This window comes from Setaria italica, unplaced genomic scaffold, assembly GCF_000263155.2.
Source record: "Setaria italica strain Yugu1 unplaced genomic scaffold, Setaria_italica_v2.0 scaffold_11, whole genome shotgun sequence".
NCBI classification, from domain to species: Eukaryota; Viridiplantae; Streptophyta; class Magnoliopsida; order Poales; family Poaceae; genus Setaria; species Setaria italica.
Genome location: NW_014576735.1, coordinates 243,407 through 297,723, shown reverse-complemented (window position 1 = coordinate 297,723; position 54,317 = coordinate 243,407). Strand labels below are relative to the sequence as shown.

General features: G+C 50.4%; 5 protein-coding genes across 5 annotated transcripts; 3 read left to right on the top strand and 2 right to left on the bottom strand.

The window, feature by feature from the left end:
- Window positions 1–11,996: 11,996 nt before the first annotated feature.
- Window positions 11,997–17,207, bottom strand: LOC101765564. Its single transcript, XM_004987234.4, has 5 exons — window positions 16,812–17,207; window positions 16,602–16,717; window positions 13,926–14,169; window positions 12,621–13,751; window positions 11,997–12,548 (listed from the first exon to the last, which is right to left on the bottom strand). Exons 1-5 carry the CDS (start codon window positions 17,073–17,075, stop codon window positions 12,351–12,353), a joined length of 1,953 nt encoding a protein of 650 aa, XP_004987291.1. The 5' UTR covers window positions 17,076–17,207; the 3' UTR covers window positions 11,997–12,350.
- Window positions 17,208–17,632: 425 nt separating this feature from the next.
- LOC101765158 (sulfoquinovosyl transferase SQD2) lies at window positions 17,633–21,062 on the bottom strand. Its single transcript, XM_004987233.4, has 9 exons — window positions 20,491–21,062; window positions 20,297–20,414; window positions 20,139–20,212; window positions 19,544–19,599; window positions 19,383–19,466; window positions 19,221–19,308; window positions 19,020–19,097; window positions 18,639–18,695; window positions 17,633–18,536 (listed from the first exon to the last, which is right to left on the bottom strand). The coding sequence occupies exons 1-9, from the start codon at window positions 20,883–20,885 to the stop codon at window positions 18,026–18,028; spliced, it is 1,461 nt and encodes a 486-aa protein (XP_004987290.1). The 5' UTR covers window positions 20,886–21,062; the 3' UTR covers window positions 17,633–18,025.
- Window positions 21,063–29,237: 8,175 nt separating this feature from the next.
- On the top strand, window positions 29,238–30,770 carry LOC101764753 (probable pyridoxal 5'-phosphate synthase subunit PDX1.1). Its single transcript, XM_004987232.4, has one exon. It carries the CDS (start codon window positions 29,555–29,557, stop codon window positions 30,509–30,511), a length of 957 nt encoding a protein of 318 aa, XP_004987289.1. The 5' UTR covers window positions 29,238–29,554; the 3' UTR covers window positions 30,512–30,770.
- Window positions 30,771–34,070: 3,300 nt separating this feature from the next.
- Window positions 34,071–36,427, top strand: LOC101763534 (protein TIC 62, chloroplastic). The gene is made up of 7 exons (XM_012843177.2): window positions 34,071–34,492; window positions 34,602–34,650; window positions 34,747–35,011; window positions 35,142–35,214; window positions 35,439–35,681; window positions 35,976–36,094; window positions 36,267–36,427. Exons 1-6 carry the CDS (start codon window positions 34,133–34,135, stop codon window positions 36,027–36,029), a joined length of 1,044 nt encoding a protein of 347 aa, XP_012698631.1. The 5' UTR covers window positions 34,071–34,132; the 3' UTR covers window positions 36,030–36,094; window positions 36,267–36,427.
- Window positions 36,428–36,786: 359 nt separating this feature from the next.
- On the top strand, window positions 36,787–38,847 carry LOC101764350 (cytochrome P450 93G2). The gene is made up of 2 exons (XM_004987231.3): window positions 36,787–37,986; window positions 38,063–38,847. Exons 1-2 carry the CDS (start codon window positions 37,093–37,095, stop codon window positions 38,705–38,707), a joined length of 1,539 nt encoding a protein of 512 aa, XP_004987288.1. The 5' UTR covers window positions 36,787–37,092; the 3' UTR covers window positions 38,708–38,847.
- The last annotated feature ends 15,470 nt before the right edge of the window (window positions 38,848–54,317 follow it).

Sequence of the window (54,317 nt, the reverse complement as noted above, 5' to 3'; positions counted from 1 at the left end):
GCTCCCGTGACCTTTAGCACACGTTTTCACGGCAAGAAAATGGGTCCGGAGGCCATTTTCACGGCTTCGGACAATCCGCCACGTTTTCGACCCCGGTGGCCGATGTGGCCGTTTTCGGGCTCCCGTGACCTTTAGCACACGTTTTCACGCCCGAAAACGGGTTCGGAGGCCATTTTGACGGCTTAGAACCATACACCACGTTTTCGATCCCAGTGGCCGGTGTGACTGTATTCGGCCTCCTGTAACCTATAGCACACATTTTCACGGCCGAAAACGGGTCCGGAGGCCATTTTCACGGCTTCGAACCATACCCCGCGTTTTCGAGCCCAGTGGCCGGTGTGACTGTATTCGGGCTCCCGTGACCTTTAGCACACGTTTTCACGCCCGAAAACGGGTCCGGAGGCCATTTTCACGGCTTCGAACCATACCCCACGTTTTCGATCCCAGTGGCCGGTCTGACCGTATTCGGGCTCCCATGACCTATAGCACACGTATTCTTGGCCGAAAACGGGTCCGGAGGCCATTTTCAGAGCTTCGGACGATCACCAACGTTTTCGACCATGGTTGCCGGTGTGACCGTATTCGCGCTCCGGTGACCTATAGCACACGTTTTTCTTGGCCGAAAACAGGTCTGGAAGCCATTATCATGGTTTCGGACCTACCCCCACGTTTTCAACCCCGGCTGCCGGTGTGTCCATATTCGGGCTCACGTGACCTATAGCACACGTATTCTTGGCCCAAAACGGGTCCAGATGCCATTTTCACAACTTCGGACGATCACCAGCGTTTTCGACCCCGGTTGCCAGTGTAACCATATTTGGGCTCCGGTGACCTATAGCACACGTTTTCCTGGCCGAAAACGGGTCCGAAAGCCATTTTCATGGTTTCGGACCGTCTCCCACGTTATTGACCCCGGATGTCAGTGTGTCCATATTCGAGCTCACGTGACCTATAGCACACATATTCTTGGCCGAAAACGGGTCTGGAGGCCATTTTCACAGCTTCGGACGATCACCCACATTTTCAACACCGGTTGCTGGTGTGACCGTATTCGGGCTCCGGTGAATTATAGCCCACGTTTTCTTCGCCGAAAATGGGTTCGGAAGCCATTTTCAGGGTTCGGACCATCCCCCACGTTTTCGATCTCGGTGGCCGGTGGCCGTTTTCGGGCTCCCGTGACCTTTAGCACACGTTTTCACGGCAAGAAAATGGGTCCGGAGGCCATTTTCACGGCTTCGGACAATCCGCCACGTTTTCGACCCCGGTGGCCGGTGTGGCCGGTTTCGGGCTCCCGTGACCTTTAGCACACGTTTTCACGCCCGAAAACGGGTTCGGAGGCCATTTTCACGGCTTCGAACCATACCCCACGTTTTCGAGCCCAGTGGCCGGTGTGACTGTATTCGGGCTGCGGTGACCTATAGCACACATTTTCACGACCGAAAATGGGTCGGAAGGCCATTTTCACAACTTCGGACCATCCCCACATTTTCGACCCCGGTTGCCGGTGTGACAGTATTCGGGATCCCGTGACCTATAGCACCGAAAACGGGCCTGGAGGCCATTTTCACAGTTTCGGACCTTCCCCCACGTTTTCGACCCCGGTTGCCGATGTGGCCGTGTTCGGTCTCTCGTGACCTATAGCACACATTTTCTTGGCCAAAAACGGATCCGGATGCCATTTTCACAGCTTTGGACCATCCCCCATGTTTTCGACCCCGATGACCGGTGTGGTCGTTTTCGGGCTCCTGTGACCTTTAGCACACGTTTTAATGGCCAAAAACGGGTCCGAAGGCCATTTTCACGGCTTCGGACCATTCCCCTTGTTTTCGACCTCGGTGGCCGGTGTGGCCGTTTTCGGGCTCCCGTGACCTCTAGCACACGTTTTCACGGAAAGAAAATGGGTCCGGAGGCCATTTTCACGGCTTTGGACAATCCGCCACATTTTCGACCCTGGTGGCCGGTGTGGCCGTTTTCGGGCTCCCGTGACGTTTAGCACACGTTTTCACGCCCGAAAACGGGTTCGGAGGCCATTTTGACGGCTTAGAACCATACACCACGTTTTCGATCCCAGTGGCCGGTGTGACTGTATTCGGCCTCCTATAACCTATAGCACACATTTTCACGGCCGAAAACGGGTCCGGAGGCCATTTTCACGGCTTCGAACCATACCCCGCGTTTTCGAGCCCAGTGGCCGGTGTGACTGTATTCGGGCTGCCGTGACCTATAGCACACATTTTCACGACCGAAAATGGGTCGGAAGGCCATTTTCACAACTTGGGACCATCCCCACATTTTCGACCCCGGTTGCCTGTGTGACCGTATTCGGGCTCCCGTGACCTATAGCACACGTATTCTTGGCCGAAAACGGGTCCAGAGGCCATTTTTACGGCTTGGGACGATCACCCACATTTTCGACACCGGTTGCCGATGTGTCCGTATTCGGGCTCCGGTGACCTATAGCACATGTTTCCTTGGCCGAAAACGGGTCCGAAAGCCATTTTCATGGTTTCGGACCGTCTCCCACGTTTTCGACCCCGGATGTCAGTGTGTCCATATTCGGGCTCACGTGACCTATAGCACACGTATTCTTGGCCGAAAACGGGTCTGGAGGCCATTTTTACAGCTTCGGACGATCACCCACATTTTCAACACCGGTTGCTGGTGTGACCGTATTCGGGCTCCGGTGAATTATAGCCCACGTTTTCTTCGCCGAAAACGGGTTCGGAAGCCATTTTCAGGGTTCGGACCATCCCCCACGTTTTCGATCTCGGTGGCCGGTGTGGCCGTTTTCGGGCTCCCGTGACCTTTAGCACACGTTTTCACGGCAAGAAAATGGGTCCGGAGGCCATTTTCACGGCTTCGGACAATCCGCCACGTTTTCGACCCCGGTGGCCGATGTGGCCGTTTTCGGGCTCCCGTGACCTTTAGCACACGTTTTCACGCCCGAAAACGGGTTCGGAGGCCATTTTCACGGCTTCGAACCATACCCCACGTTTTCGAGCCCAGTGGCCGGTGTGACTGTATTCGGGCTGCGGTGACCTATAGCACACATTTTCACGACCGAAAATGGGTCGGAAGGCCATTTTCACAACTTCGGACCATCCCCACATTTTCGACCCCGGTTGCCGGTGTGACAGTATTCGGGATCCCGTGACCTATAGCACCGAAAACAGGCCTGGAGGCCATTTTCACAGTTTCGGACCTTCCCCCACGTTTTCGACCCCGGTTGCCGATGTGGCCGTGTTCGGTCTCCCGTGACCTATAGCACACATTTTCTTGGCCAAAAACGGATCCGGATGCCATTTTCACGGCTTTGGACCATGCCCCATGTTTTCGACCCCGATGACCGGTGTGGTCGTTTTCGGGCTCCCGTGACCTTTAGCACACGTTTTCATGGCCAAAAACGGGTCCGAAGGCCATTTTCACGGCTTCGGACCATTCCCCTTGTTTTCGACCTCGGTGGCCGGTGTGGCCGTTTTCGGGCTCCCGTGACCTCTAGCACACGTTTTCACGGAAAGAAAATGGGTTCGGAGGCCATTTTCACGGCTTTGGACAATCCGCCACATTTTCGACCCTGGTGGCCGGTGTGGCCGTTTTCGGGCTCCCGTGACCTTTAGCACACGTTTTCACGCCCGAAAACGGGTTCGGAGGCCATTTTGACGGCTTAGAACCATACACCACGTTTTCGATCCCAGTGGCCGGTGTGACTGTATTCGGCCTCCTGTAACCTATAGCACACATTTTCACGGCCGAAAACGGGTCCGGAGGCCATTTTCACGGCTTCGAACCATACCCCGCGTTTTCGAGCCCAGTGGCCGGTGTGACTGTATTCGGGCTGCCGTGACCTATAGCACACATTTTCACGACCGAAAATGGGTCGGAAGGCCATTTTCACAACTTGGGACCATCCCCACATTTTCGACCCCAGTTGCCGGTGTGACCGTATTCGGGCTCCCGTGACCTATAGCACACGTATTCTTGGCCGAAAACGGGTCCGGAGGCCATTTTTACGGCTTGGGACGATCACCCACATTTTCGACACCGGTTGCCGGTGTGTCCGTATTCGGGCTCCGGTGACCTATAGCACACGTTTTCTTCGCCGAAAATGGGTTCGAAATCCATTTTCATGGTTTCGGACCTACCCCCATGTTTTCGACCCCAGTTGCTGGAGTGTCCGTATTCGGGCTCACGTGACCTATAGCACACGTATTCTTGGCCCAAAACGGGTCCGGAAGCCATTTTCACAGCTTCAAATGATCACCCACGTTTTCAACCTCGGTTGCCGGTGTGACCGTATTCGGGCTCCGGTGACCTAAAGCACATGTTTCCTTGGCTAAAAACGGGTCCGGAAGCCATTTACCCATTTTCGAGCCCAGTGGCCGGTGTGACTGTATTCGGGCTGCCGTGACCTATAGCACACATTTTCACGACCAAAAATGGGTCGGAAGGCCATTTTCACAACTTCGGACCATCCCCACATTTTCCACCCCGGTTGACGGTGTGTCCGTATTCAGGCTCCCGTGACCTATAGCACACGTATTCTTGGCCGAAAACGGGTCCGGAGGCCATTTTCACAGCTTGGGACGATCACCCACATTTTCGACACCGATTGCCGGTGTGACCGTATTCGGGCTCCGGTGACCTATAGCACACGTTTTCTTCGCCGAAAATGGGTTCGAAATCCATTTTCATGGTTTCGGACCTACCCCCACGTTTTCGACCACGGTTGCTGGTGTGTCCGTATTCGGGCTCACGTGACCTATAGCACACGTATTCTTTGCCCAAAACGGGTCCGGAAGCCATTTTCACAGCTTCAAATGATCACCCACGTTTTCAACCCCGGTTGCCGGTGTGACCGTATTCGGGCTCCGGTGACCTAAAGCACATGTTTCCTTGGCTAAAAACGGGTCCGGAAGCCATTTGCCCGTTTTCGAGCCCAGTGGCCGGTGTGACTGTATTCGGGCTGCCGTGACCTATAGCACACATTTTCACGACCAAAAATGGGTCGGAAGGCCATTTTCACAACTTCGGACCATCCCCACATTTTCCACCCCGGTTGCCGCTGTGACAGTATTCGGGCTCCCGTGACCTATAGCACATGTATTCTTCGCCGAAAACGGGTCCGGAGGCCATTTTCACAGCTTGGGACGATCACCCACATTTTCGACACCGGTTGCCGGTGTGACCGTATTCGGGCTCCGGTGACCTATAGCACACGTTTTCTTCGCCGAAAACGGGTTCGGAATCCATTTTCATGGTTTCGGACCTACCCCCACGTTTTCGACCCCGGTTGCCGGTGTGTCCGTAATCTTGCTCACGTGACCTATAGCACACGTATTCTTGGCCGAAAACGGGTCCGGAGGCCATTTTCACAGCTTCGAATGATCACCCACGTTTTCGACCCCGGTTGCCGGTGTGACCGTATTCGGGCTCCGGTGACCTATACCACATGTTTTCTTGGCCGAAAACAGGCCTGGAGGCCATTTTCACGATTTCGGACCTTCCCCCACGTTTTCGACCCCGGTTGCCAATGTGACCGTGTTCGGTCTCCCGTGACCTATAGCACACGTTTTCTTGGCCAAAAACGGATTCGGAGGCCATTTTCACGGCTTTGGACCATCCCCCATGTTTTCGACCCTGATGACCGGTGTGGTCGTTTTTGGGCTCCCGTGACCTTTAGCACACGTTTTCATGGCCAAAAACGGGTCCGAAGGCCATTTTCACGGCTTCGGACCATCCCCCACGTTTTCGACCACGGTGGCCGGTGTGGCCGTTTTCAGGCTCCCGTGACCTTTAGCACACGTTTTCTCGGCAAGAAAATGGGTCCGGAGGCCATTTTCACGGCTTCGGACAATCCGCCACGTTTTCGACCCCGGTGGCCGGTGTGGCCGTTTTCGGGCTCCCATGACCTTTAGCACACGTTTTCACGCCCGAAAACGGGTTCGGAGGCCATTTTTACGGCTTCAAACCATACCCCACGTTTTCGAGCCCAGTGGCCGGTGTGACTGTATTCGGGCTGCCGTGACCTATAGCACCCATTTTCACGACCGAAAATGGGTCGGAAGGCCATTTTCACAACTTCGGACCATCCCCACGTTTTCGACCCCGGTTGCCGGTGTGACCGTATTCGGGCTCCCGTGACCTATAGCACCCGTATTCTTGGCTGAAAACGGGTCCGGAGGCCATTTTCACAGCTTCGGACGATCACCCACATTTTTGACACCGGTTGCCGGTGTGACCGTATTCGGGCTCCGGTGACCTATAGCACACGTTTTCTTCGCCAAAAACGGGTTCGGAAGCCATTTTCATGGTTTCGGACCTACCCCCACGTTTTCGACCCCGGTTGCCGGTGTGTCCGTATTCGGGCTCACGTGACCTATAGCACACGTATTCTTGGCCCAAAACGGGTCCGGAGGCCATTTTCACAGCTTCGGACGATCACCCACGTTTTCGACCCCGGTTGCCAGTGTGACCGTATTCGGGCTCCGGTGACCTATAGCACACGTTTTCTTGGCCGAAAATGGGTCCGGCAGCCATTTTCAGGGTTTCAAACCCTCCCGCACGTTTTCGACCTCGGTTGCCAGTCTCACCGTTATCGGGTTCCCGTGACGTATAGCACACGTTTTCGTGGCCAAAAACAGGTGCGGAGGCCATTTTTACAGCTTCGGACGATCACCCACGTTTTCGACCCCGGTTGCCGGTGTGACCGTATTCGGGCTCCGCTGACCTATAGCACACGTTTTCTTGGCCCAAAACGGTTTCGGAAGCCATTTTCATGGTTTCGAACCTGCCACCACGTTTTCGACCCTAGTTGCCGGTCTGTCCGTATTCGGGCTCCCGTGACCTATAGCACACGTATTCTTCGCTGAAAACAGGTCCGGAGGCCATGTTCACGGCTTCGGACCATCCCCCATGTTTTCGACCCGGGTGACCGGTGTGGTCGTTTTCAGTCTCCCGTGACCATTAGCACACGTTTTCATGGCCGAAAACGGGTTCGGATGCCATTTTCACAGCTTCGGACCATTCCCCACGTATTCGACCTCGGTGGCCGGTGAGGCCGTTTTCGGGCTCCCGTGACCTTTAGCACACGTTTTCATGGCAAGAAAAGGGTTCTGGAGGCCATTTTCACGGCTTCGGACCATCCGCCACGTTTTTTACCCCGGTGGCCGCTGTGGCCGTTTTCGGGCTCCCGTGAACTTTAGCACACGTTTTCACGCCCAAAATGGGTCCGGAGGCCATTTTGACGGCTTCGAACCATACCCCATGTTTTCGATCCCAGTGGCCGGTGTGGCTGTATGCGGCCTCTTGTGACCTATAGCACACATTTTCACGACCGAAAACGGGTCCGAAGCCCATTTTCACAACTTCGGACCAACCCCACGTTTTCGACCCCGGTTGCCGGTGTGACCGTATTCGAGCTCCCGTGACCTATAGCACACGTATTATTGGCTGAAAACGGGTCCGGAGGCCATTTTCACAGCTTCGGACGATCACCCACGTTTTAAACCCCGGTTGCCGGTGTGACCGTATTCGACCTCCGGTGACCTATAGCACACGTTTTCTTGGCCGAAAACCGGTCCGGAAGCCATTTTAAGGGTTTCGGACCCTCCCCCACGTTTTCGACCCCGGTTGCCGGTGTGTCCGTATTCGGGCTCACGTGACCTATAGCACACGTATTCTTAGCCCAAAACGGGTCCGGAGGCCATTTTCACAGGTTCAAATGATCACCCACGTTTTCGACCCCGGTTGCCGGTGTGACCGTATTCGGGCTCCGGTAACCTATAACACACGTTTTCTTGGCCGAAAACGGGTCCGGAAGCCATTTTCATGGTTTCGGACCCTCCCCCACGTTTTCGACCCCGGTTGCCGGTGTGTCCGTATTCGAGCTCCCGCGACCTATAACACACGTATTCTTGGCTGAAAACGGATCCGGAGGCCATTTTCACGGCTTTGGACCATCCCCCATGTTTTCAACCCCGATGACCGGTGTGGTCGTTTTCGGGCTCCCGTGACCTTTAGCACACGTGTCATGGTCGAAAACGGGTCCGGAGGCCATTTTCACGGCTTCGGACCATCCCCCACGTTTTCGACCTCGGTGGCCGGTGTGGCCGTCTTCAGGCTCCCGTGACCTTTAGCACACGTTTTCACGGCAAGAAAATGGGTCCGGAGGCCATTTTCACGGCTTCGAACAATCCGCCACGTGTTCGACCCCGGTGGACGGTGTGGCCGTTTTCGGGCTCCCGTGACCTTTAGCACACGTTTTCACGCCTGAAAACGGGTTCGGAGGCCATTTTCACGGCTTCGAACCATACCCCACGTTTTCGACACCGGTTGCCGGTGTGACCGTATTCGGGATCCGGTGACCTATAGCACACGTTCTCTTTGCCGAAAACGGGTTCGGAAGCCATTTTCATGGTTTCGGACCTACCCCCACGTTTTCGACCCAGGTTGCCCGTGTGTCCGTATTCGGGGTCACGTGACCAATAACACACGTATTCTTGGCCCAAAACGGGTCCAGAGGCTATTTTCACAGCTTCTGACGATCACCCACGTTTTCGACCCCGGTTGCCGGTGTGAACGTATTCAGGCTCCGGTAACCTATAGCACATGTTTTCTTGGCCAAAAACGGGTCCAGAAGCCATTTTAATGGTTTCGAACTTGCCCCCACGTTTTCGACCCCGGTTTTCGGTGTTTCCATATTTGGGCTCCCGTGACCTATACCACATGTTTTCTTGGCCGAAAACGGGCCTGGAGGCCATTTTCACGGTTTCGAACCCACCCCAACGTTTTCGACCCCGGTTGCCAGTCTCACCGTTATCGGGCTCCCATGACCTATAGCACACATTTTCTTGGCCGAAAACGGGTGCGGAGGCCATTTTCACAGCTTCGGACGATCACCCACGTTTCCGACCCCGGTTGCCGGTGTGATCGTATTCGGGCTCCGCTGACCTATAGCACACGTTTTCTTGGCCAAAAACGGTTCCGGAAGCCATTTTCATGGTTTCGGACCTCCCACCACGTTTTCGACCCTGGTTGCCGGTCTGTCCGTATTCGGGCTCCCGTGACCTATAGCACACGTATTCTTGGCTGAAAATAGGTCCGGAGGCCATTTTCACGACTTCGGACCATCCCCCATGTTTTCAAGCTCGGTGACCGGTGCGGTCGTTTTCAGGCTCCCGTGACCATTAGCACACATTTTCCTCGGTGACCGATGTGGTCATTTTCAGGCTCCCGTGACCATTAGCACACGTTTTCATGGCCAAAAACGGGTTCGGATGCCATTTTCACAGCTTCGGACCATGCCCCACGTATTCGACCTCGGTGGCCGGTGAGGCCGTTTTCGGGCTCCCGTTACCTTTAGCACACGTTTTCACAGCAAGAAAACGGTTCTGGAGGCCATTTTCACGGCTTCAGACCATCCACCACGATTTTTACCCCGGTTGCCGGTGTGGCCGTTTTCGGGCTCCCGTGACCTTTAGCACACGTTTTCACGCCCGAAAACGGGTCTGGAGGCCATTTTGACGGCTTAGAACCATACACCACGTGTTCGATCCCAGTGGCCGGTGTGACTGTATTCGGCCTCCTGTAACCTATAGCACACATTTTCACGGCCGAAAACAGGTCCGACGGCCATTTTCACAACTTCGTACCGTCCCCACGTTTTCGACCTCGGGTGCCGGTGTGACCGTATTCGGACTCCCGTGACCTATAGCACACGTATTCTTGGCCGAAAACGAGTCTGGAGGCCATTTTCAGAGCTTCGGACGATCACCCACATTTTCGACACCGGTTGCCGGTGTGACCGTATTCGGGCTCCGGTGACCTATAGCACACGCTTTCTTCTCCGAAAACGGGTCCGGAAGCCATTTTCATGGTTTCGTACCTTCCCCCACGTTTTTGACCCCAGTTGCTGGTGTGTCCGTATTCGGGCTCACGTGACTATAGCACACGTATTCTTGGCCCAAAACGTGTCCGGAGGCCATTTTCACAGCTTCGGACGATCACCCACGTTTTCGACCCCAGTTGCTGGTGTGACCGTATTCGGGCTCCGGTGACCTATAGCACACGTTTTCTTGGCCGAAAACGGGTTTGGAAGCCATTTTCATGGTTTCGGACCCTCTCCCCATGTTTTTGACCCCGGTTGCTGGTGTGTCCGTATTCGGGCTCACGTGACCTATAGCACACGTATTCTTGGCCCGAAATGGGTCTGGAGGCCATTTTCACAGCTTCGGACGATGACCAACGTTTTCGACCCCGGTTGACGGTGTGACCGTATTCGGGCTCCGGTGGCCTATAGCACACGTTTTCTTGGCCGAAAACGGGTCCGGAAGCCATATTCATGGTTTCGGACCTTCCCCCACGTTTTCGACCTCGGTTGCCGGTGTGGCCGTTTTCGGGCTCCCGTGACCTTTAGCACACGTTTTCACGCCCGAAAGCGGGTCCGGAGGCCATTTTCACAGCTTCGGACGATCACCCACGTTTTTTACCCCGGTTGCCGGTGTGACCGTATTCGTGCTCCGGTGACCTATAGCACACGTTTTCTTGGTCGAAAACGGGTCCGGAAGCCATTTGCATGGTTTTGGACCCTCCCCCATGTTTTCGACCCCGGTTGCCGGTGTGTCTGTATTCGGGCTCCGGTGACCTATAGCACACGTTTTCTTGGCCGAAAACGGGCCTAGAGGCTATTTTCACGGTTTCGGACCTTACCCCACTTTTTCGACCCAGGTTGCCGCTCTGACCGTATTCGGGCTCCCGTGACCTATAGCACACGTATTCTTGGCCCAAAACGGGTCCGGAGGCCATTTTCACAGCTTTGGACGATCACCCACGTTTTCGACCCCGGTTGCCGGTGTGACCGTATTCGGGCTCCGGTGACCTATAGCACATGTTTTCTTGGCCGAAAACGGGTCCGGAAGCCATTTTCATGGTTTCGGACCTTCCCCCACGTTTTCGACCCCGGTTGTCGGAGTGTCCGTATTCGGGCTCACGTGACCTATAGCACACGTATTCTTGGCCCAATACGGGTCCGGGGGCCATTTTCACAGCTTCGGACGATCACCAACGTTTTCGACCCCGGTTGCCGGTGTGACCGTATTCGGGCTCCGGTGACCTATAGCACACATTTTTCTTGCCGAAAACGGATCCGGAAGCCATTTTCATGGTTTCGGACCTCCCCCCACGTTTTCGACTCCGGTTGCCGGTGTGTCCGTATTCGGGCTCCCGTGACCTATATTTCATGTCGAATCTCCGGTCGAGCTGTTTTCCACATTCTGTGGGCTATAACACACGTTTTCATAACGAACACGTGTCTAGTGACATTTGTCACTTGCTCCCCAGTCGTTTTCATCTCCAATCCCGGTCTAGCTGTTTTCCGCCTCCTGTGAGCTATAGCATATGTTTCTTTTACATTACACATGTCCGACGGCATTTTACACTGGTTTGAGCGATCCAACTCGGTTTCGTCTCGAGTCTATGTCCCACCTCTCATGCACACGTTCCCTTAGCTTAACACGTGTCTAGTGGTATTTTTTCACTTGTTCAGGTGATTGTTTATTTCCACCCAAGGTCTTCAATCGGGCTGTTTTGCAGCTCTCGTGAGGTATAAGTGACATTTTTCACTTATTTGGACGATTCCACTTGTTTTCATCCCAGACCCTGCACCCCTGCTATTTTCTGCCTCCTGTGAGGTTTCCTTCCTTTACATAACATGTGCCCAGTGGTATTTTTCATTTCTTCGTGTGATCGCAGTTTTTATTTCACGAGTCTCAAGTTGGACTATTTTCCACCTCCCGTGAACTTAAATTTTGGTGAGGGAGTTAAAATAGATGTTAACTTATTCTAATTTTTATTCGTGGAGTCCGACTCCGTGAAACAGACCTTCAAAACAGGGGCGGCAAGAACGCAATTGCCCTATGTATCATACAACAAAAATTATGACATAACAAGTCACTGTGAAGATTACGAGGCCTGAACACTAAAATAAAGAGTGCCCCGTAAAAAGAAATGGAAATGTGCTTGTGCCTTATAAAAGGAAATGTATGGTAGCATATTTTATGAGACTACAGGCGCATAAAATAACTAAAATAACTTGGCGGTTCGTAGTAAGTTTGCCAAAACGAAATACAGTACGAACAACTAATTACAATTGCCAACCAGATAAGCGTGCTGGCTGGGCACTGAAATTATGGCCGAAAAAAGGCTGCATACAGCATACATAGCATCGAATCACCAATCCCTGCAAAGCCCTATTTACCATGGTGATGCAACTGCCGCTCAAAATATTATGACATTCCATGCCGACATTTAGCTAGACAAATACCTTTTTTTTTATCGTGCCAAACTGTTGCAAACTAAATTTTCTGGCAATGATGTACATCACAGTCGTTGCTGGCACTATCATATTCTGCAAACAGTTCACGAGAATCATCTTCACTTGAAACTTCATCCTGGGAGTGCAAATCCACACCTCCAATCCCACTTCCAAACACAGCAACACAAGATGTACCAAAACCTTTGTCCTTGGTGTCTGCATTGACATACTGGTTCACCTATCAAACAGAGAAGTAAGCTACAAGGCATGAAGGTAAAATCAAGTTGAAAACTACATCCAGATGTCTTACATTATTGGCACGAGATATACTTTCTGGCACGACCACAGGAAGAATGTTGACTAACTGAGGATTGCTTGCAGGTGGTGTCGAAGCTATGAGCCTCATTAGTGTTTCCCTTGCACTTCTCTCGACTAACGAGTCTGCTTCTGGAAGCAGAGGCTTCAAGCTAGGGAGCAGGGGAACTGCTGAAGATATTGATGGACCACAGCTCACCAGGTATGCCTGCCCCGCGGAACAAACATCAATAACTGGGACATGCACAATGGGATCAGACATCAATGGCGTGAACGTTGGAACCTGTGAACCATGTAGGGGAATAAGTGGTGAGGTGGGAAGTGGCAGGTGAAGTAAAGGATCATGTAGTATCGATGGAAGATTAAGGGAAGGGAGATCAGTTGTATCCAGCTTTGCGGACGCTGCTGAAGAAGGTGGCTGCTCATTTGCTAGCAGTGAACTCAAAGGTGTTAGGGGCAATGGATCTACAGATGTAGCTGGCAGATGCAAAGGGGTAACAGTGTATTGCAGTGAAGATGGACATGGAGGGCACCAGCAATAGTAAGGCTTAAACTGCTTCTCCAAAGAAACCTCAGGTGGGGGACAAGTGCCAAGAGAGTAAATAGATGGCAGCAAGGGAAATGAAAGAGGCAAGTCCAGCGGAACTGAGTTAACAGTACTTCTTGAACAATCTGCATCGCACTTCTCACTGGTAGAATCAGAGTTGATACTGTTTGTTGTCACGTCATTTGCGTCAAGAGGAGCAATTGATGGGCTCGACCATTCTGCACGACGCTTCAGTTTCTCTCTCCCAACAACCCTTGAACATGAGGCCCTTGGCACACCATCTTTAAAAGTGCCAGATCTGGGACTTAGGCTGGCTTGATAGACAGAGCTTGGCTTAGTTGCATTAGTTGCAGAGGCACGAAACCTGGAAGTCTTGGAAACAGCTGACTGGAGCTGCAAATATTGATCATGCGGTCTCGAAAGGCCCAGAAAGTCATTAAGTGATCCTAATGATTTAACATCACCAATACTTGATGCAAGAAGATAAGCATGTAAATGAGTGGCAAAAGCGTCTAGTCGTGAATTGGAGATGCCAGTCAGATCAGAGAGTGTTGGCCTCCCGTCCAAAAGGCTTTTCATCTGCGCACACAAAAACAAAACGATAATCCTTATCAGTGCGTGCAAACCGCTATGGACCACATCATTTTTCGTACCATGTAAATATAATATTTTGGTTCTGTAGTTTCTCTCTGAGGAAAACATAACTTTAGCACATCATAGTTAAGATCAAGGTCATTGTACATCTATACAAACCTTTGCAAGAAGTTCTATTCCATGTTCCTTTGACTTCTCAGCACACCAGTAGTAAAATACCTTAGATTCTGAAATTCTGACTAGGAAAGAACGCCCAGAATTATCAGCTGATATCTCTTCAATTGCAACATCTAAAAATTCAAAGCCGGTGCTCAAGAGAGCTAGTTGCTCTGAATAACCATCATCACCAACAAAAGTAAGGCACATGCTAGATGACGGCAGAAGACCGAGGTTCAGCTTCCCTCTGCACATAGTAAATGAGCATACATGAGATCCCTGAATTATCACCAGAAGTACCAAATGGCATATTGTTTGCTCTTAGAAAACACAGACAAGACAGCTATATAGTATAAGAAAAGAAAAATATTATTTGAAATTCAATGAAAAGGAAAATCAAAGATCAGAAGAGTTACTTCAATAGAAAGAAAATAAATTAATACAAAAGAGGCTCCAGTGCACACACATGCAAGCGTTAGCATGCAACACAGCCACTAGTAAGGAAAAGGAGAAAAACTAATTTTGATATCTATGAAACTGAACGTCTCACATCAGGAAATTATAGAATAAAAAATAAAGCCCTTCAGTGTCACTAAAAAGGTGCCGTTACATACATCTATATAAGAAAAGAGTAACCTTGTTAAGGTCCTAATAAAGTAACATTGTCTTCAGGCCTAAACTCACTAATAAATTATCAAAATAAAAACCAAGAGGCTAGGCAAAATCTTCACGCTTGGCACCATTACATAGGTGTGCATGACTCAACTTGAGAGAATGCCTTTGAATAAATCAAAACACTATGTTCGAGAACCTGTTCTGAACAATAGCAGTAGCTCCGCCTTTCATGTGAGCTCATAGCCCCATGAATGATCTACCTCACAAGTGACAAAATAAGTGTGAAACATTCCATAGAACTATAGAAATAACCTAGATATATAAAATAAATAAGGGCCACTAAATTATGATTTTTCTTCTACATGAGCAAATCAACATACTTTGTGAGTATGAAGGATCCCAAAAAAGAAAGATGGCAAAGGACACAAAACTGCTCAGGGCAGTTAGTACCAAAAATTCCCATTAGGACTAAATCCAACAAATATAAAATGAAAAATGGAACAAAAAGTCTCAAAAGTAAGCAGTGTTTATAAACATTACGCATTTGTGTAGAAAGCACGTGGACTATCATAACAGGGAGTAAAACAAAAGAACAGCTATGAAAAACAAGACGGATGTTTTACGGACGAAGAACTTGGCAAGCCAAGTAATTGGTTCTAGAATGAGATCCGGTGTGGGCACATATACATCTATTCAAGATAACCAGAGAATTAAAGTATTGCTGCACAAACTAATGATGCTAGAGCACATCCTGCAACAGATTCAGAGATAACTGCAGAACAACTTTGCAGTCGTCCATTAAAATATTGCAACCATAATCAGGGATCCTATTGATCAGTCTCACCAAATATTGCAATACATGATTAGTCATTATCAATGCAGGTAACAAATATTGCAAGGCCATGAAAGAAACTACCTTCTCTTTCCTCATATATCAGAGATTATGACACACGCCCAAATTACCTACAAATGAAAAGATAAATTTATTTGGCAGATGAACAGTGCCATCACTAATAACTAATAAGATGAATTATGTAACCCTAGAATCAACCTGCACATCATTCTAAATAAGGCGCGATAGTTGGAAGAAACATTTCTCCTAAAAAGTAACTAGGTGACTTGGAAATAAAGAAAGGCAACACATACTACTAATTCAAAAACACAGAGGGTCAAAGAAACAAACAAAGTTGTAGCAAATACAGATTACTGCAGCACAGGACAAGAACTGCATGATCCACATTTCCACAGGTCAAACTGTAAAAGGATAGTGATATGAAAAGGGCAGAAAAAGAGCAAGGATATGAGAACAAATAATAAGCAGAGAAGAACGAAATTATTGTTGAGTGTTGTAGATGATAGTCCTCCAACAATTAATTGAATCGTATCATCGCTTTAGTACTTGCAGGTTCACATGCATAAATGAACTCTTGTATCATGAATCTAATAATATGATAACTTTGGTTGCACTAATATATTTGTATTCCCATGCAATTAGAAAACACGATCATATAGACCAGCGACCATTACTACATCATCATATAGATACAGTGGCATGCCACTTTCCTGAAAGTACAATTGGAGAGACCGCTACAAGAGCACTTGGCAGCTATGCAAGGACGTATTAGCCAACAACATTTTCATTAAACACAAAACTTACGCAGTGCCTCTACATGATATCACAAGCTAGGTTGAGTCATATTTTTATGAAACCTTAGCCCTTTCAAAAGTAAAATATGAAAGTTTTAGGATCCTATGAGTAGCAATACAACTTCCTGAAGCAATTATAAGGAGAATCAGGCTGTGTTCATGCTCAACCAGTGCAAATGTACTTGAAAATCGATGAGTAAAATATTTGAGGGCAACCTACAAAGGAACCGATCTAAATAGCACAAACATGCTACGATTAGTTTTGAATGCGTTGGCTTTTGAATGGTAATTTGAAGCGCGACAGTGAGCGAAATCATAAAACAACAGAAACACGCGCTGCAATGTTAGTGAACCCGCGTCCCTGTGTATTATAATAGAATTAGATGAAGCGAGGAAAAGGACTGAGTGGGTACCAACCTAATGGGTGTTGGGCAGAGGAGGGCGCCGTCCCTCTGAACCTTGCCGACGCGCAGGGAGACGAGGGGGACGCAGAGGCATCGCGCGAGCATGCCGACCTCCGACACCTCGAAGTGCTGCACGGACGAAGCGAAGCAGGCAAATTAACCGAAGGAAAATGAATGAATCCGTAAACCCTAAGCATCGTAGGAGGAAGCAGGCTTAAGTTACCTGCGCGAGGTGCGCGATGAAACGGTCGTCGGCGGCGGTGCAGGAGACGTTGAGGGCGAGGAGCGGCCTGAGGCGCTCGTCGGCGCGGCAGGCCCCCATGAGCTGCTGGCGTAGAGGCGGCGGCGGCGAAGCACCGGACGATTCCGGTAGGAAGGTCTCCGGGTCGTCGCGCTCCGATGGGGAGGTCTCCGGCTCGTCGGCGTCGGGGCAGGGACGGGATCCGGGCTCCAGCTCCGGCTCCTCCCTGGAGGGCGGCGGATCCATCAGGGAAGGGCTAGGGTTGCTGGGGGCGAAGCGAATTGGGGATTTGGTTTGATTTGGGGGGGGGATTGGTTGGCTTGGCTTGGCTGCCAGCCACTCCCAACGCCAACATCACATATACTACGCTAGATCCGGATACAGATATTTTTCTCCCCAGTTGGCCTTTCAGCCTTCGCCCCCCATGTCATCGTATCAGCACGCAGGTTATGATCCGTTATACGCCACTATCAGTGTGTGTGGGGTCCACGTATCATAGACACAACGATGGTATATAAGGGATTATAAGTTTTCTTCGTGGCAAATAATGGAATTCCCCATTATTTAATTCATGATGTCGAAGTTTTTAATTGGACACATGATCGAATGAAATAAAAACTTTACTTCATCCGTCGTTTTAATTTTTCTAAGTTCATAAATATTATTATGCATCTAGGCATACATTATATCTATATGCATAAAAAAATTATGCACCTAGAAAAATCAAAACGACCTACAATTTGGAATGAAAAGAGTAGCTCTCCATGGAAGGTGTGAAAGAGTTTCATGTGTTGGAAATCGTGTAAATCGAGTTTCATGAAACTCATTTCGTCTCTTCTCTTCGTAATTACTATGACATGGCAACGCATCTCATTTACGGACTGCCAATTCTACCAAAGACAGAATAGTAGTCTACCAAAGACAGAATAGTAGGATGCAATGTAGCAAGCGAATGAAGTAGTACACGCGTATGTACGATTTACAATCAACCAGTCCTAAACCTAATGGTGAGTGATCATCCATTCAATTGTACTGGAAGCTCGAGCTTCCTTCCCATCAATTGTTGAGCATCAGACATCCAATCGTCAACACCACAGAAGCAGATGCACCGTCCAGAATGCTTCCTCTCTCCCTCTCTCTGTTTTTTTTTACGGAAATGCTTCCTCTTCTATGATTGCTTTTTTTTTAACATTCTTCTATGATTGCTTCGCAACGGCAGCCCCAGGCGTTGTCGGCCTCACCAGCTTCCGGACCACCCACTGAACGGGCCTCAGCAGCTGTGCCCTCTTCTTGCGCCAGAACCAGATCGCAGCGCTGTACTGCTCATTCCGGATCTTCCTCGTCGCCGCTCGCCAGTCGAACTTCTCCATCTCCTTCCTGGCAGCCCTCCCCATCGTCTCTCGCAACTCCTCGCATGACAAGAGACGCTCAATCTTGCTAACGCAGTCATCAACATCCCCTGGCGTGTACAGAAAGCTGGTCTTCCCTTCCTGGTCCTCCGGTATAATATCAGGTATTCCTCCAGCTCGAGCGCCGACTACCGGAACTCCTGATGACATGGCCTCGAGCACCACAAAGCCAAGCGTCTCTGACTCTGAAGGCATCACAAACACATCCCCACTGGCATAGGCCTGCGATAGCTCTTCCCCTTGCAACGTACCCGTGAACACTGCAGGCATACCTGAGAACATCTGCTCAAGCTCAGCCCTGCACAGAAAGATGGTAAGAAAGAATCACGTTTCCCTTCTACCATCTTCCCAATAACACTTGCTCTGGTTCCATGCCAAAGCACAAGGCCCAGGTGCTGACCTGAATGGGCCATCTCCGATAAACGCAATTCTTGATCCTGGAAGTCGGTCCATGACTCTGCAAGGTACCAAACCAACAATTCAGGAGTACTGACATTTGACAATCACGGGGTAGAGTATGCCAAGAAAACATTATTATGGTTAAATAAGCACATGTGAGGGTCTCCGTAAAAAGCAGAGTGACAGAGGTCCCAAGCAACTATAACCTGATAAAAACGAATCAGACTGGTTGAACATGCTTTTGGACAATTTCTGTGCTCAACTATTCGTGACCGTATCTTGTTGTTGATGACCCAATTAATAAAAGTTGCTGCAAAATGAATAATGCACCATCCAGCTTCTACTGTAGCATTAAAAAAAGTCAGACACATCAAGAGCTCACCTCTTAAGAAAATCCAAACTTTTCTCCACTCCTAAGCGTCCAACATACAATATTAGTGGTTTTTCTGGTTCTCCATTACTGCTTGAACAACATGTAAGCCCCACAGTCAGGCATATGTAAGAAAATATTTGTTCATTGCAACAACCAGTCAAACATTAAGTGCACAGATACAGACTGAGTGAGAATAACCGAAATACATACGTTAGCCTTGAACGCATTTCCTTATTTCGGAAGCGAGGATGGAAGCTTTCTGAATCAACACCCTTGTTCCAAAGGCGTATCTTATTGGCTGGAAACACAAACCATGTGAGAAATGGTAGAAGTAAAAGAATATGAAACTACAGACAAAGTGGTTAAGTAAACCTGCTGTAACGCGGGCAGCTTGAAGATCCCTGCCAATAGCAACTGATGGTACAAGTGTGAGATCGGCAGCTCGGTGCAAGAATTCTACGGCACGTGAGAAACATATCAGTTGACTAATCATGCAAAATAATGTATTCCTAGAGCAAATGAGTGAAACTTACTAATAATTAGCCACATGGGCTTGACAAGCCAGCTGAATGTATATCGGGGTATATAACTGCCATAATCAAAAGAATCAGTTTGCCATGCAGCCATGTGTGTAAAACCATGATGCTAGGATACATACAATTGAAATAGGTGTCATCTAAAGAATGTCAATAAGTCCTCACAAAGTTTTTTTTCCTTAAGGAACCTAGGATTATGTTGATCTGTTGTTGTCAGCTAAGATGACTCTGTTCGCATCAAGTTGCCATTTTCTTGGTGACACTCAAGTTCTCCTGGTCATGAAATGTTCACACGCCCCCCTTGTTTTTCACATTGATGGTTCTCGACAATGAATGAAGACAGAAGAAAGGACAAGATGGTTCTGTTATCTTCAAGTTGCAGTTCTTTGTTGACACTCAAGTTCTCTCGGTTATGAAAAGTTCACAGCCTTTTTTTCATTTTATTTTTCAAAATGGTGGTTTTGACAATGAATGAACAGAGACAATGGCATGCCAAGCAACTGTTAGTAGTGTCTGGCGGAAAAGAATGTAATTGTGTTCCGCGGCCACCTAGTGTTACTTTTCCCTTTGGCATTGAGAATGAGAAACTCACATTGGGACATGGGTGTGGTATGACATTACAAGAGGGACGCAGAGCAGCTTTGCGATAATTAGCGCACCAAATACCTGTCATGAACAGAAGAAGCAGTAAGCAGAGTATTGTGAAGAGGTGAGGTACTGATGTACCTTTGTAGTTAAAAAAGAAATTACCATAATCCCAGGGGAAGAGGCATGAATAATGTCAGGCTTGAATCTAGCAACTTCTCCGATGATTCGAGGGCTCAACGCCAGCGAGAGCGGAACCTTTTGATACCAGGGGCAAGGGAAGCTGCAAGCAAGCAAGAAGGTGATACGAGCAGCAGCAGCAGCAGAAAGCAAAGGGATTGGGGGCCGGCGGAACGGACCTCCAGGATCCGATTAGCTTGGCTCCGTGGAATTCTTGAGGCACGCCCTCGTGCGTGGTGACCACAATCACCTCGTCGCCCATCTCCCGGAGGTACTTGATGAAGTTCTGGAAGCGGTTCTTGTAGCCGGAGACGTAGGCGAAGGGCGAGGGCTCGACGAAGAGGGCGATGCGGCGGGGCCTGGACTCGTCCTCGTGGGCGGGCTCAGGCTCCAGGTCCGGATCGGGCATCAAGACGGAGGAGGAGGATGCGGCGGCGCACGGAAGGGGGCGGCGGAGCATGCTTCTTAATCTTAGGGGATACCGCGGGGAGAGGCGGGGCCACGAGGAGGAGGGGAAGGCCGTTATAGGAAGAGGAGGAGGCGGCCTGGGAACGACGGCGCCCGCCGCCGCCATCCTTTGTTGTGTCGCTGGCTGAAGACCCTCTGGTTCTGGTTCACTGATCACTACTAGTATTCTCGGCTGCTGCTACACCACACTCGCCAGTGGAATGGTAATGGAATCCAGGAAAATGGCTGGAGGAAGATGATACAGTACTGCTGAGCGTTTGTCGTTGAGGTTGAGGTGAGGACAGAGAGCATATTCGGTTTGCCAGGATTAGCAGATGCCATCAGCGAGCAGCCTTATCCGCGTCCAACCAATCACCATGAGCTCCTCGCTAGTCGCTCAACATCTGCTCAACAGTTCAAGCGTTGCGTCCAAGATGCCATTTTGTACATGATATGCGTCTGTGTTTGCATGTCAGACTTGTCGAGAAATGAACCGAAAGATGATCTCGTTTAGAATGACTCCATCCTAGATACAATGTCTGTGTCTGCTCGTTTAGAGTTTGAATTGATCTCGAAGCTTTTTTTACAGCCCTCCATTCAAGGACGACAGGCTTGAACATGGGACCTTCTCGTGTAGAAGCAGGCGCGATGCATCCCACTTGAAGAGAAAACTATTGTGAGAACCACTTGAGGAGGGGGGTTCTGGAATCATGAGAGGTCCCGTATCTAGTTAGTATAGACTTTTTCCTTGCATTGGATACTATTATTGCGTCAACTTCCCATTGTAAATTGATGGCTAATTGGGTTTACATGGGTTTTGATTAAGGTTGGATTGAATCAGGTATGCATGCAATCCGGTTCAGTCGAGTTTAAGGTACGATTGAAAAATCCCATAGATTTTCGAATTTTGTTGAAATTTGCATATTTCACCGATCAGGTAAAAAAATAGAACTAATCTGGATCTTTCAGTCATTGCAAGGGTCTATAAAAAAGCACGCATACTCCCCTTTATATAAAATACATGGGTACCTTCGTAATTCTCCAACATCTTCTCCGGGAGTATTCAATCCTCAAATTTTCACCAAATTGTAACCAAACTTTATAAAAAGATGGATTATCGGACTAGTCTTCGCCCATTTCAATGACATGCAAAGTTTTCGCGTTTTGAATCTACTATAAGCTTGCACTGCACTCCTGTCAACTCAAACTATTTGCAAGCTTGATCCAGGAATCAGCTGTGCACAAACAATTGCTCTACCTCCAGGGTTGGGATGGAGATAGTTTGATATATATGGATAGGGATGGGTCGCCCATGCCCCAATCCGACACACTAATGTTGAGCCTTTCTGGGAGGTGTATTCAGCTAGACATAAAGAATTTCCAACCAGAGGCTTTCTATACATTCTGTAGCACCTGACCAAGATTATCAATAGGATTGTTTTCTTCAAATTCTTCTTCATCAGCCTCGTCCATAATAATACCTACAAAAGCTTGACCCGCGGCCCAGTCCGGAATGTTGTTATCATCCTCCTCTTCTTTGTCATCTTCCATTATAACCCCTCTGTGCTTAGTCCAAACCAAATAGTTAGGCATGAAACCGTATCTAAACAAGTGGTTGTGAACAGTCCCCCAGGAAGAGTAGCACTTCTTGTTACTGCATTGGAAGCATGGACAACATATGAATCACTTCTCTGGTTTGTTGGTTTTAGCCACTTCGAGAAAATAATGCAAGCCATCAACAAACTTCTTGGTCCATCTGTCCGCGTTATGCGTCCATTGTCGGTCCATCTGCATCGTATTACATGAGAAATGGACATAAGTCTTTGTATTAGATAAAGAACTTGATCAATATTAGGTAGAGAAAAAATAGAGTAAATGTGTTTATAATATTTAGTCCTTGCAATAAACGTGAGATAAATAATATTACGTAAGAAATGGATATAGGTCTTTGTATTAGATAAAGACTTGATCAATATTGATAATTTACACCAATCAACCTTCATAACGATAAAAACAATTCACATGAAAATTACACCAATCAACATTCATAACATTCACTAGATTGACAAAAAGAAAAATGCTAGAATTCTGAAACAAGACAATAAAGATACATATACACTAAAGATTACATATGCTCCATAATGGACTTCACGTAGTCAATTATCCTAAAATAATGGTACAACATAGTAGAATGTTCGCCCTCCAAGCTATCTCTGCACATGACTCAACCTTCTACAAAGTCTATGGAGAGCCACCTCCGCTCCCCAGTACCGAAGAATAGTGTAAGCACATTCATGCCATGTACAGGCACTGTTCTCTAGTATTGGAGGAGCGGAGGAACTAGCTCTTTAGAATGTTCCTCGAAGTCTATGGAGAGTCACCTCCGCTCCTCCAATACCAGAGAATAGTGTAAGCACATTCATACCATTTGCAGACACTGTTCTATGGGATTGGAGGAGCGGAGGTGGTACATCCATTGCCGATCTATCTGTATCGTATTACGTGAAAAATGAACATAGAGCTTCATAGTAGATAAAAAACTTGATCAATATTAGGTAGGAAAAAATAGAGTAAATGTGTTTATAATATTTAGTCCTTGCACTAAACATGAGATAAATAAATTATTAATCAAATAAATATAATTATTGTTAAATTACAGTTACATGAAAAATTGTAGCAATGACCAAATTCTATTTTTTACACCTACAATTTATTTACCTTAATTTTATTACAATGACTAAATACTAAAAACACATTTACTCTGTTTTTTCTTATACCTAATATTGATCAAGTTCTTTACCTGATACGAATCATTTATAACGAGCAAGCTACCCATCAAATTCTAGCTCAAAAATAGGTATAAATAAAAACCCTCTCCATTCTCCCTCATTCTAAAAAACTCATTTTTCTCTATCTCTAAAGGATAAAACAAAGCATAATGATAATAAATGAAGGGAGGATGAAGTAGCTAACATTTACAATACTTTGGATGAGTGAAATCCCCATGAAAATAAGGAAAAAAAAATCGAGCAACACCTCCCTAAGGTTGCTTGCTTGCCATGGAGAAGGAGCCCGAAGCTCTTGGTCTAGTGGAGTGGTTCGGGCGCGAGGAGGAAGAAGGGGAATTTATCAGCGAAGAGCTTAAATGAGGTTTGAGCACATTCTAGCCGTATGGCAGTACTCGAGTTCGTTTGAAGACTCAACTCGAAGAGCACTAGTCGGGGAAGCCTGCAAAAGTACTCGGGGCCGCTACATTTAACTAAAAAGTACCCGGAGGCTTGTCGTCCATACATCTATGAATCCATTAGAAGGTTTGGACAGTCCTTGATACAAGACTATACACCGAGACGTGTCAGACGTGAAGACTACGGTGCAGGATGGTATGGTCTACGTGGAGGACGAAAACTAGTCGAGGATTAGAAAACTACTCGTAGCAATTAGAGTAGGACTCACTAGTCAAATCCGACTAATATTCTTGTAAACAACCGACCTGTAACCCTGCCCCCGGTAATATAAGGCGAGGCAGGGACCCCCTCCAAAGCAAGTTCAATCCAATCCAATACAACCAACATACATGACGTAGGGTATTACGCTATTCAGCGGTTCGAAACTGTCTAAATCGTGTGTTCGAGTTTACCTTCGAGTTTCTGATCTCGGCGAGCCCCACGTACTAAACACTACCTCGGGCACTTCCCTCGATAGATTGCCAGATCTAAACATCGACACCTGCCACCTGTGTGTTGTAGTTTAGCCTTGGTGGTAACTTAGCATAACCCTAATATGACCGGTAGAGTCGTTGTACGTTGCTCAAACCAAACCAATGACATTGTAAGACTCAAGAGTTCTAGTTCTGAACGAAGCTCGTGTACCGTCACTATGCAAAGAGATGGGGGCTGAAGGTTATTCAGGTATGTTTCTTGTGTGCTTATCTTTCTCGTTACCAGACTTGATGAAATGTTTTGTACTCGTACTGTTACTAGCAACCACTATGATTTGATGAAGTCTGCAGCAAGTGAGCCTAGCTTAACTGGTTAGGGTCGGAGGTGTGGCCGTGCACTTTAACCACCTAAGTTTGAGTCCCCGCTAGTTTGAATTTAGGTGCTATTTCTTCTTTTTAATGAAAAATCACCTAGGACGCCTAGCTCCTCCTAAATTACTAGTTAAATTGCACCATATCACCGCATTGGACTAAGAACCAATACTTTGGTACTCAATATACTCCAGCACTCATCGTATGCAAAATAACTCGTCACTATATTTTTCGAAACAATTCCTTGAATGAAAAATCATTATGAGCAAAACCAGTCACACTTGGAAAATCACCACATTATGTTATGTTGTACACAATAAGTTATGTATCAACCATAGTTAACAACCAATAATGGATTATTAGCCCAAAGAGCTAGGCACCCCGCCAATCTCTTAGAGGTTAGAGCAGCAAGCCGAGGCCACCCAGCTAGAATGCCAATTAGGGAGGCAACACGGCTGTAAGCAGCTTGCTCACAGACCTCCTCACCTTTAGGCCTTAGCCTCAAGATGCTACTATTTATTTTTTTGCGAAGAAATGCCACTATTTAGGTGCTCTTGAGTTGCCCATCTAACTGAAAGCATCAAAAGAATATAAGTAAACAACACTATCTGCGACTGGGCTGCAACATGTGTTTATTTCATAGATCATAAGACTGCTCACACAAAAAAGTTCACATTTTCTAAATGGAGGCGGGCAACGTGCAGTGTAGTCAAGGTCTAAAAAAAGGTAAACCAAAACGCGGTAACAATTATATTATTCAATAAAGCGTGCAAGATCAAATGAGCACTTAAATGAATCACCTTGGTCTGCATCTTATGGTCACCCTCTAATCAATGACTAATACCAGAGTGGAGGATCATTACCCCTGGCTCGTAAAAGTTAACTCTAAATTAAGCCAATCAATCACGCAATGTTTTATTATTAGGATATGAAATTTCCAGTTCATACAACTTAGTTCAGAACTATTATGCATTAATATGGATAATTGTAAGAAAGCATGAACTGTAGAATGTTATTGCACATTACTATGGATCATTGTAAGAAAACATTAATTAATTATACAAATGTTATTGATCAAGTACTTAGTAAATGAGTACTCATAGTGGTTTTCATTGATACAATAGAATCATTTCACGAACACATGAAGAGTTATAAACCAAAAAGCCTATCACATCCCTGCAAAAGAACACAATATGACATCTATGTTGACAATCTAATTGCTTGTATGCTAGTTGTAAGCAGGTTACCAGTCTTCTGCTTTAGGAACCCATGTTTGTAATGTGCCACGCCATACATATATATTGTCCTTCCACACGCAGTATTAATGCTGGAGATTAGGTTGTTCTGAACTCCACGCTTGGAGCTCGATTACTGTTTCCATGTAAATATGCAGAGTATACGGCATATCTGAACCACCCATGTACTAAGCCTTCAATCCACTGCTCGCATGTAAATATGCAGAGTATACGGCATATTATGAAAATATAAGAAGTCATTAGGACGATTGATACATGACATAAACACACCTTCAATCCACTGCTCAAATCTTGAAACGCAGATCTGCACAGGATGATAAAAAAGAGAGCATTCACAAGACTAACTGGAGTATTGCATTGGGTAGATAACTGCACAGGTAAGATAAACATGTCTTACATGCATGCCTAAAAGAAAACAGACCTTTTGTAATAGTGGTAGATAACTGCACAGATAAGATAAACATGTCTTGCATGCATGCCTAAAAGAAAACAGACCTCCTCTAATAGTGGTTCGCTGCTTTGGTGTTCATTTGATGGTCCCCTCGGCTGCAGTGTAGCTGCACTCATTGCAATACAGTTTCAAATAATTTTGGGGTGTTTGGATCTTTAGTTCAGACTAAAAATTTTGGGGTGTTTGGATCTTTAGTCCAAACTAAAATTCATGTCATATCGAATATTCGGAGGCTAATTAGGAGGACTAAACATGAGCTAATTATCAAACTAATTACACAGACGGAGGCTAATTCGCGAGACGAATCTATTAAGCCTAATTAATTCATCATTAGCATATGTTTACTGTAGCATCACATTGTCAAATCATGGAGTAATTAGGCTTAATAGATTTATCTTGCAAACTAGCCTCCATCTGTGCAATTGGTTTTGTAATTATATCTATGTTTAATACTCCTAATTAGTATCTAAATATTCGATGTGATAGGAATTTTAGGAGGTCACGAAGAGCCAAACACTCCCAAATACCTGTCCTTTATCTGCTAGTCATAGTCATAGTTGAACTATATATCATGAAACTTGTCTGATCCTCGTAGTCATAGTCTTAGTTCATGGTTTTCTAAATTTGCATGCATTAAAGCCTCGTTCATTTCTTTCGAAACTGCTCGGAACGAGATCTATTCCGCATGGATTAATTTGATCCAGTTTAAAATTTGGTCTAATACAAAATAACCATTGACCGGAATAGAGCTGGCCTTGATTCTATTTCAGCTTGTTTTGGTTATTCTGACCTTTTAGCGACACGGAATCAATCCCTATATCTTGAACTTTGGAATGAAACCCTCCAGGATCGAGTGACCCAACCGGATCCACTCATTCCTCTTAAGGAATAAATCCGCTCCATGCCGAAAAAGGAGAACGGCTTAATTTTTCACTCAACTGAATCAAACAATGGAAACACATGGACACAGAGATTACACAGATTAGTAGAGAAAAATGATCATTTACCTCTTAACCATCATCACGCCTTCAATCAGCGTGCAAACTACCAGTGAAATCGGAGGGCTTATTGTCATTATAATTATCAACATTGTAGAAGTAAAACATTTTAACTTTTACCATTTGTGATAGGTGGAAATGTATTAAAGATAGTGATGCAAGATTTAGCTTTTCTTTCCTACCCCCCAACTCACAGCAAGAAACATGTGGACTGTAGCTGCACTCCCATTATTGACTTCCTTGTGCAGGCAATCCTTCGAACACCTTAGCAGCATGCCATGGCAACAGGACTGCAATGCATCGATATCACATTCGAACTACACCCACCTCTGATGACTCTACTCCAAAGTCTCCAGGTGCCGGACGTGGCATGCTCAAAGTGACGCATCGTTACTCGGAGGAGAGAAGATCCGATTCATATTTATGAATCGAAGCGCCAGCGAAGGAAACGAGGACGGAGGAAACCAGACGCCGGGCTGCATGGAAGAGCGGTGCCTGTTTTTTGATCCTTTTTGTGGGGGCCCACATAGATTTTGGTGACTCTCTCTTTCCTCGACGAATCGGATAAGGGGAGGTGTCTGCACGTAGGTAGGCACAAGGGGCAGCTGGGGCTGGTGTGTGCGCAAGCAGAGGCTGGCCTCTTCCGCCTGCAGCTCCTCGTCTTCACGCTCCACTTGGAAGGGGGTGCTCCTTCCCCCTTCATGGGCGCCGCCATGGACCACGCCTCCACAAACCTTTTAGAGATAGGGAGATACGGCGGCGCAAGTGGTGGAGGGGAACGGATGGGAAGGCGTGTGCTAGGGATCGGAGGTTGGACAATCCGGATTGTGACCGGAAAATCGGAAAATATTTCTTTCAAGGAAGAAGAGAAATATTTTTTTTTGATAAAGAAGGCCAGGAGGAAGAGAAATATCTATTTGAAGCAGGCAAAACGCAGCAGCAGTTTGAGTTGGTGATGGAAATTGTGTGGCGTCGGCGGTGGAGACGCTGCGCTCCTGCTTTCCATTCCATTCCACTCCATCGGTGGTGAGGTGAGGTCACGAATCTCCTTTTGTTTTGTTTGCTTGCTACTCACTTTTCAAAGAAAAGAAGCCATACATCCCTCTCACTGACGCCCACGCCCGCCCGCCACTGGACTAGCTAGATTCTGTTTGCAGACGGCCATGGGATCCAATTCAAGACCTTCTCTTTTTTTTTTGGAAAACCAATTTCCATCCTTTTGGCAAAAAATAATAATAAGAAAACGAAAAGGTAGAGAAAAATCCTCAAAAGCAGAGACATGCTCTATCTAGCCATATTTTATATTATTATATCTATAATTAATTAATGCTCCCTTCGTTCCAAATAACAAGTCGTTTCAACTTTTTTGAGAATCAAATCATTTTATGTTTGACTAAAATTATAGAAAACATCATAAAGGTTTATGATACCGAATAGATATACTATTAAAAATATATTTAATGAAGAAACTAATAATACATATTTGATATTAGTATTTTATTGTATAAATTTGATCAAATTTGAGAGGAAGTTGAAATAGCTTATAATTTAAAACGGAGAGGGCAGTAGATCGCGGAGTCGAAAGGAAGAAGGGAACGCTCGAGTTGAGTGGTGAAGAGAGGCCAACAGCCAACCAAGGAATGGAAGGAAGAAGGAAAGATGGGATTGGATTCCTCCTCTTTTTCCTCGTGTCGTGTGTGTTTTTACTACTCCTACTGACCTAGGAGGCCATCTGGGCCGTCCGTGCATCCCACTGGACCGCCGTCGCCACCCATTTCCCTTCCGCCCACCTACCAGACTTGTTCTCTCCTGCCCGGGGCAGCCGCCGCCGCCGCCGCCTCTCTCTCCCCCCCTCTGTGCCTGGGAGTGGGAGAGCCTGCCTGAGCCTTAAAAGAAGCAGGCAGAGGGAAGGGAAGGCTCCAGAATCCCCTCCTATCTTCTCTCCTCCTCCTCCACCTCCTCCTCATCCACCTCCCGAGAGAGAGGGAGCAGAGAGACTAGTAAGCAGATCCAGAGAGAAACCCAACCAATCCCCCACCCCACCTCCCAAGAGAGAACGAAATGGCTTCCGACGGCAACGGCAGCGGCGTGGTCACCGTCTACGGCAACAACGGCGCCGCCCTGCTGGAGCCCTCCAAGCAGTCCAAGTCCACCTTCTCCGTCAAGGTCGGCCTAGCGCAGATGCTGCGCGGCGGCGTCATCATGGACGTCGTCACCCCGGAGCAGGCGCGCCTCGCCGAGGAGGCCGGGGCCTGCGCCGTCATGGCCCTGGAGCGCGTCCCCGCCGACATCCGCGCGCAGGGCGGCGTCGCCCGCATGTCCGACCCGGGCCTCATCCGCGACATCAAGCGCGCCGTCACCATCCCCGTCATGGCCAAGGCGCGCATCGGCCACTTCGTCGAGGCCCAGATCCTTGAGGCCATCGGCGTAGACTACGTGGACGAGAGCGAGGTCCTCACCCTCGCCGACGACGCCCACCACATCAACAAGCACAACTTCCGCGTCCCCTTCGTCTGCGGCTGCCGCGACCTCGGCGAGGCGCTGCGCCGCGTCCGCGAGGGAGCCGCCATGATCCGCACCAAGGGGGAGGCTGGCACGGGCAACGTCGTCGAGGCCGTGCGCCACGTCCGCTCCGTCATGGGCGACATCCGCGCGCTCCGTAACATGGACGACGACGAGGTCTTCGCCTACGCCAAGCGCATCGCCGCCCCCTACGACCTCGTCATGCAGACCAAGCAGCTGGGACGCCTCCCCGTCGTCCAGTTCGCCGCGGGGGGAGTCGCCACCCCCGCCGACGCCGCGCTCATGATGCAGCTCGGATGCGACGGAGTCTTCGTCGGCTCCGGCATCTTCAAGAGCGGCGACCCTGCGCGGCGGGCGCGAGCCATCGTGCAGGCCGTCACCCACTACAGCGACCCGAACATCCTCGCCGAAGTCAGCGCGGGGCTCGGGGAGGCAATGGTCGGGATCAACCTCAACGACCCAAAGGTCGAGCGATTCGCCGCCAGATCCGAGTGACCATTTCTGCCGTCTATTATCAACCAATCTATCCTTCCTTCCTTTGTTGTTGTCTTCTTTTTAGTAGCAATAAAGTAATTTCTATTACTAGTACTGCATAGTACATCTCCCATCCGAATATCTGATCCGATCGGTAGCCTGCTTCTCGATCATCCATCTCTCTCCGTCAATAATGGATGAATGAAGAAACCAACCTATGTTGTTCATCGATGATGATCCTATGCATCATGGAGTGCACAGCCTGCCCTGCTTCGATGAATTTGTTCTGGCTGACGAGCCATCCCAACTCTGAATCTCTGATTGATAGATTGTTATTGGGAATTCCTTGCCTTGGTGCTGGTACTAAAATTATGGCTTATGGAAGTTGATGGAATGCAGGTTACCACAATGTTAATGTCATTGCCGCTGATGTGATTAGCAGACACTCAACTCCTAAACCCTGGAAAACCTTAGGTTGTGAAATGGGCTGCCGTGGCCCATCCAATCCGTTCACTAGCCGCAGCCCAATTATGCAAAGATCTCTCCTTTCTTCTCCAACGCATAGCACGAGGCAGCGTTGTCGGTCACCATCTCGCGCCAGTGGCTTATAAAATCAGTTGCTCATGGGCAGCTCATCCATCCAGTGCCCCTAATTTTGCCGGATATCACATATTTCCTTCTCTTCCGCTGATCTTGCTGCCCATTGGAAGCCAGTCAATAAGCATGCATGCAGTGACAGAAGCAGCTATGGCGAGCCACAGAGTGCGGAGTCCGGAGTCCGGAGTCCGGAGGCAGTGTGCGGTGGTTTTTGGGGCGGCGGAGGGGCCCCTCCCGTCACCCTGCGAGACGACGCTGTTTTCCCCCCTCAGTTTGCATTAAAATCAGGCTAAGAATTTTTGGATCCTTCAAGTAGGCGGGTGGAACCCGTTGGGGTGCCGTGGTTTTGGGCCTGGATCCGCTTATTTCCCATTTATCGGTGGAAATAAGCCATAAGTTCACCCAAACGTCTTGCTTATTTCCTGCTTACCACCTAAGCCGCTTAGCCCACAATCTAGGAAATAACTAGCGCACCGCTTATCCTGTACGCGGCTCGGGAGGTGCTTCTGGGGCAAACAAAGCGATTTTTCCACCGCCCCACCTGCCTCCACCGGTCCCTTGCAAATTTCCCGCTCTCCACCGGCTAGATCCCGTTCGCCACCTCCTGCAGATCCCGTCGCCGCCATCTCAGTTCACCGCCGGCTCGGTTCTCGCTACCCGCCTCCCTGCCTCCGCCGGGCTTAGCCCCCGCAGCTGGCCGCCCCTGCCCGCCTCCTTGCAACCGACGCCACACCCTTGGGCTTGCCCCCCACCGCCAGCCGCCCCTACCCGCCTCCCTGCATCCGATGCCGCGCCCTTGGGCTTGGCCCCCGCAGCTAGCCGTGCATTTTGAATGGGATTTTTAAGGAAGATGATGGTAATCCAACCTAACCTAGCATAGATGGTGGTGGTGCTGCTTTACGAGATGACATGGATATGGGTGCATTGCGTGATGCTATTGCTGTCGCTATGGTTTCGTGATTCGTTGTTGTACCCATGATGGATGTACATCGATCCATCATATGAATTTCATATTATTGTAATGCAGACAACGGACTTGCCGATAAGTGAGTTCTCTCATCCAGTCAGTCACAGGGGATGGGTGGAGCAGCGAGCAGGGAATCACTTGCCTGGAGCCGGATGGAGCAGCTGGATGGCAATCCACGGCCCATTGACCCGCCGCAGGCGCGCCTGATGTCAGAGGTCGCGGCGGCGGCGGCCTCCTGACTGCGAACCCACCGGACCTGCCCACCGCCTTCTTCGTGAATGGTCCTAATCTTTGCATTCGGCCAAAAAAACACACGCATTGTTGAGATTCCTGCCGCCCATTCTTTCTTATTTTGTCTCCTATTTTATTCTTTTGTTATACGTGTAATGTAGCACACATCCTGCTGCATATGGTTTTGGTCTTAAAAATACGTGAGACACCTTAACATGTTCCATATTGTACTTTGGGGCAAAACTGGTGAAAGGGGGTACTTGAATGTCATGCCAAGGAAATAGAAATTTTGAGGCTTAACATGTTCCATATTGTACTTTGGGGCAAAACTGGTGAAAGGGGGTACTTGAATGTCATGCCAAGGAAATAGAAATTTTGAGGCTTTTGGTAGGACGCCAATGGCTCCGACTTCAGCTTCTGAAGGAGTCATACCAAATGCATAAAAGAAAACAACTTCAATAGTGAAGCACTCGCAAAGCCATTCGCGAAAATGAACTGAGATCTGGAGCTGAAAATACTAGCTCCAGTGGCTCCTCCTTCCGCACTCGCATCGATTGTACCAAAATGCCTATAGAGTTCACCTAATTTTCACCCTAAAATGCCACCAGCCTCCCAACCCACCCAACCCCCGATGGGGCGTGCAGTGGCCAAGGGCAGCGCACTGCCGGGCACTAGCTGCTCCATGCGAAGCAGAAGTAGCAGCTAGGCACCAACTGCAGCGGAGCACACGGTGGCGAAGAGTAGCGACCACAGCGGAGCGTGCAGCTGGGCACCAACGGCGGTGGAGCAATAGAAGCAGTAGGATAGCAGCAAAGGCACGATGACAGGGGAGCGATGCGGCAGGGCCGGAGCGTGCATTAGGGCTGCGGGACGGCACAGGACCGGCGCGATGGAGCTGGGGAGCGGCGAGGGCTGCACCGCGAGGCCATAGTGGGGTGGCGCGTCAGGGCCACAATGTGGTGGCAAGGGCGTGGCACGATGAGGTCAGAGCCACGTGCTGCTTGCAGGATGGTGGGACCACCGCAAGGCGGAGGAAGGAGGGACATGGTGTGCTATTGGGTGGAGGAAGGAGGGACATGGTGTGCTATTGGGTGGAGGAAGGATGAGGATGGGAGTGAGTAGCGGATAAGGAGGAAAGAAACAAGGGGAAGAGAGAACCATAAAAATAGAAAAAGAAATAATTAGTAATCTATAATTGTATCCATTACTTATTAATCCTTTTTTAATTTCCGCATGCAATGATATTATAAATTGCGGGAACATATAAAATTGTGTGTACAATAAAGTGAAAATAGGGAGGGGTGCAATATACATTTGACCCTCACATTATTCAGAAGAAATAGGAGAAGCCGTTATGACAAATATTTTTCTAAAATGACCTCAACTCCACCAGAAAAGTTGCTCCACCAGAAAAGCTAGAGTCTGGAGATATTTTAGGAGAAGCCGTTATGACAAATATTTTTTTAAAATGACTTCAACTTCACCAGAGAAGTTGCTCCACCAGAAAAGTTAGAGTCTGGAGATATTTTAGGAGGAGCCGGATTCTTACCAAAGGGACTCTTTACCTGAGGATTTGCCACGGCACAAGTCCAAATATATGGGCTGTAAACCTCATGTTTAGCTAGAAAGAACTGCAACCGAATAAAAAGTGGGGCTCAATCAAGTTAAATGGAAGAAAGCGAGGTGTTGCCGGGGCAAGAGAGAGGACGAGAAACGACAAGGGGGATTAGGGGTGGACCCCACGCTATCCCAGAGTGTGGACTCGGCGACGCCACGTCGGATCCTAAAAAATTCATCCGGCCGTGTCGGTGTGTTTAGTTTTCCCGTGAGAAGAGCTGGGAGTGGGCATGGACACCGTCGCCTCCCTGTCGCCTCTGCGCCACGGCCACCCATCTTCTTCGTCGCCGGCGTCATGCAATACCAGTCGCCCTAGTCCGTGGCTGCTCAAGCTCAAGCAGAGGAGCTTGATCAGTAGCAGTAACTCACTACCAGCCCGGCCAAGGGCATGGCCGCCTCGTGCTTCTGCTTCCGCTTCTAGTGCCGCGACGCCGCCGCCGCCGCAGCAGCAGCAGAAAGAGAAAGACCTCGTCTTCGTGGCCGGCGCCACCGGAAGAGTTGGCTCCCGAGCCGTAAGGGAGCTCATCAAGCTTGGCTTCCGTGTCCGCGCTGCCGTCAGGAACGCGGAGAGGGCGTCGTCCCTGGTGCAGGTACCTTACTTAGCTTGCTTGTGCATCAATTATTTATTTTATTTACTCAATACAATGGAGAGGATGATCAATATGAATAATGAAGGAATGAATCTGCATTGATTTCCAGAGCGTCCAGCAGCTGAAACTAGACGGCAACGCAGCAGCTGCGATTTCGCGTGAGATGATCAACGCAGACAACGATGCGATCTCGATCAGTGTCATCTATCTAATATATCGAGCTGATGATAGTGATCTTATTAATCGATATGCAGCCTCGGAGAAGCTTGAGATCGTGGAGTGTGATCTGGAGAAGCAGCCGCAGGACGGCATCGTTGAGGCCATCGGCAATGCTTCACTGGTGGTGTGCTCCATTGGTGCCAGCGAGAAGGAGATCTTGGATGTCACGGGGCCGTACCGCATCGACTACATGGCCACCACCAAGCTTGTACAAGCAGCCACTGCTGCACAGGTCGAGCACTTCGTCCTGGTTACATCCCTGGGCACCAACAGGATCGGCTTCCCTGCGTTCCTCCTCAAGTAATCGATCGATCCCATCTCACTTGGAATTAATTAATATAAGCAACAACGGCCTACTAGCTGCTTGATACTAATTCGTGGCTTAATCGATTTTCTTGGCAAATATAACTAATAATTAATGAACAAGCAGCTTGTTCTGGGGCGTTCTGCTCTGGAAGAGACGAGCTGAAGAAGCACTCATCGCCAGTGGCATCCCATACACGGTATAGGCAGGCACTCCCTCCTGCTCTAATTAATTCCTACCTTACCTTAGCTTGTACGTGTCGTTGTCGATTTGCCAATAATATAATGCTGCCAATTATTTTTCTTTTATATTTGACTTTGAAAAAAATCTAAACATAGCTATATTCTGGGACGGACGGAGCATGAAATTTATATTACATTACACGGTGTAAGGAATGCTGCCAATTAATAATGGTGTAAGTAGATCATAAGGCCCGGAGGAATGGAGAGGCCGACAGACACTTTTAAGGAGACACACAACCTGGTGGTGGCAATGGAGGACACCTACGTGGGTGGCCTCGTCTCCAACCTCCAGGTGGCGGAGCTCATCGGATGCATGGCCAACAATAGGAGGGCGGCCTACTGCAAGGTGGTGGAGGTGATCGCCGAGACAACCGCGCCGCTGCTGCCAATGGAGCAGCTCCTCGCCGCCATCCCTTCCAAGAGGGTACGTAATACTCCCTATATTCTCTTTTGACGTAGGGATATTTCACCTTGACACAATGATAAGAAACACAACCAAGCTTATCATTTAATAAATGTAAATAAGTCTTTTCTCATTAGTCCTCCAATGCTTTCCCTTAATGACTTCTCGTTATCTATGTAATTTATTGCCGCGGTCCACATCAATGACAAAACCCTATAAAAAATATCCCTCTAAAAAAGAAAAGACTATTAAGGACGTTTTTTTTATCAGAAGCATGTGAATAAATCAAACCAAACCTAACGAAACCACTCGCAGGAACCCCCCGCCGAGGACGAAACGGAGAAGGTGAAGTCAATAGCCAATGGGTGAGCCAAAGCCAGACCCTCCAGCAGAGAGCCGGCGAAAGCAGAGCGACCACTCTCACCGTACACATCGTAATAATTCCTTCCAATTATATATATGTGATCAAGTTGGCAATACATACATGCATGCATAATCTATATATATCCGCATGTATCCAGCAAATTAAACAAATTGATGTAATCATTTAATTTCCTTAATTTTACTGATGATTAAGTCAGCAATCTTTATTTGATCTTGCTGTAGGTACAAGGACCTGAAGGCTCCAAGCTCATCAACCCTATCGGCGCCCAAGATATAGATATAAATTTTTTTTGTTCATTCTTATATGTTTTTCTACTTGGTACTCCATCCGTTCCAAATTATAAGTTTTTTTTCGAATCACACAGCACAGACGTAGACACTCACATACACGCACGTATACTTGCTCCTACGAACACACGCACACAACCCTACTCATACAAGCTCCTCCGAAAGACTGAGCCGACAAATCCTCGAGATCGATGAAGTCACCACTAGGGTCTCGCTGTCGATGGCATACCGCCTACCACTGAAAAAATAGCGCCGGTTACATCCTAGAATAAATCTAGGAAAATATGAGCACCAGTGCCGAGTTGAGAGCTCGAACCCTGGTGGACAAGTTCCACCACAAGAAACCTTATCAGCTGAGCTACGCTTAGTTCGCAAATTGTAAATTATTTTAACTTTGCTAGAGATATAACTTTTACCATGCATCTAGGTTAATTTGTGTTGTGTCTAAATACATAGTTTTTATTATGCACCTAAAAAATATCAAAACGAATTATCGGTAGGGTTGGAGCGAGCTGGATGGTGCAATCGGGCCCGTATATGGCACCTACCCGACACTGCAATATAAATGAAAGCAGTAGCCACGAAGCCCATCGACCAACCTCAGCGATGGATACGCCGGGTAGGTGCCATGGGTGGCCTTCCTTCCTCCTCGTCCCACCATATAATTGTTATATATGTTAAGGCAAAAAAATCTAAGCTCTGTCGTCGCCGCCGGAGAGAAGCTAGCTAGCACACCAGGAACGGAAAAAAGCAACCAGAAATGGAGGCCGCCGCTGCTGTGGCCGCCCTCCTGCTCCTCCTCGCACTCTCGGCGGCGCTCGTCAGCAGGAGGAGGAGCGGTAGCCACCGGTTGCCCCCGAGCCCGATGGCTCTCCCGCTGATCGGCCACCTGCACCTGATCCGCCCGCCGCCGCACCGGGCCTTCGACCGCATCCTGGCGCGCTACGGGCCCCTCGTGTACCTGCGCCTCGGCCCCTCCACGCACTGCGTCGTCGCCGGCACCGCCGACGCCGCGCGCGACCTCCTCAAGTTCGAGGCCAGCATCCCGGAGCGGCCGCTGACGGTGGTGACGCGCCACCTGGCCTACGACGACGCCGGCTTCGCCTTCGCGCCCTACGGCCAGCACTGGCGCTTCATGAAGCGCCTCTGCATGTCGGAGCTGCTGGGCCCGAGGACCGTCGAGCAGCTGCGCCCCGTGCGGGAGGCGGAGCTGGCGGCCGTGCTGCGGGCGGCGCGCGACGCGGCGGCGAGGGGCGAGGCCGTGGACGTCAGCCGCCACCTCATCAGCATGTCCAACAACGCCATCATGCGCATGGTGGCCAGCGCGCTGCCGGGCCACATGACGGAGGCGGCGAGGGACTGCGCCAAGCACGTCGCCGAGGTCGTGGGGGCCTTCAACCTCGAGGACTACGTCGGCATCTGCCGGGGGTGGGACCTGCAGGGGCTCACGAGGAGGACGCGCGAGGTGAGGGACAAGTTCGACGCGCTCATGGAGATCATGATCACGGCAAAGGAGGAGGCGCGGCGGTCGCCGGCGGCGGCCGGCCAACAAAAGGCCGCCACCAAGGACCTGCTGGACATCCTCATGGACGCCGCGGAGGACCAGAACGCCGAGGTCAAGCTCACCAGGGAGAACATCAAGGCCTTCATCCTCGTCAGTACTACACCATATCTCTTTGCATCTCTTTTTATGCAAATAATTTATGCAACATGTACACGACAACGAACAGGACATCTTCACCGCTGGGTCCGACACGACCGCCACCAGCGTGGAGTGGATGCTGTCGCACCTCATCAACCACCCGGCGTGCCTGGACAGGCTGCGCGCGGAGGTGGACGACGTCGTGGGCGGCGCGCGGCTGGTGGGCGAGCACGACGTCGCGCGGCTTCCCTACCTGCAGGCCGTCTTCAAGGAGACCCTGCGCCTGCAGCCGCCGGCCGTGTTCGCGCAGCGGGAGACCATCGAGCCCGTGCACGTCCGCGGCTACACCATCCCGCCCAAGACCTCCGTCTTCTTCAACATCTTCTCCATCGGCCGCGACCCGGGATCGTGGGAGGAGCCCCTCCAGTTCCGCCCGGAGCGCTTCATGCCCGGCGGCGCCGGCGCCGGCGTCGACCCCAAGGGCCAGCACATGCAGCTCATCCCCTTCGGGAGCGGCCGCCGCGCCTGCCCCGGCATGGGCCTCGCCATGGTGTCTGTGCCGGCGTTCCTCGCCGCGCTCGTGCAGTGCTTCGACTGGGCGGTGCCCATCCCGCAGGGGCACTCCAAGGCGCCGCCGCTCGACATGGAGGAGGCCGAGGGGCTCGTCGCCGCACGGAAGCAGCCGCTCGTGCTCATTCCCACTCCGCGCTTCGATCCGCTGCCCGGAGTCTAGCTACCACCCTGCTCCTAAGTACACTATGAATTAATTCTGCTGAGTGTAGTATGAATTGCTACCAGTTTGAGTTATGATCGATGTTATTTTTTTTTTGTGCAAGCCGGAATAATTAAGATCGATGGTATTTTTTGTGCAAACCCGGGGTGACAAGGCGGTAGTGACCAAGCAGCCGCATTCACACCTTAGGCGGTGGAATGAAAATTTTACAAGAAGGCTCCTCCTCCCCCGAGAGGGAGTTATACAAAGAGAGGCATACGCTTGGTAACTGGGATCGAATGCTAAAGTAACCAAGAGCATACATCTCGTAGGGTATTTTGCATCCGTGCGGCCTCAAGCTGATTGACTCCACCATTTAATTTCCTAGGCAACACCCAGAATAAAAACCAGTAGGACAAGTGAGAAATGCTAGTAGACACACATTTCGGTGGAAAACAGCTAGATCGGAGATCTAGGACAAAAAAGACAACCACTCCAACAAGTGAAAAATGACATTGGGCACGTGTTCGGCCAAGGAAACATGTCCTTTGGCTCATGGGAGGTGGAAACTACCTGCACCAGAGACCTGAGATGAAAACGAGTAGGATCATCTGAACAAGTGAAAAAAAAAACCACAAGACATGCGTTATTTCAGAGAAAAATGCGCTATAGGTCATGGTTGAGGAAAGAAGCTCCACGTTATAAACCCACGGATACCTCCATCGGATGCAGCAGGAAGGACGAAAAACAAGATATAATACACGTTTTCTTAACTGAATATGTGTTCGGAGGCAATTTTCACTTGTTTGGTCCAACCCCTACATTTTAGTCCTCGGTGGCCGATGTGGCCATTTTCGGGCTCCCGTGGCCTATAGCACACATTTTCATAGCCAAAAACGCATCCGGAGGTCATTTTCACGTCTTCGATCCATCCCTAACATTTTCGACCCTGGTGGCTCGTGTCGCTATTTTCGGGAGCTCGAAAACAGCAACACCGGCCAACGGGGTCAAAAACGTGGGGGATGGACCGAAGATGTGAAAATGGCCTCCGGACGCGTTTTCGACCATGAAAACGTGCACGAGAGCCCGAAAACAGCGACACCGGCCACCGGGGTCAAAAACGTGGGGATTGACTGAAGACGTGAAAATGGCCTCTGGACGCGTTTTCGACCACGAAAATGTGTGCTATCGGTCATGGGAGCCCAAAAACAACGACACCGGCCATTGGGGTCGAAAACATGGGGGATGGACCGAAGACGTGAAAATGACCTTCGGACGCATTTTCGGCTACGAAAACGTGTGCTATATGTCACGGGAGCCCAAAAACAGCGACGCCGGCCACCGGTGTCGAACACATGGGGGATGGACCAAAGACGTGAAAATAGCCTCCGGACGCGTTTTCGGCCATGAAAACATGTGCTATAGGTCAAGGAGCCCAAAAACAGGCGACACTGGTCACTGGTGTCGAAAACGTGGGGGATCGACCGAAGACGTGAAAACGACCTCCGGACGAGTTTTCGTCCACGAAAACGTGTGCTATAGGCCACGGAGCCCGAAAACAGCGACACCGGCCATTGGGGTAAGAATGTGGGGGGATGGACCAAAGATGTGAAAATGGCCTACGGACGCGTTTTCGGCAACGAAAACATGTGCTATAGGTCAGTGGAGCCTGAAAACGGTGACACCGTCCACTGAGGACTAAAATGTAGGGGATGGATCGAAGATTTGAAAATGGTCTTCGTATGTGTTTTCGGTCATAAAAATGTGTGTTATAGGTCACGGGAGCTCGAAAATGGCCACCCCGGCCACCGAGGACTAAAATGTAGGGGCTGGATCAAGCAAGAGAAAATTGCCTCCGAACACATGTTTGGCCATGAAAACATGTGGTATAGGTCATAGGAGCCCGAAGACAGCGACATCGGCCATCGGGGTCGAAACCGTGGGGGATGGACCGAAGACGTGAAAATGGCCTTCGGACGCGTTTTCGGACTTGAAAACGTGTGCTATGGTCACGGGAGCCTGACAACGGCGGCCGCCGGGGTCGAAAACGTGGGGGATGGACCAAAGACGTGAAAATAGCCTCTGGACGCATTTTCGACCACGAAACATGTGCTATAGGTCACGGGAGCCCGAAAACAGTGACGCTGGCCACCGGGGTTGAAAACGTGGGGGATGGACCGAAGACATGAAAATGGCCTCCGGACGCGTTTTGGGCAATGAAAACATGTGCTATAAGTCACGGGAGCTTGACAACAGCCACCGGGATTGAAAATGTGGGGATGGACCGAAGACGTGAAAATGGCCTCCGGACGTGTTTTCGGCTACGAAAATATGTGCAACAGGTCACAGGAGCCCAAAAACGGCCACATCGGCCACCAAGGACTAAAATGTAGGGGCTGAACCGAAAGACATGAAAATGGCCTCCGGACCATTTTTAGCCACGAAAACGTGTGCAATAGGTCACGAGACCCTGAAAACGGCCACACCGGCCACCGGGGTCGAAAACGTGGGAGATGGACCGAAGACGTGAAAATGGCCTCCGGACCAATTTGAGCCACAAAAACGTGTGCAATAGGTCACGAGACCCTGAAAACGGCCACACCGGCCACCGGGGTCGAAAACGTGGGAGATGGACCGAAGACGTGAAAATGGCCTCCGGACGTGTTTTCGGCCACGAAAACGTGTGCCATAGGCCACGGGAGCCTGAAAACGGCCACACCAGCCACCAGGTCGAAAACGTGGGGGATGGACCGAAGATGTGAAAATGGCCTTTGGATGCGTTTTTGGCCATGAAAACATGTGCTATAGATCACGGGAGCCCAAAAATAGCAACGCCGGCTACCGGGGTCGAAAACATGGGGACGGACTGAAGATGTGAAATTGGCCTACGGACACAATTTCAGCCACGAAAACATGTGCTATAGGTCATGGGAGTCCGAAAACAACGACATCGGCCACCGGGGTCGAAAACGTGGGGGATGGACCGAAGACATGAAAATGGCCTCTTGACACGTTTTTGTCCACGAAAACGTGTGCTATAAGTCACGTGAGCCCGAAAATGGCCACACCGGCCACCGAGGACCAAAATTTAGGGGCGGGACCGAAAGACGTGAAAATAGCCTCCGGACGCGTTTTCGTCCATGAAAACATGTGCTATAGGTCACGGGAGCCCAAAAATGGCCACACCAGCCACCGGGGTTGAATACGTGGGGGATGGACCCGAGACGTGAAAATGGCCTCCGCACGCGTTTTCCGCCATGAAAACATGTGCTATAGTTCATGGGAGCCCAAAACAGCGGCACCGGCCACCGGGCTAGAAAACATGGGGGATGATCCAAAGACGTGAAAATGGCCTCCGGACACATTTTCGGTCATGAAAACGTGTGTTATAGGTCACGGGAGCCCGAAAGCAGCAACACCGGCCATCGGGGTCGAAAACATCGGGGATGGACCGAAGACGTGAAAATGGCCTCCGGATGCATTTTCAACCATGAAAACGTGTGCTATAGGTCACGGGAGCCTGAAAATAGCGACATCAGTCACTGGGGTTGAAAATGTGGGGGATGGACTGAAGATGTGAAAATGGCCTCCGCACGCATTTTCGGCCATGAAAAATTGTGCAGGTCACAGGAGCATGACAACGGGGGATGGACAAAGATGTGAAAGTGGCCACCGGACACGTTTTCGGTCATGAAAACGGGTGCTATATGTAACGGGAGTCTGAAAACAGCGACCCAGGACTAGAGCTGAGTCATGCTGAAAGACTCTTTTGAACTGGTTGCGGCAATAGGTTCTTTTGAACTGGTCGCTGCCGAGTCATGTTGAAAACTACTAAAACTAGGGTTTGGCGTGAAGTCGAGAGAAGTTGTATTATCGATGAATACGTTTACAAGACCTACTGGTACATATTTATACCCTAAATCTACATATTTAATTTATACCCCGAATCTAAAAGTCCTGGTTGGGAAAAACTACTTTATTTATTACAAAACATGCTGAAAAAGAAAGTCTCGGTATTTATTATAAACCGGGACTAAAGGGGTGTGAGGCTTTAGTCCGGGTTTGTAACACCAACCGGGACTAAAGTGTCACCTTTAGTACGGGTTTGTGCTAGAAACCTGGACTAAAGGGGTCTCCATGAACTCTGAAATTTAGACGCGGGACTAGAGCTGATTTAGTCCCGGATCCACATCCAACCGGGACTAAAGGGTTGGATCGAGAGTCGTTTCTCTCTTAGTGTTAATACAACAGTGTTAAAAACGGACCCCACATTAGCTAATTTAGACGCGGGACTAGAGCTGATTTAGTCCCGGATCCACATCCAACCGGGACTAAAGGGTTGGATCGAGAGTCGTTTCTCTCTTAGTGTTAATACAACAGTGTTAAAAACGGACCCCACATTAGCTAGCTCTTAAAAAAAAGTTTAGATGGTACAAAAGTGGGTAAGAAGGAAAAGGCATTTGTCCTCCTATAAGAAATGACAACCCAATCAGTCAAATGCTTCTGCGCACAGCGATTGATGTGGTGTGTTTTAGAGGAAAGGAACGATATGACGCATGGTAGTAAATATTATTAATTGAGTAAATGGGCGATCATAGATATATGTTGTGCATGCTGTCACTTTCGGAGTGATGGTGACGATGGAACAGATGAACGACGGTACAGTACAGTATTGATCATGCGCCGCTGGCCGGCGTGTTTGAAAGTTGACTCCATCATTTAAGGCCTGGTTTGGTTTAGGCTGCTTATTTTTAAGTACCCGTCACATCGATATTTAGATACTAATTAGAAGTATTAAACGTAGACTATTTATAAAACCCACTACATAAGCGGAGGCTAAACGGCGAGACGAATCTATTAAGCCTAATTAGTCCATAATTTGACAATATGTTGCTACAGTAAATATTTGCTAATGATGGATTAATTAGACTTAATTAGGCTTAATAGATTCGTCTCGCCGTTTAGCCTCCACTTATGTAATGGGTTTTGTAAATAGTCTACGTTTAATACTCCTAATTAGTATCTAAACATTCGATGTGACGCGTGCTAAAAATAAGCAAACGGAACCAAAAAGCCCCTAAGCTTATCAGAAGGAGGGGCTGCAATGACCGAATCGGCTGCCTTGTTGTAGGCAGCAAGGACTCGAGCGATTTCCTTGTCGTCTCCATCCGCATACGCCTTGCCGATTCCGCCCCGCACTCGTCTCTAGCCTTTCTTGTCTTCTTGCGCACCTTTCGCCTCCCTTCGCTCCAGCGCAGCAGCCTTCTCCGCCCCCGCCATTAAGCCTTCCATTCCTTTAGCGATGGAGTCCTGGATGCGCTCGAACTTCAGCACCGCGCGCGCCACCGGCCTCGTGAAGAAGGGCCTCCTTTGTGAGAGGACTGCCAAGAACGAGTGGCTTTACCCCGGGAAGGAGGATGCGCCGCAGCCGGATGACGGATACGTCGTCTCGTTCGCGCACTTCCACAAGAGGGGGTTCACGACTCCGCCGAGCCTCTTCTTCCGCGGGCTGCTGCACTACTACGGGCTCGAGCTGCAGCACCTCAACCCCAACGGGATCAAGCACATCGCGGCATTCGTCGCTCTATGCGAGGGGTACCTGGGGATCGAGCCCAACTTCTCGCTCTAGAAATACTTCTTCACGGTCAGCCTACATCACAAGATCGAGAAGAGGGGGATCCAGGTGCGGACGGTTCCGGTGCCGATGGGGTGCGCCGGCATCCACCTCCGCCAGAATCGCGCCATGGAGTACATGGCGATGAAGACCGCGGCGTCCCACAAGGGGTGGCATCAGCAGTGGTTCTATGTGAAGAACTGCCCTAAGTCCCCCTTGCCGGAGTTCACCGGCCACGTCATCGAGGTGGCGCCGAACCACTGGTCGTACGGTTCGGTTGAGAAGGAGAAGAAACACATCGCCAGTCTTCTTCAGGCCATCAATCGCTTGAAGGAGGAGGGTCTAACCGGGGCCGGAGTTATTGGGGCGTACCACGCTCGGAGGGTGGTGCCACTGATGCTCCGGGCCTGTGCGCTCGGCGATATGGTTCCCGACGTGGCGACTGACGGCACCGTCCTTGCGACGGGCGTGCTTGCCGATGCCGAGATCGAGCAGCGCGTCTGGGAGGCGTTGGATGACAGGGACATCATCTACCCAGTGCCGGGTCACCCTCCGATGCGCCCGGACGAGGACTTCGTCACGCTGGTGAGAATTTTGCACTCTCATTCTTCTTTCCTGCATTTTCTAGTTTGCCGTTCTGACGCGGAGTCTTTGAATTTGCAGGGTGAGCTAAACCAGGTCATGACCTCGCGCCCGCCGGTGCCAGAGGACACAGCGCGGCGGCAGCAGAACCGCTTCCTCACCGAAAAGCAGAAGAGGAGGAAAGACAAAGAGACGACGAGGAAGAGGAAGAGGGCCGCGAAAGAGTTCCAAAGGAAGTGGAGGGGCGCGGTCGCGTCGGACGACGACGATGACGATGAGGATGATGAAGATGAGACCGAGGAGGAGGAGGAGGAGGGTTATGTTCCAGCCTTCGTGCCGGATGCGCTCATCATCCGGGACCAGCCCCCTCAACCGGACGCGGGGGACAGGTCGAGCGGACCACCCGCACAGGGCCCGACCCCGCAGGCCTCGGAGGCCATGCCCTGGGGGTTGGCGAGGGACGCGCCTCAGGGATCAACAGGACCGACCCCCGGCCCTGTGCCCGCGTCACACGAGCAGAGGGGTAGCGGCAAGCGGCCGCTATTGGATGTCCTAGGGTCGGCGTCGAGCTCAGAGGCGAAGTGCGCTCGCCGCCCTTGTACCACTGCGAGGTAAGTGGAAAGTTCTCGCGCACCTTATTCCCTTCCTAGAGTCAAGATGTTTTTGATGAGGTTGTCATCGTCTCGCAGTGCTGCTCTGTGGGACTTGTTCCTGCCACTGGTGCTGAAGAAGGCGCTCCGGGTGTCGATCGCCTCCGTGGGGCCAACCATGACCCCGCCGGGATTGAGCGGTAGTTTCGTTGGAGGGGCCGCGGTGCCCCCTATGGAGGCGGCCTCCCCGGCGGCGATTGGCGAAAGGGTGCCGCAGTCGGGTAGGAGCAGGGGCCGACCCCTGTCTCGCCTTCTGCCCCCGCAACTGACCCTGCGGGACAAGATGCTGCTCCTGGGGTTCCTTCATCCAAGGAGGTGATAAACCTTGATGACGAGGCAGAGGAGGAGCTGGGGAGGGAGGCACCAATGTCCGAGACGCCGGCCGTGGAGGTGGCGGCAACGGCGGTGGAGATGGCAGTGGTAGCGGAGATGGTGGCGGCAACGATGGAGACGACAGCGGCGGTGGAGACGGTAGTGCCTACCCCGACAGCGATGGCGGGGACGGCGGCGACGATGGGGACGGCGGCGGTGGCGGAGATGGTGGCGCCGTCGGGGCTGGTCGGAGAGTCCTCTTGTGCCCTCATCCCGCTTGGTCGTGACCCCAACGTGTGGGGAGGGCCGACCGTGCGCTGGATGTCCCGTGAGGATCCACAGAGGCCCCGCTTCATGCTGGACGATGTCGGGGAGCGGAAAAGATGGTAGGAGGTGTAGGGTAGACTCGAAGACATCCGTGCCGCCCTGTCATCCACGATGGGGAAGCTTGATGGCATTGTTGTTCCTGGCGGTCAGGTACGGTGTTCTCCTTGGTGGTTATTTTTCTTTCATTTCTCCGTCCCTTTTTTCTCCCGACGGCTCTTGAGCAAAAATCATTCTGTAGGCCCTCCAGGAATGCAGCCGGGGGAAATCCGAGTTCCTCCGGCGTGAGCAGGGGGTCTGGGAGCGCTTCGCCAGGGAGCTGCGGCGGACCGGGGAGCTGACCGGGCAGCTCGCCACCGCCCAGCAGAACACCACCGACCTGCGAACGTGGGAGCAGGAGGCGCGCGAAGGCGCGCGAAGGGCAGAGGACAAGTTTCGGGCCGCTGCCGAGAGGGCCCGCCATGATGCCGAGGAGCTCTCATGGTTGAGGAAGGAGCATGAGGCCCTTCAAAAAACCGTTGAGCGCATCCGGCACGAGCGACACACGGCTCGGCAGGAGCGCGACCTCGAGGCGGGCCGGAAGGTTGAGGCCGTGAGGGTGGCGGCCGACCTTGGGGCGGAGGTCAGTCAACTCGAGTCGCAGATGCAGGGGCTTTAGACCGCTGTGTCTCAAGGGCTCGACCAGGAATGTCTGCTGAGAGCCCAATCTGAGGATAAGGCTTTCGTTGTCTTCTTGCTAGCATGTTGCGCTGGTTTCTGACTTGGCGGGTTTTTCTGGACAGGCCTTGAGGCCGACCTCGCCCGGCTGAGGGACGCCACCGATGCGGAGCACGTCGAGCTTGCCAACCTGTGGGACGCTCTTCGCATCGTCTTGGGAGGACCTCATTCTGATGCAAGAGGAGGGGACGAACACGCTAGTGGCTCGTATCCTCGGGTACGTACCGGTAGGGCCCGTGAGATCGCTCGAGAGGCGCTCCATGTTGGTGTGAGGAGGGCATTCGGCATCTTCGGCTCATATTACTCTGGCATCAACTTCGACCCGATGACCGAGGGGGGGGGGGGGGGGGGGGTACGCCTCCGGCTACTTTGAGGCCGAGCTGGACGAGATCGACACGTGGGTGCTCAATCCAGCAGAGGCCTTGGTGAAGCTCCTGGAGGATGAAGCCATCCCGCCGTAGGACCCGGGGATGAGCTAGCTGTATCAGGCCAAGATGCCCAAAAATATGTAAATAAGTTAAGTAATTTTGAACTTGCTTTTGTGATGGCCATAGAGGCCTTTTTGGTTCATGCAATTTTTGGAAAAAGGTTTCGATTCTCTTTCTATTTTTTGGGTTTGGAAAGATCAGAGCGCGAGTCAGACGCGTTAGGAAGTGCCGATGAGCAAAGGCGCCGTAGCTGCTAGAGCGTATGTTTCTCGCAGTCCGATCAGTCTTGCCCGAGCGTCATTCGCGCACTCCTTTCTTTTCACGCCCAAACATTTTGGAAGAGGATCGGTTCAAAAAGATGGTGTTTTGAGAAGACGCCAAGTGTCTTGGGCCGGAGCCCTTGATAGCCCCCGAGGGATATGCGACCCTGGGTCGGATATCCCTAAGCTTGGGACAAAACTTTAGCGAGGGCAACTCAAAACAGCCCCTTTTCACGAACTAAAAGATGACGGAATTATGTATGTACAAACTTGGAAATAATAGCTAAGGATAGAAATGTCTTAGCTGCTCGATGTTCCAAGCGTTGGTGAAGACCTGCCCATCGGGGGTCACCAACTTGTACGTGCCCGGCCGCAGTACTTGCATGATGATGAAAGGACCTTCCCACGGAGGGGTCTGCTTGTGCCGACCTCTGTTGTCTTGGACGAGGCGAAGCACCAGGTCAGCGACGTTGAAGGCCCGACCCCGTACCTTATGGCTGTGATACCGTCGCAAAGCTTCCTGGTACTTGGCCGAGTGCAGCAGGGCCACGTCACGCGCTTCGTCGAGCTGGTCTTGCGCGTCCTCGAGAGATGCTTGGTTCCCTCGTTCGTCATATGCTCTGACCCTCGGCAACCCATACTCCAGGTCGGTGGGGAGGATTGCCTCGGACCCATAGACCATGAAGAACGGGGTGAAGCCGGTTGCCCTGCTGGGGGTTGTCCTCAGGCTTCATAGGACTGCGGGGAGCTCCGCGACCCATTGGCCGCCGAACTTGTTGAGGCGGTCGAATATCTGTGGCTTGAGACCCTGGAATATCATGCCGTTGGCCCGCTCAACCTGTCCGTTTGTGCGGGGATGCGCTACAGCCAACTAGTCCACTCGGATGTGGTGATCATTGCAGAACTTGAGGAATTTCTTCCTGGTGAACTGCGTGCCATTGTCCGTGATGATGGAGTTGGGAACTCCGAAGCGATGGATGATGTTGGTGAAGAATTGCACCGCCTGCTCGGACTTGATCTGCGCAACTGGTCGTGCCTCGATCCACTTCGAGAAGTTGTCGACGGCGACGAGCAGGTGGGTGAAGCCCCCAAGCGCCTTCTTGAAGGGCCCGATGAGGTCCAGATGCCAGACCGCGAAGGGCCACATGATGGGGATGGTCTCGAGTGCTTGGGCGGGAAGATGGGTTTATCGCGCGAAGAACTGGCATCCTTCGCAGGTGCGCACCACGCGGGTGGCGTCGGCTACCGCCGTCGGCCAGTAGAAGCCCTGTCGGAAGGCATTCTCGATGAGGGTTCTTGGTGCGGCGTGGTGGCCGCAGGCTCCAGCGTCAATGTCCTAGAGTAACGCCTTTCCCTGCTCGATCGGGATGCAGCATTGCAGGATGCTGGTATGGCTCCGCTTGTAGAGCTCTTGGTCGATAATGACGAAGGATTTGGCATGGCGGGCAATCCTTCGCGCTTCTGTCTTGTCCGTCGAGAGCAACTCGCGGATGAGGTAATTGAGGTATGGGACTCTCCAGTCAGGTGGAGGGTCGGGCCCCTCCGCTAGATTCATGTCGATTTCCATGACCTCGGGGTCAGAGGGATTGACCTCCGAGTCTGGGACAGGTGGCGTGTTGCCGACCTCTCCCGGGTCGGCTCCCGAGTCCGGAATAGGTGGCACATTGCCAGCCTCTCCCGGCTCCTTGTAGCATATCGAGGGCTTATGCTGGTCACTGATGAAGACGCCATCGGGGATTGGCTTCCGACCGGACGCCGCCTTTGCCAGCTCGTCAGCTGCCTCGTTGAAGCATCTTGCGACGTGGTTGAGCTCCAGACCGTCAAACTTTTCCTCGAGCTTGTGGACTTTGTTGCAGTACGCCGCCATCTTGGGATCGTGGCAGCTCCACTCCTTCATGACTTGCTCAACGACTAGCTGAGAGTTGCCCCGGATGTCCAGCCGTCGGATGCCCAGCTCGATGGCGATGCGAAGCCCATTAAGGAGAGCCTCATACTCGGCGACATTGTTAGATGCGGGAAAATGGATGCGGATCATGTACCTCATGCGCACGCCGAGGGGGGAGACGAAAACCAGGCCCTTTCCGACGCGAGCTTTCATCAGCGACCCGTCGAAATACATTGTCTAGTACTCCTGCTTCTCTGATGCTAATGGCGTCTGGATCTCCGTCCATTCTACGACAAAGTCGGCGAGTACCTGGGACTTGATGGTTGTCCGGGGGACGTAGGTGATGCCCTAGTCCATAAGCTCGAGCGCCCACTTTGCGATCCATCCTGTGGCATCCTGATTCTGAATCACTTCGCTGAGGGGGAACGATGACACGACCATCACCAGGTGGGAGGTGAAGTAGTGGCGAAGCTTCCTCTTCATGATGAGGACTGCGTATATGAGCTTTTCGATTTGAGGGTAGCGGGTCTTGGATTTGGACAAGACCATGCTGATGAAGTACACCGGGCGCTACACCTTGAGGGCGTGTCCCTCCTCCTCTCGCTCCACCACTAGAGCGGTGCTAACCACCTGGGTGGTTGCTGCGATGCAGAGCAGGAGTGGCTCCCCATCGGTCGGTGGGACCAGGATTGGGGCCTTCGTCAGGATGTGCTTGAGCCGGTCAAGCGCCTCCTGGGCCTCGGCGGTCCACACAAAGCGGTTAGTCTTCTTCAGGACTCGGTAGAGAGGGAGTCCCTGTTCGCTACCTTCCCGCGTGAAGGCAAGCCCCGAAGCATAAAACTCCTATCTTTAACTACTTGCAATATATATTGGTTGCTTTGATTGTGCATTTACGTTTCTAGGATTTGATTGAAACCATAGATTCATGAACATAGTACCCCTTTATTTGGAACACTAGTATGATAGGCCGAGCAGTTGCAATGCTTAATAGGACTCAAGGAAAGTCGAGTGATTGACTATCACTCGCGAGTTATAGGAGTTGTTTGCTATCCTTTTGTTACAACTATAAGGACGATGGACGGGGCTGGGCTCTATGAACTATTTTGGTGGTCAGTGGATTGCCCCGTCTGTCTACACGAAATTGGACTAAGGTTGAGATGTGATAGTGTTCGTGATCAAGTGTTTGAAAGTACTAATCTCATACCTAGTATGGGATGGGGAAGCCTAGTACCTGATTGAACCAGGACGTGAGCGGATCGTTCCACTGTCTCTGGAACAAAGTTCCCTTGCGGCCGCATGTGGTGACAGGTGCAGTCATAGGATGGCAGAGGCTAGGTCTATGGAGCCTTGCACCAAGGGAAGTGGGCCCGACTCGGGTCTGGGAATTGATGGGGACGACGGACAAGTGAAGCGACCCTTCGTGGTGCGCGGATGTCGTGAGATTAGGTTCGCCATACATGATTAAGAAATTCAAATCGATTCGTCTGCCTCTCACAGTTTGGGACTACTTGATCGCTATGCTTCGCTGAGTAAGAATGGAGCTTGATAATGATGTTAATATTAATACTTGTCATAAATTGTTTTGAAAACTATGTTTGTTTAGTATAGTTGCTAACTTAGATGGGTAAATGACTTAGAACTTGCGGCTAAAATATTGAAAGTAAGGACCTACTCTAGTCGCTTCTGGCAAAAACAAACCCCAGAGCCAAAAAGCTTGCATGTCTAGGTGTTGGTGGATTAGTACCACCGATCGGTTAAGTCTTGTTGAGCGTAGTCACTCAGCCTTGTTGTGGCATATCTCTTTCATGGGAGGTTGATGCCTCTGAGCTTGCTGCAAGTGGCACTTGGCCTCCCCAGCTTCCTCCTGGGTGGATGGTCGAGATGGATCCCTCCTCGGACGGCTAGGACCGGGATCACTGATGTCATGATCGGCTTCGTCATGATGTCCGGCAACGGCGTTAGCTTCTGTTTGTTTATTTCCACTATTTAAACTCTGCAACTATGTTTGAATTTCGAACTCAATGTTGTAATAATCTTGTTGCACTTGTTTAATTTGGATGATCTATTGTAATCTCTGGAAGTAGTCACCATCTTGTGAGCTATGCTTTCTCGGTCCTGTGAAGTGGTTTATCGGATGAAATCCGACGGACTGCCGAGTTAACTTGATTAAAGTACATGATCGCGTGTTAGGCAGCTTATTGGTGCTTTAGCTAAGTTAATTTGAGCAGTTCCGCCAAAGGTTGAAACATTGGGGATGGTCCAAAGCCGTGAAAATGGCCTCAGGACCCATTTTCGGCCATTAAAACGTGTGCTATAGGTCACGGGTGCCCAAAAACCGCCAAACCGACCACCGGGGTTGGAAAATGTGGGGGATGGTCCAAAGCCGTGAAAATGGCCTCCGGACCCATTTTCGCCCAAGAAAACGTTATAGGTCACGAAAGCCCGAAAACGGCAACACCGGCCACCAGGGTCAGAAATGTGGGGGATCGTGCGAAGCCGTGAAAATAGCCTCTGGACCCATTTTCGGCCATTAAAACGTGTGCTATAGGTCCCTGGAGGTTGAAAACAGCCACACCAGCCACAGGGGTCGAAAATGTGAGGGATGGACTGAAGACGTGAAAATGGCCTCCGGACCCGTTTTCGGCCATGAAAACGTGTGCTATAGATCACGGGAGCCCAAAAACGGCCACACCGGCCACTAGGGTTGAAAACATGGGGGTTGGACCAAAGACGTGAAAATGGCATCTGAACGCGTTCCCGGCCATGAAACCGTGTGCTATAGGTCATGGGAGCCCGAAAGCGGTAAGACCGGCCACCGAGGTCGCAAGCGTTGGGAATGGTCTGAAGCCGTGAAAATGGCCTCCGGACCCGTTTCCGACCAAGAAAATGTGTGCTATAGGTCACGGAAGCCCGAAAATTGCGATACCGGCTACCAGGGTTGCAAACGTTGGGAATGGTCTGAAGCTGTAAAAATGGCCACAGGACCCATTTTCGGCCATTAAAACGTGTGCTATAGGTCACGGGAGCCCGAAAATGACCACACCTGCCACCGGGGTCGAAAACGTGGGAGATGGACCGAAGACGTGAAAATGGCCTCCGTTCCATTCTCGGCCATGAAAACGTGTGCTATAGGTCACGGGAGCGCGAAAATGGCCACACCAGCCATCGAGGTCGACAAGGTGGGGGATGGTATGAAGCCGTGAAACTTGCCTCCGAACCCGTTTTCGGCCAAGAAAACGTGTGCTATAGGTCACAGAAGCTCAAAAATTGCGACACCAGCCACCAGGGATGCAAACATTGGGAATGGTTCGAAGCCATGAAAATGGCCATGGGACCCATTTTCGGCTATTAAAACATGTGCTATAGGTCACGAGAGCCCGAAAACAGCCACACCGGCCATCGGGGTCAAAAACGTGGGGGATAGACAGAAGCTATGAAAATGGCCTCCGGACCCGTTTTTGGCCAAGAAAACGTGTGCTATAGGTCACGGGATCCCCAAAACGGTGACACCGGTCACCAGGGTCGAAAACGTGGGGGATGGTCCGAAGCCGTGAAAGTGGCCCCAGGACCAATTTTCAGCCTTGAAAATGTATGCTATAGGTCGCCCGATCCCGAAAATGGCCGCACCAACCACCGGGGTTGAAATCGTGGGAGTTGGACCGAAGACGTGAAAATGACCTCGGGACCCATTTTCGGCCATTAAAACGTGTGTTATAGGTCACGAGAGCCTGAAAACGGCCACACCGGCAACCAGGGTCGAAAACGTGGGGGATGGTCCGAAGCCGTGAAAATAGCCTCCGGACGCATTTTCGGCAGAGAAAACGTATGCTACAGTTTACGGGAGCTCCAAACCGGCCAGATCGGCCACCGGGTTGAAAACGTGGAGATGGTCTGAAGCCGAAAAAATGGCCTATAGACCCGTTTTCGGGCATGAAACCGTGTGCTATAGGTCACGGGAGCTCGAAAACGGCCACACCGGCCACCGGGGTCGAAAACGTGGCGGATGGTCCGAAGCTGGGAATATGGCCTCCGGACCCGTTTTCTTGCCGTGAAAACGTGTGCTAAAGGTCATGGGAGCGCGAAAACAGCCACACCGGCCACCGGGGTCGAAAACGTGGGGGATGGTCCGAAGCCGTGAAAATGGCCTCCAGACCCGTTTTCTTGCCGTGAAAACGTGTGCTAAAGGTCACGGGAGCACGAAACGACCACACTGGTCACCGGGGTCGAAAACATGGGGGATGGTCCTAAGCCATGAAAATGGCCTCCGGACCCGTTTTCGGCCAAGAATACCTGTGCTATAGGTCACGGGAGCCCGAATACGAACACACCGGTAACCGGGGTCGAAAACGTGTGGGATGGTCCGAAACCATGAAAATGGCTTCCAGACCCATTTTCGGCCAAGAAAACGTGTGCTATAGGTCACCGGAGCCCGAATACGGTCACACCGGCAACCGGGGTCGAAAATGTGGGTGATCGTCCGAAGCTGTGAAAATGGCCTCCGGACCCGTTTTCGGCCAAGAAAACGTGTGCTTATAGGTCACGGGAGCCCGAATACAGTCAGACCGGCAACCAGGGTTGAAACCGTGGGGGAAGGTCGGAGACCGTGAAAATGGCCTCCAGGCCTATTTTCGGCCAAGAAAACGTGTGGTATAGGTCCCGGGAGCCCGAATACGATCACACCGGCAGCCGGGGTTGAAAACGTAGGGGAAGGTCCAAAACCATGAAAATGGCTTCCGGACCCGTTTTCGGCCAAGAAAGCGTGTGCTATACGTCTCCGGAGCCCAGAATCCTGTCATATCGGCACCGGGGTCGACTACATGGGTGATCATCCGAAACTGTGAAAATGCGCCTCCGGACTC

Bases quoted from the DNA above. Each gene is read 5' to 3' on its own strand.
- LOC101765158 (XM_004987233.4), bottom strand. From the start codon at position 20,885: ATGGCGGCGGCGGGCGCCGTCGTTCCCAGGCCGCCTCCTCCTCTTCCT. The intron at 20,213-20,296 runs GTAATTTCTTTT...TGTTCATGACAG, and splicing joins CCTCTTCCCCTGGGATTATG to GTATTTGGTGCGCTAATTAT. The intron at 19,600-20,138 runs GTGAGTTTCTCA...TGATTATGGCAG, and splicing joins TACCACACCCATGTCCCAAT to TTATATACCCCGATATACAT.
- LOC101763534 (XM_012843177.2), top strand. From the start codon at position 34,133: ATGGACACCGTCGCCTCCCTGTCGCCTCTGCGCCACGGCCACCCATCT. The intron at 35,012-35,141 runs GTAATCGATCGA...ATGAACAAGCAG, and splicing joins TTCCCTGCGTTCCTCCTCAA to CTTGTTCTGGGGCGTTCTGC. The intron at 35,215-35,438 runs GTATAGGCAGGC...TGGTGTAAGTAG, and splicing joins CCAGTGGCATCCCATACACG to ATCATAAGGCCCGGAGGAAT.
- LOC101764753 (XM_004987232.4), top strand. From the start codon at position 29,555: ATGGCTTCCGACGGCAACGGCAGCGGCGTGGTCACCGTCTACGGCAAC.
- LOC101765564 (XM_004987234.4), bottom strand. From the start codon at position 17,075: ATGGATCCGCCGCCCTCCAGGGAGGAGCCGGAGCTGGAGCCCGGATCC. The intron at 16,718-16,811 runs GTAACTTAAGCC...TCGTCCGTGCAG, and splicing joins TCATCGCGCACCTCGCGCAG to CACTTCGAGGTGTCGGAGGT. The intron at 13,752-13,925 runs GTTTGTATAGAT...TTGTGTGCGCAG, and splicing joins GAATAGAACTTCTTGCAAAG to ATGAAAAGCCTTTTGGACGG.
- LOC101764350 (XM_004987231.3), top strand. From the start codon at position 37,093: ATGGAGGCCGCCGCTGCTGTGGCCGCCCTCCTGCTCCTCCTCGCACTC. The intron at 37,987-38,062 runs GTCAGTACTACA...GACAACGAACAG, and splicing joins ACATCAAGGCCTTCATCCTC to GACATCTTCACCGCTGGGTC.